Source organism: Euleptes europaea, chromosome 11, assembly GCF_029931775.1.
Source record: "Euleptes europaea isolate rEulEur1 chromosome 11, rEulEur1.hap1, whole genome shotgun sequence".
Lineage (NCBI taxonomy): Eukaryota > Metazoa > Chordata > Lepidosauria > Squamata > Sphaerodactylidae > Euleptes > Euleptes europaea.
In genome coordinates this window covers 69,767,497-69,839,585 of record NC_079322.1, presented here as the reverse complement: position 1 = coordinate 69,839,585, position 72,089 = coordinate 69,767,497, and the positions used below count along the sequence as shown (strand labels likewise).

The 72,089-nt window shown below is 44.2% G+C and overlaps 1 protein-coding gene across 2 annotated transcripts; it reads right to left on the bottom strand.

The window, feature by feature from the left end:
- Positions 1–29,347: 29,347 nt before the first annotated feature.
- Positions 29,348–70,593, bottom strand: CNPY1 (canopy FGF signaling regulator 1). Of its 2 annotated transcripts, XM_056858016.1 has the most exons (5): positions 70,480–70,593; positions 63,922–64,037; positions 36,492–36,695; positions 34,706–34,802; positions 29,348–29,466 (listed from the first exon to the last, which is right to left on the bottom strand). In XM_056858016.1, the coding sequence occupies exons 1-5, from the start codon at positions 70,577–70,579 to the stop codon at positions 29,429–29,431; spliced, it is 555 nt and encodes a 184-aa protein (XP_056713994.1). In that variant the 5' UTR covers positions 70,580–70,593; the 3' UTR covers positions 29,348–29,428. The 2 variants fall into 2 exon arrangements, with proteins under 2 accessions (XP_056713994.1, XP_056713993.1); XM_056858015.1 differs by lacking the exons at positions 63,922–64,037; positions 70,480–70,593 and adding an exon at positions 37,241–37,470.
- Between the last annotated feature and the right edge of the window lie 1,496 nt (positions 70,594–72,089).

Here is a 72,089-nt window from a genome sequence, read left to right as displayed (position 1 = left end):
TCAAGCTTAGCATGTTATTTACTAAATATGTTGTTTTACACTTCTCCAAGCAAAAGGGAGTTCCAGGGCAGCCTTTTGGATAAGAAGCTATTGGTGATTTAATTTTCTTTATAAGAAGCTGCACAATTACCAATTAGGGTTGCCAACCTCCAGGTACTAGCTGGAGATCTGCTATTACATCTGATCTCCAGCCAATAGAGAACAGTTCACCTGAAGCAAATCGCCGCTTTGGCAATTGGACTCTATGGCAGCGAAGTCCCTCCCTTCCCCCAACCCCGCTCTCCTCAGGCTCCACCCCAAAAACTTCCCACCGGTGGCAAAGAGGGACCTGGCAACCCTATTACCAATATATGTGCTAAGCGGCAAGCAGGTTAGCAGGGTCCCAGGCAATTTTACCAGGGGAAAAGGTGGTAGAAAATAAGATTCTAGGTAAACTGGGACAATTGGTGCATGCAGATTTCTTTAGCAACATTCAGACTGCTTCCTTTCCAGACCTCTTGGCCCTAGCCCAGACAGAGGCTGTGTAAGCCAAGTTAACAACTACCGGTATAGCTTGGGGTCAGCACACGGTAAGAATCTTCTACTCCCATAGGAACCAGTGGCCACTCCAGAGGCCCTGCTTTGGGTGCCCCTGCCATCTGAGGCTAGATGGATGGCAACTCGAGAAAGGGCCTTCTCAAACTCGCTCCCTAGGGAGATTCATCTGTTTCCTTCTATTGTTGGCCATTTATGCATGGGAGGTTTTGCCTTGGATCTGTCACTCTCTAGATGCACATTTTCCCCATCCGAATTCTCGAAACTCAAAAATAAGCCCCCATGCAGAGTTTTGCACATTCGGATGGGGAAAATGTGCATCTAGAGAGCGGCAAATCCAAGGCCAAACCTCCCAGGCATAAATGGCAGTCGTCTTCCGCCAGTGGGTGAAGTCTTTTTTGTTTGCTGTTCCCTCAGTTAACTCTCATTGGCCTTCCTCCCTGTTAGTGTGTTTCTGTGTTTATATGTTTTAATTGTTTTAAAACTGTTATTTTTCAATCTGTCCTTTATTCATTTGTTTTCATTATTTGTCACTGTGAGGACCCTCAGTTGGGTGGAAAGGAGGCTGGATTCATCATTCAAATGATAGGGTTAATTTTTTCTATAGCTTTGATTGTAACAAGCAGATTGTGGTGTTGGCACTGAACATGCTCCAAGAATCATGAAATGTTGGGGACCATTAAAAGGTAGTGAAAGGAAAGGAAATTAGCCTGCTCAGGATCTGACAACTTTAGAGAACCCTAGAGGGGGTATTTTGAAACTGTTTTCCTATTTTAAGCTTCCTCAAAACATCTAGCATGTATTTACCTGAATCGAGCAGCATTTGAGTTGCAGCAAGTCTAACATTTGTAAAAAAAAAACATGATTATAAATAATATAATTTTAAAAATTGTATCAAACAAGCAACAATGAAAACTTGACAAAATAAGAATTTCAAACTTTTGTCAAGAGGTTATCGAGAGCTGGGTTCAGTTCCCAGCTGGTCACGAAACTCACTGGCCTATGCCCTTCTCAGAGGAGCTGTGAGAAATGAGAATTGCAAAGTGCTTTGTACAAAGACAGGTGCTAGAGATGTGGAAAGGGTAAGAATGAGAGCTTCAGGTGAACGCACACAACAACTTCAGAAACAAGGAAAATTAAAACAGATGCAGCATTAAAAAAAAAAAAAAAGTCTGCAAACCTGCACTGAGTTGTTCAAAAATCCCATTGGAGTCACACACAAATGAGGACTGTATTGCATCCCTATTGGCTTTAAACGTATCTCAATAATCCTTACAGGGATCTGGAACCTGACTTGATTTTTAGTCAGTTACGTACAGGCGCTGATTTCCCATGGGCCCACATGGAACTGATACTTTATTTTGTAAGCTGCAATATCTTGATAATAGTGATACTTAAAGTCTATTCCAGCCCCTTTCCTACATTACAGGTGATTTACACATAGTGCATAGAGGAGGTGAGATTAATACTAGGGAGTGTCCATGTATTTTATTTATTTATTTATTGGATTTATAGGCCACACTTTCCTGACCAGGTCAGGCTCAGAGCGGCTCACAACCATTTAAAATCAATTTAAAACCAATCCATAATTTACAATAAAATTATACATAATAAAATCAGGCACCTTCAGCCATAGCAGCTACAACAGGATTGCCAACCTCCAGGTAGTAGCTGGAGATCTCCTGCTATTGCAACTGATCTCCAGCCAATAGAGATCAGTTCATCTGGGAAAATGGCTGCTTTGGCAATTGGACTCTATGGCATTGAAGCCCCTCCCCTCAGGCTCCACCCCCAAAAATCTCCAGGTATTTCGCAACCCAGAGCTGGCAACCCTAAGCTACAAGTACCATAACAATAACAACAATAACAGTAATAACAACAGCGGGAGCCAGCGTGGTATAGTGGTTTAGAGCGGTGGTTTGGAGCGGTGGAGTCTGATCTGGAGAACCAGGTTTGATTCCTCACTCCCCCACATGAGCGGCGGAGGCTAATCTGGTGAAATGGATTTGTTTCCCCACTCCTACACACAAAGCCAGCTGGGTGACCTTGGGCTAGTTACAGCTCTCTCAGCCCCACCTACCTCACAGGGTGTCTGTTGCGGGGAGTGGAAGGGAAGTTGATTGTAAGCCAGTTTGATTCTGCCTTAAGTGGTAGAGAAAGTCGGCATATAAAAACCAACTCTTCTTCTTCTACTGTCCTCAACCATATGCCCAGCACAACAGCTCAGTTTTACAGGCCCTGTGGAACTGCTTCAAGCCCTGCAGGGCCTGAATCTCACTGGGCATAGCGTTCCACCAGGCAGAGACCAGAGCAAAAGAGCCCTGACCCTGGTTGAGGACAGCCTGATGCTTTTCAGGCCAGGGATCACCAGAAGATTTTCTCCAGCTGTGCGCAGTGCTCTTTGGGAGGTGTCTCGGGAGATACAGCAGATGCAGGAGGCATGACTGCAAAGAACAACCTTCCACCCCCAACAAAGCTTCCTTCTACTATTCCCCTTCACATTAAACATCCTCCCCTCCAAAACAAACATCATAGGAGGGAAAAATCACAAAACTTCCCAGACTCTATGGGTCCCCACCATGACCACAACCTCCAGAATTCTAGGGATGCCAGCTGGTGGCTGGAGATCTCCCACTATTACAGCTGATCTCTAGCGACAGTGTTCAGTTCACCTGGAGATAATGGCTGATTTGGAAGGTGGACTTTATGGCACTATACTAGGGTTGCCAACTTCTAGGTAGTAGCTGAAGATCTCCCACTATTACAACTGATCTCCAGCCAACAGAGATCAGTTCACCTGGAGAAAATGGTTGCTTGGACAATTGGTCTCTATGGCATTGAAGTCCCTCCCCTCCTCAGACCAACCATCCTCAGGCTCTGCCCCAAAAACCTCCCACATGTGGTGAAGAGGGACCTGGCTAGCCTACATTATACCCTGCTGTGGCCCCTTCCCTTCCCAAACCGGACCTTCAGGCTCCACCCCCAAAATCTCCAGGTATTTCCCAACCTGGAGCTGGCAACTCTAAGAATGTTGTTCTCTTATTCCCCCTCCCTGGCCCTGGTAGAGGGGAGGGAAAGGATGCAGACAGTGGACTGAGCTAACATTTACATTGCACACTTCAAGTATTCATATCACTTTGCATTCATCACCTAGGCTTGGTTTGGGGCATTTATTTATTTGTTTATTTGCCTTAATGTATTTATACCCCGCTTTTCTCGCCAGTGAGGACTCACAGCAATGAACACAGGTCCTCTGCCTTCATCAGCTGCACAGTGGGCAGACAGTATACAGGTTGAAACTTTCCCCCCAGCATGCGGTGTTTTTTCCTGTTGACTTCCTACCTGTCATACAGCCCTAAAAGGATCCCTGCCTGGGGGAAAAAAAAGTGATAACCTTCTTTAATGCTGGTGGTGAGCTTTATGCATGGTGGTGCATTTCTAGGGTTGCCAGGTCCCTCTTCGCTACCGGTGGGAGGTTTTTGTGGTGGAGCCAAAGGAGGATGAGGTTTTGGAAGGGGCTTCACTGCCATAGAGTCCAATTGCCAAAGCGGTGATTTTCTCCAGGTGAACTGATCTCTATCAGCTGGAGATCAGTTGTAATAGCAGGAGATCTCCAGCTACTATCTGGAGGCTGGCAACTCTATGCATTTCAGATAGTACTTTAAAATATATAGTCATATATATATATTGTTTACTTGAAAACTACAGGCTCAGTCATAGCAAAGTTAAATTTAATAAATGGAGGTCCAACCCCACCTCTTAGTTTAGTTTTAGATACACACACACACAGAGAGAGAGGGGGGGATTTATGGACCCATGTTAGCACCTTTCCAGATTGTGGCTTTGATCTACCACAATCTACCTGTATTCATAATTCATTCCCACCAGTTTCAATATACTTTTAAATTCCCTTCCTGGCAATAATATTCCATCTGTCAGTTTCATAAAGCTAACACGGTGACTATGATTAAATGCAGTCCTGTAGCCGCTGTCTCATCAGAGTCTTGCACAGCGGAACTTACAGTTTCCATGCTCTGCAGCATAATGTCTGAAGCCCAAAATCAAACTGGCCTTTGAGGGTGGTGGCAGCCATATTTCAAGGCAACTTTAGTCTTAGGTATCACCCTCTGACTCTATCACCAGTACTGCTTCCGCATTTTATAAAGTCTTAGAGAATCTGTTAGGTTATTTTTTTAAAAAACATTTTATTTTATTTATTTTATATAATGAAATACAGAAACAGAAACAGAAAAGGGATTAAAAAGGGACAAAAACACAAACCAACACATGTCTGTGTCCAAGCATTAATAAAGTAATACATTCATACATCAACTTCAGTCTCACCCTTACAATTCTAAAGCTATATCTTAATAGTGCCCTGTAGTAAATTACTATTTTCTAATGGAGTGATATACTCAATGTGATATTTAGTAAAAATTTAATAGGTAATCATTGGTCAACTACGTTCTGATGCCACAATTCAAGTTAATAACCTTAAATCTACCCCTGGTGCTAAATACCATCTAATAACCTGTAACTATCCTATGTCTAACAGTAATATTTCACACAGGTAGTTATTTTTCATATATTGGCTGCCATTTTGTCTTGAAATCGTCCAGCTAATTCTTTTTCATCAGGACTGTCAGGTTCTTTGAAGTCCTTTCATTTTTGTATCCACTTAGCATCAGTGAGGTATGAAAGTTCTCCCAATTTAATATTGTCCATTACATCATCAGCATACTATTTAGTTCCTCGCTGGAGAAAACAAACAGAAAGGCAGGGCCTTGTCTCCATTTAGGAAGTATGCTTCTGTTCAACCTTTCATAGAATGGTTTTCAATGGCATCACTGCAGTGATACCCTATGCAAGTTATGGGCAACAACCTACATCTACCTCCAAAGTAAATGGTTCACATAGTCATAGTGCCAAACACTGTTGTCTTTGGACAGAGACCTAAACTACATGGCCTTTAGTCACTTCCAACACTTTAGTCGCTTCCCCTCCCCAATTCTGCTGTGCTATTCGAACGCCTTCTAAAGTAACAGGGGAGAAACTGAGGAAGACAGCAGGTCAACTTTCATGGAGAAATGAAATACCCTTCTGAAACTTATCCCGTATAAAAAGCAGGTCCACCACAAGGCTATTCCACCAAATTTATGCTTGAAGGGTTGTCTATAAAGATACGATGATTGGTAGTACTGAATGTTACTCAGGGGTCTGGGAGAATCAATCAGATTATACTCCCAATGTCCCTCTCCTTGTATAGGTCAGGATGACCAACACGATTTCTGTCCAGAAACCTGGCTAGAACTATTCAGGTAACTAGTTTTATTCAAGAATTGTCCAGACACTACTGACATGAGTACATGAGCAAAGGAAATTTTGATATTGGTTATTAATTATCCAAGTCACAAAGGTCCAGCAAATATTTTTCAAGATGTTTCCTGATGACTTGCTTCAAGAACAATAGATTACAGGTGATATGGGAAAGATGAAAGTATAAGTATAGAATGCTGAAATTTGGCATATATATTTTTTTGGGAATACCTATCCTGTGTCAGTTTCCCATTCATATTTTTATACAATGCCATTGTCATCCATATACTCATTTACAGTATTCATTCTCAACATACATGCACACCATTCAGATGCCATGTTCACATATCACATTCATATGGTCAGTTTAACAGATATAGAACAGTCATTTGCCTTCTTTATATACCCTCTCACCAAGACAACCATTCATCTGAGTCCTGCGAAGTCAGTTCACCTGGAGAAAATGGCTTCTTTGGCAATTGGACTCAATGGCATTGAAGTCTCTCCCTTCCCCAAACCCTGCCCTCCTTAGGCTCTGCCCCAAAAACCTCCCACCGGTGGCAAAGAGGGACCAGCAACCCTAGTAGTAGTAGTAGTACATTTCCCTGGATAAGAGATTGGTTGGTAGGGTTGCCAACTTCCAGGTACTAGCTGGACATCTCCTGCTATTACACTGATCTCCAGCTGATAGAGATCACTTCCCCTGGACTCTATGGCATTGAACTCCCTCCCCTCCCCAAGCCCTGTCCTCCTTAGGTTCCACCCTAAAAATCTCCCACGGGTGGCAAAGAAGGACCTGGCAACCCTATTGTTTGGCAGGAATATGTCATGAACCAATGTCACGCGCCTACTAGTTTTTTTTCCAGGGATGCCACCCAACAATGAATCAGTCATATCAATCGTGATGGGACCCATGCATGGAAGCAGTGTGTGGTAAGCGGTGCCTGCCAATAGCCAGCTCTGCATCAAGAAAACAAGAACATTTTCTTTGGTAGCCAGATACCTACAACTCCATTCATTCAAGCAGGTGGCAAAAATAGACAACATGACCTAGCTGCTCAGTGGCAGCCAGCCAGAACGGCCTGTGCTTTGAACAATACACCGCCCAAAAACAAAATGCATGGCTCAAATATTCACAGAAATTAACTGGAAAGTAACTTTGAATCATGAATAACTCAGAGACAGCTGCGGTTGCAGGGCCCATAATTCAAACATGGGAAACTTCTGAATGTACACATTGACTGTTCCCCCCATTTTAAAAAATCACCATCCTTCAATGTCTTGTTTTCTTTTGGTCCAAATTTCAGTTATTCATTTTTATAACTATACCCCAAAGTTCCAGAACTCAGTCATTTCAGATTTGAAGAAAGCAAAAGATTTTTTTTTCAGCTCTTTAAATAGTTTCTTATTTTGCTGATCTTCACAGAAGAACTGTGGTCTGCTGCCGCTTAATTTATTAAAGATTCTCCCCCCCCCCCACGTAACCTACTCCCCATGACTGCAAAGCATTTCTCAAACACAACCTCTTCAGTTTTTGCCATTAAAGTATATACAATATACTAAGCACATTTAGATTCAATTTGTGTTCTTTGGACAATACCTTTCTAAGAAATTTTATAGACCTGAACAGTAAGACAATTGGTGTTACTGAAGCAGAGATTTACCAGTTTACTGAAATTTGCTTCGTCCCCCTGACTTTTAAAAAATCCTTACAATACAGCTAGCTTAAGACATGTCATAACGTTATTCTCAGTTTTGATTGTTTGGATCCTTTGCCTTCTGAAATGAGAAGGGTTCAAAATGCTATGCTGTTTTAACAGGCACCTGTTTATGGCTTTTATTAATTATAGGGTAAGATTTCCTACCAGCATGATTGATATCATTATCTCACCCACAGAATCACAATGTTACCTGTGGAGAATCTGGCCTGAAGTTACCAGTAACGCTGTGGTAGACTCTGACGCATTTCTGTTTACCTTTGCAGCTTTATTCCTCGATCCACTTGGCCCTTCAATCCAAAACATTTGAAGTAGGGGCCATAGATTTCAAGGAAGTTGCTTCCACGTGCGTGTGCTTAGGATCATGGTCTTACATCTTCATCCTATGCAACCATCAGAGGGACTTAATTTTAAATTTAGTTAAGTGTTCTTACGCTCATGTTCTTTTCTTGTGACAAGAGCAAATCGACACACTAATGATTTTTATTTTAAAAAGCAGCGATGATTGACAAAGGCTTTAGTGGGACTGTGAAACAGACTGTCCTCTCCTCAGTCTTAAGATGTTACTGCTTTTGTTCCAACTGTGATCCTTAAAACATTCCATGATGGCTATTGGGGAAATTACTTCCATCCAATATCTAGGATCAGGGCACTGCTCTCTCTGGGTCCACAAAAAGAGGCCATCCCATTAATGCACCAGCTGCAAAAAAAAAAATTGTACGGCTGCAAAATAAATTTATTCAGCTCATGATTCCCATCACATTTTGAACTTAAAAGAGTTTGGAGGGAGGGGAGCTTTGGGAGAGTGGCGAAAATGCATGGTCGCTTTAGCCTCCTTTATTCCCTGTTTCAGCCAGGATTCAGCCAGGATCGAACGCATGCGTTTCGCCGAACGTGCGCTCGATCCTGGCTAAATCCTGGCTGAAACAGGGAATAAAGGAGGCTAAAGTGACCATGTCTTTTCGCCCTAAGACTCTTTTTTTTACCCTCCTCCAACTCCCAAGTTTAGAAATTTTGCACTGCAGCGCTTGCACAACAAAAGCCATACATGGACTGAATAACCTTTGGTTACACTCACAGAAGTATTGTTCTGGGGGTTTTTTTGTCAGTCTACCCAAGCATAACACCCTGATCCAAACAGACTTTTTGGAAAACGGGAAAACAGCCAGTCACAGAACCGACTTAACAGCCGGTGCTCAGAATTCAGTTTGCAAACCAAAAATAGACTGGTTTTGGAAGCGGTCTTGTTAATTTGCCAGCGAGTTATGAATGCCGCTCTACGTCGACGGCCATTTGAGTGCCAATCCCAGCCTTTCCCTCCTCTACTATTGTTTCTGTCAGCAACACCTTCCTTCCTGCTTCTCAGGCTGAGACACAAGGCCCGGGGACAACGGATTTCTAAAGGAAGCCATTTCACACCCTTGCGGCGAATGAACACCGGCCCTTCTCGAAGTTAGATTCTTTGTCGACTTCCTGTGTATCAAACTAATATCATTCATTCCTGTTTGAGATGTGTTGGGCTCATGTCATGGGGGTTCTTTGATGCATTTGGCAGCTGACGGGCCAGACTTTCTTGCGGGCGCAAATCGCAGTTTGAATGGCGTTCTGCTTTTTTACACGATCGGGCCCAGCCGAATCTCACTATAGATCTGCTTTGTAATCTCACTGATCGTAGCTGGTTTCGTACTCCCACGAGCCCCCCCTTTTTTTCTCTTTCATTCCTGAAGGGCTTTGCCCTGCATATTTCCCCCTGTGGTTTGCTTTTATGTAGCTACAGTTTGCCTGGACATTTGTTCATGCTCAATAGCCAAACATTAGGAATGCTGAGATTCTTCTTCCTTCTTGTCAGGACAATGGTTAAGACTGTTTGCCACTTAACGCTTGGATGGTCCCTCACTCCCTCTCTCTCCTTCCCTTGCTGCCCTATAATTCTTCCTTCCCCTCTCAGCCTTTCAACTCTTCCTCATTGGCTGAGACACGCACCAACATCTCCCTCTTTTGACTTACTCTTTGGCGAGACCATCTTCTGCCTTCCCAGCACTCTTCTTTGCCACTTGGGTTTTTCCTCGCTGCTTTCCTACTTGGCGTTGTCAGGAACATTGCTGTAGAGTGACGGTGTCATATGGGTTACCTCATTATTGACTTCCAGTCCTCCTGGACTTTTATTTTATTTCATCTCAGCCTTGGCACCATATGGCAACTATGGCAACTGAATATATCACCGTATTAATTTTCTGAACCTAGCCTGAATTGCTGAAGGGCTCCACTCCCTGGCCTGGATAGAAATGGAGCTCTGTGTAAGAGAAGCCAAGCCAGCAACACAACGGCTCATTTACCTTTTGCATTTTGGAAGAAGGTCATCAGGGAGACCAGCAGGGCACTTCTAAGCAGAGTTACACACTTCTAACGGTGTAATCCTAAGGACACTTTCCTGGGAGTAAGCCCCACTGAAGAGCCCTAAGTAGAATTCTGAGCAGGCCTGTTTAGGATTGCTCTCTAAGCCCATTGACTTCAATAGACTTAGAAGGGAGCTACGCTGCTTAAGACAGCACTGTAAGAAACAAATATATTTGCCAGGGATTCTCAATCAATCAGTCAATGAAATCAAAGCAACAACCTGTCTATCTATCCATCTTAGACTGAGGAGAGAAGACGCAGTCCTTTGACAGTACAAAAAGGAATAAGCCTAGGGTTGCCAACCTCCAAGTACTAACTGGAGATCTCCTGCTATTACAACTGATCTCCGGCCAATAGAGATCAGTTCACCTGGAGAAAATGGCCGCTTGGGCAATTAGACTCTATGGTGTTGAAGTAACTCCCCTCCCCAAACCCCGCCCTCCTCAGGCTCTGCCCCAAAAATCTCCTGCCAGTTGTGAAGAGGGACCTGGCAACCCTAAATAAGCTTTGCCCTTGCAACGGCTCACGCTTGTTGTGATTTGTCAGTATTTCTCAATGGAAAACAATGGGAAAGTGTGAAAAACTGCCATATTCTATGAACTCTTTGCCACTGGCGGGAGGTTTTTGGGGTGGAGCCTGAGGAGGTCAGGGTATGGGGAGAGGAGGGACTTCAATAGGGTTGCCAACCTCCAGGTACTAACTGGAGATATCCTGCTATTACAACTGATCTCCAGCTGTTAGAGGTCAGTTCACCTGGAGAAAATGGCTGTTTTGGCAATTGGACTCTATGGCATTGAAGTCCCTCCCCTCCCCAAACCCCACCCTTCTCAGGCTCCACCCCAAAAACCTCCCACTAGTGGTGAAGAGGAACTTGGCAACCCTAGACTTCAATTGTACACGATATTCCCTTTATAAAAATGCCCTCCTACTAGGGTTGGCCAGGTCCCTCTTTGCCACTGGAGGGAGGTTTTTGGGGCGAGGCCTGAGGAGGGCAGGATTTGGGGAGGGGAGGGACTTCAATGCCATAGAGTCCAATTGCCAATTGCAACCCTATGCCTATGGAAGTCTGTTATGATGACCCGTTGCTCCCTGGGGTAGGCCACAAGCCCATATGAAATGGACCTAACACATTTATTCCAACATAAATGGAATACGCTTGATTAGTTTTAAGGTGCTGCTTTTAACTAAAAAGACTCCTGCCTTTTCTTTCAATCCAAAAAGCAATGTATCCCCCCTCTCTTTTTGGTCCATCTCTTCTCGGTACAAGAGCAACAGAGTTGAAAGTCTGGCCCTCCTAGGCTGAGACTTTCTATTTGTAGAGCTGCTTGCATTGCAAATAAAAGCAAAAAAGAGACTGAACAGGTTTGCCTATCACTCACTTGAAGCTACTATTCTGTCAATAAACATGGCAATAAAGCCTCATTTTGGACAAGTGGAACATGGAAGCCAAAACACTTGGAAATGCATAAGGTCCGAGGAAGTGTTTATGACATTGATGCTGGCTATGTCACAGACTCCTTTTCTGTGGATCTCTGTGCCTTGTATGCTGTCGCAGACCTTCGACCAATTCACCCCCAGGCAGAATAAATCCGCGAGTTACAACTGAGCCAAATTGATGCTGAGCCAAAGTCAAATACAATGCAGAATCCTTGTGGCTTACTCTCAGGGTTTTTGTTGGCACATTCTGAAAAAGTCCTTTTGGATTCCTCATACAACACACCTTGCTCTCAAGAACGAGCAATCCCAACAGGACATAAGGAGACCATGACGTCTCCTGTGAGTTCCTGCCACTGCTAGGCATTTGGTAAGGGACAGACACCGTCCTCTTCAGGTTGCTGAAGGCCCAGACATTTCGAACATTACAGCGGCACAAGAACAGAAAACAAAGGCTGCACTAGTGCGTGACATGTTTGTTTAATAAAGGAATTTGGTTTCTTCTAATTTTCTTTCTTTTTTGGGTTACGAATTCAGAACTGAACACCCCCCCCTTTAGAACATACAAATCTAATTGCACGTTTAGGAAACCTCGCCTATCTTCAGTCTACAGGACTCGGGAAGGCAGAACGGTCTGATCTGTGGCATCAGTTCTTTGTGTAACAATCAGGGGCAGGTTTGCCGTTACGGCCACAGGGAAATGACCTGGGGGGTTAATGGCTTGGGGGAGTGGTTGTTCTCAGCCCATGCAAGGTATGCAGGTGCCACTGCTGTGAGCCAAGTGCCCCAGCATCAGGCAGGCAGGATGTGAGCAAGCCGCCACTACTGCAGGCCAGGGACAGGGGCAAGCCAACGTGGTGTAGTGGTTAAGAGCGGTGGTTTGGAGCGGTGGACTCTGATCTGGAGAACCGGGTTTGATTCCCCACTCCTCCACATGAGCGGCAGATGCTAATCTGGTGAACCGGTTTGGTTTCCCCACTCCTACACACAAAACCAGCTGGGTGACCTTGGGCTAGTCACAGCTCTCTCAGCCCCACCTATCTCACAGGGTGTCTGTTGTGGGGAGGGGAAGGTGATTGTAAGCCAGTTTGATTCTTCCTTAAGTGGTAGAGAAAGTGAGCATATAAAAACCAACTCTTCTTCTTTTTCTGCTGCTGCATCTTCTTCTGCTTCTTCTGCTGCTGTTCTTCCTCCCTTCCAGGGCTGTTTTTGACTCTCAGTCCACCCCGATTACAGTACAAACTAATATAGTTGTCTTACGCTCCAAAGAGCCTTGCACTGACTATAACTAGGAGTTGCTTCCTGCATTTACATTATAAGACGTAGGAGAATTCCCAGGAATCACTCTGGCGTCTGAAGATGTCTTGTTGTAAAGCATAATGCACATCACAAATTTTGCGTTAGACACGCACACGCCGCCAAGTAACTTCTGGAGCATCGGAGTCTCTCCTTCTGAGCCAATTAAACGTCTTAAGCATGCTGAGAAGGTGCTTCACGACAGGAAAAGAACTTTCAGGAGTGCTCTCCGGCTTTAAAATTGTAACCTGTGCCCTAAGGAAGGAGTTTTTTTAAGGCAGTGACAGGCAGGAACTTCGAATCCCTGGTTCAATCTCTTCTAGGACAAAAACTCCTGAAGACCTTAATTGAGCCGCTATTTACATGGCCCATATCTGAGGCACGGGGATGATACTACAGCCCCAACAGGGCTGTAACGGGGAATGTTGAAGTAATACATGCAAATGCTTTAAATGTGCAGTACATGGGCTAAGTGTGACCATGATTAATTGTGCTGGATGTCATCAAAAACTGTTCAGTTTCACACAACAGCATTCCCGTCAGGAGTCAACTCTGCAATGTGTTAAAGTCCAAAACATGCCTCTGAGTAGGTGCAGAATCTTTTTTCCCCTTTCCCCCGAATAGCCTGAAATAGTCTCCACCCCTTAACTGCATTTTTTATGAATAAAGGGACAATGGTATCACTAGGGTTGCCAACCTCCAGGTACTAGCTGGAGATCTCCTGCTATTACAACTGCTCTCCAGCCGATAGAGATCAGTATACCTGGAGAAAATGGCCGCTTTGGAAACGGGACTCTATGGCATTGAAGTCCCTCCCCTTCCCAAACCCCACCCTCCTCAGGCTCCGCCCCATAAACCTCCCACCGGTGGCGAAGAGGGATCTGGCAACCCTATGAGAAGACCTTGTCTTGAAGCTTGGTATTTTGGGCTCCTGCTGGCTGGTTACCCATACACATGGATTGCTTCCTTGCAGAATGAAAAAAAGTATCCCATGCTATTGTCGTTATCTTTGCTTATAGCCCACCTTTCTCACTGAGACTCAAGGTGGATTACACAATGTGAAAGGCAATTCAGACTGCGAAGATCTCCACTTAACAATGCAGTAGGACTGTAGGATTGTGGTGGAAAGTGCCATAGAGTCATTGTCAATGTATGGTGACCCCCAGAGAGTTTTCAAGGCAATAGATGAAGACCGGCGGTGACTTGCCACTTTCTGCCTCAGAAGCACAATGCTGGACTTCCTGGAGATCCAATGTGGTGTAGTGGTTAAGAGCGGTGGACTCCAATCTGGAGAACCGGGTTTGATTCCCCACTCCTCCCCTTGAGTCTAATCTGGTGAACCAGTTGGTTTCCCCACTCCTACACATGAAGCCTGTTGGGTGACCTTGGGCCTGTCACAGTTCTTTCTGAACTCAGCCCCAAATACCTCAGAAGGTGTCTGTGGGGAGAGGAAGGGAAGGAGATTGAAAGCCGGTTTGATTCTCCTTAAAAGGTAGAGAAAGTCAGCATATAAAAAACAACTCTTCTTCTTCTTGAGTGGTCTCCCACCCAAGTACTAACCAAGGCTGACCCTGCTTAGCTTCTGAGAGCTGATGAAACCATGCTAGCCTGGGTCATCCAGGTCAGAGCAAGACTAGGATTACAGAACAAGAAAACAATGCAAATGAAAAACAGTCTCAGGCATGACAGAAAGAGTGAACAGATACAAATCTCTGTCCCCTCTAGTCTACACATTTGACTTGGAGCTTCCCAGTTAACTTATATTCATTTTCTTGAAAAGCCTCCAAGTCTCCTTTGAATTGCTCAGGGCCAGTAGACTCCACCTGAGTCAAGATGTAACTGCTTCATTCCACAACATGACAGCAAAGATTTCCTGTTGAAACCACATTGGCTGAAAACCACCTAAAAGAGCCTTGCTTTGCATCACACCTCTCAGCCCCTGAACTCTAAAATGGAGGGCAGATCCTCTGAATGAGGAACAATCAAGGACAAAACAGCATGAAATGAGGGACACAATGAAAGACATCAAAGTTTCCTTAAACAATGAAAGGAAGCAACACTTTCGGGAAAGCTGTAGGCCTCTGTGTGGGGTGGCAGCCTCTGTTTTGCAGGCACTCTAACAAATGCTCTTTTATGGGTTGACGGAGCCAGTATTGTCTATCATGGGGGAAAGCCCATATTGGAGGCAACAGGCTTCAACTGATAGAAGTGATCAATTTATCAGCTACAATTTTAATGGGATAATTGGCAATGCTGGGTTGAAAGGCCCAATTGTTTGTTTGTTTGTTGGCCCTGGCGTTGCCATAATAGGTCATTAAGAAGGGGGCAAATTAAACATGGATTTTCTTTCGAATGGCGGGTGAACAGAAGTAACTGTTCACAAGGACTTGGTAATTCAGATTTTTGTAATATCTTGCCATTTGGTGTAACGAATTTGCCACTCGACCTGTATCTCTGGATGACTCAAGAGGTATAAATGTGTGGGGCGTATTTTTTGAATCTATGGGAAGCCAGCTGGGTCAGAAACTGCACAAACATAGAGACTGATGTGCTGTTTCACAGTTTCTCAGGTGCCTGTTGAATTGCTGCTGCCAATTTTGCTTTCGTGGTTGAGCCAGACTGGCCCTTTGGAAGCTCATTGTGGGCCTAGCATGGTATAGTGAGAGCTAGTGTGGTATAGTGATTAAGAGTAGTGGTTTGGAGCGGTGGACTCTAATTCCCCACTCCTCCACATGAGCGGCGGACACTAATCTGGTGAACGGGGTTCATTTCCCCACTCCTACACATGAAGCCAGCTGGGTGACCTTGGGCTAGTCACAGTTCTTTTAGAGTTCTCTCAGCCCTACCTACCTCACAGGGGGTCTGTTGTGGGGAGGGGAAGGGAAGGTGATTGTAAGCCGGTTTGATTCTTCTTAAGTGGTATATAAAAACCAACTCTTCTTCTTCTTAATAGATTTTGTTAAGTACCTTAAGCAGTCTAAGAAAATCACATCAACAGAAAAATTAGTGGAAGAAAATAATGTGCTTCTGTCCTTTCAGCTGTTGAGAACCCCTGTAGAATGACAATGGATGAACTCCTTGGAACTGGCCAACTCCACAGGACTGTTCAGCAGTTTCAGTCTGAGATGAGGTTTCAATCTCAGGACTACTCCCGAGGCTTTATGTACTATCTTAAAGAGTCATTAATTTCACTGACGCTTGTAATAATACATAACTGACCATGAGTGATATATCTCAGACCCTTCCAAGGCCAGCTGCTAAGCAGTGGTATGTGGCAAGTGTCAAAAACAGATAACTGTGCTGTCTTGCCACTACTTCCCACTAGAGAGTCAGCATGGTGTAGTGTTCAACAGTGGTGGACTCTGATCTGAAGAGCCAGGTTCGATTCCCCACTCCTCCACATGAAGCCTTATGGGTGACCTTGGGCCAGTCACAGTTCTCTCAGGACCCTCTCAGTCCCACGTACCTCACAGGGTGTCTGTTGTGGGGAGAGGAAGGGATTGTGATTGTAAGCTGCTTTGAGACTTTTTAGGGTAGAGAAAAGCGGGGTATAAAAGCCAACTCTTCTTCTTCTTTGTCTTCTTCTTCTGCCTTTACCCCATACCAGGTGCATCAAACGGAGCTACATGCAACACAGAGACAAGAGTTTGGGTCTGCATGGCTTCCGCTCTGCAAGGCAACTCAGGCATAAATGGAGAGATTGTGGCACGTCACCTGACTCCTTGAGATGCCAATGGTCTCCTGCAATTTCACTACACACCATGAACGTCTTCAATAATTGAATTTACCACATTCGAAGGCATCAGTCAGATATGACCTGATCACTCAGTCTGTTCAGTTCATGGTGAACAACCTGCTGAGCAGGTTTGTATCAGGTGTTTGCAAAACTGTGCATGTGCAAAGACACTGGTGATTTAAATGAATCAGACACCATTAGCATCAATAGGGACTATTTAGACACACTGAAGAGCATGTTGTGTAAAGTGCCATCAAGTCGCAGCTAACTTATGGCGACCTCGTAGGGTTTTCAAGGCAAGAGACGTTCAGAGGTGGTTTGACGTTGCCTGCCTCTCTGTCGCGACCCTGGAATTCCTTGGTGGTCTCCCATCCAAATAGTGATCAGGGCCGGCCCTGCTTAGCTTCCCAAGATCTGATGAGTTTGGCTAGCCTCGGCCACCCAGGTCAGCGTAATTAGGGACTACTTAGATGAACACTGAAGAGTAGGATTTTATTAAAGCAAAGCATTTATTTTAATGATTTGGTTTATATCATTTGTGACTGATTTAGCTGTCTAAATTATTTAAACAGTTGCTGATGAGTGAAGCTGTCACATAGCAAGGAAGAGGAATAACATTTTCAATGGAGAGCTAGTGTGGTGTAGTGGTTAAGAGCGGTGGTTTGGAGAGGTGGAGTCTGATCTGGAGAACCGGGTTCGATTCCCCACTCCTCCACATGAGCAGCAGAAGCTAATCTGGTGAACTGGATTTGTTTCCCCACTCCTACACACAAAGCCAGCTGGGTGACCTTGGGCTAGTCACAGTTCTCTCAGGCCCACCTACCTCACAGGGTGTCTGTTGTGGGGAGAGGAAGATGATTGTAAGCCGGTTTGAGTCTCCCTTAAGTGGTAGAGAAAGTCAGCATATAAAAAGCAACTCTTCTTCTTCAATGCACTTTGCAGATTTAACTGTGTGAGATGGCAAAATCCACTTGCAAATTAAAGTGCATTGAAAGTGGACTGAAAGTGCATTGTTCAGCGTGTGTGAAAGCGCCCAATGTTACGTCCGCAGATCAAAGACAGAATCTGTGTTTATGTATAATGCAGAAAACAAAAGAAGAGCATCTAAATATACAAAAGCCCAAAATGGCGATGAACACTGAAACAAAACTCAACAGTGAGCTGTGGACTGGTGGGGGGGGGGGGCAAAGAACCCCTTCCCATAAAGTTTAACCGTTTCTGGCTGGCCCTTTTCTAGTAACAAATAAGGAACTCAGTTCGGCTTTGTCCATTAAACCGAAAATTCTCTGGTACGGCCAAGGAACTGTCTCCTTCAAGATCCTTAAAAAGGCATCTGCATTGCGGTGCCACAATACATTTATTTACGTATGATCAATCAATTAATTAACCACTCAATTAGTTAAAAAGTGGCCAGTTAATTCAACAGAGCAAAAAATCTTTATTCCATTGGAATTTCTAATGGCAGCCTGCCCAGGGAGCATAAAAGAAGCCTTAAAAAAACAACATAATTGTCCGAAGTTTGTTGGTCCTCCATAGGATAGCCACTTTTTGCGAAGAATGGTGAGGTAGGCCTGCAAGCAGCTGAAACCAGACGTGTAAGGGAAAGAAGAGTTTTGCCCTGCAAAGTCTGGAGATCCTCAGAACATTAAAGCCTGTACATTTCATCTTGAGTCAGTAAAAGATTCAAAGATGCAGCTCCCTGTCTTTATATGCAAACGTTCATATTAAACATGGCTACTTTTAACCAAATAAGGCACCTAGGACTGGAAGCTCACACAAGGCTTCCTGCCGGTCCCTCTGCATGCATCAGTTTAAATGTTTAGAAAAACCCCTCTTTCCTCTCCGTCTCTTTTGTTAGGCAACGCTTTGTCTGAAGCTAACAGGATAACTGTGGTGTCAGTCCTCAGGGATCCTTATTGACTGAGCCATATGCAAGGCAGCATGGCTCAAGGGCATTGCAACATGCAGGGGGGGGACTGCACATTGCATGCCAAGGCGGAATCTATGCGCCGGCGAGCATGCAAAAGCTGGAGTTCTTCATGCAGTTCGGTGCTCAAACCCTACAGTGGTCCTATGGGATGGAAGCAACATTTTGAAAAGACAAACAAAGGGAATTGCAACTCCAGAGGAAACCGAGCAAAGATATTCACCACCACGTCATGACAGCCACCTTCAAAAGGCCTGGGTTATGAAAGAGATCATCTCTGCTAGTTAATGCAGCAGCCTCTTAATGTCTTGAAAGGACAGCACAGGGTTTCTGTTCCCATAACTGGATATTCTTCCATCTCTCTTCATACACCAGCGTGGTGTAGTGGTGAAAGCCAGCATGGCGTAGTGGTTAAGAATGGTGGTTTGGAATAGAGGATTCTGATCTGGAGAACTGGGTTTGATTCCCCACTCCTTCACATGAGCAGCTGAGGCTAATCTGGAGAACTGGATTTGTTTCTCCACTCCTCCACACGAAGCCAGCTGAGTGACCTTGGGCTAGTCACACTCTCTCAGCCTCACCCACCTCACAGGGTGTCTGTTGTGGGGAGGGGAAGGGAAGGTGAGTGTAAGCTGGTTTCATTCTTCCTTAAATGGTAGAGAAAGTCGGCATATAACACCTGGAACTGTAGGGTTCCAGGGGGGAACTGGGACCAGTATTCAACAAAGTGTGATGTCCTGTAGATTATGTACAATCTGTAAAGTTGAAGTTTGTTTGTTTGAGTTAGACTATCTTGGGAAGGAGGGAAATTATATTTTAAACAATGGTGAAAGGGGGGGAATAGAGCAGAAAAGGTTGAGTGATGTAACCCAAGCTCATAACTGCTTGGTTCATAATCCCAGTGTGTCCAGCCTGAAATGCTTGGATGTCTTACAAATCAAGCGACATTTCCCCCAGCAGTTACTCTAAGGAGCATAAATCAAAATCCATGATCAGCATTCAGCAGACCAGGTACCCAAGTCTAGTTGCCTTTTAAATGCACACCTGAAAGTTCTTTAGCATCAAACCCCCTACAGTGCTGAAACTCTTACTTGTTATGACAGTACAGGAACAACCCAGTGAGCCAGCGTGGTGTAGTGGTTAAGAGTGACGGACTCTAATCCGGAGAACCGGGTTTCGATTCCCCACTCCTCCACATGAGCGGCAGACTCTAATCTGGTAAACCAGGTTGGTTTCCCCACTCCCACACATGAAGCCTGCTGGGTGATCTTGGGCTAGTCACAGTTCTCTTCAAACTCTCTCAGCCTCACCTACCACACAAGGTGCCTGTTGTGGGGAGAGGAAGGCAAGGAGAGGAAGTCAGTTTATAAAAACTAACTCTTCTTCTTATTCTCTTGACTGCTTCTTACAGACATTTTACATGGCTACCATATTTCCCTCAATCCAGGTCTAAAACCTCCTTTTGCGGGTCTGTGCATTCTGAAAGTCAGACATGAAGTTCTCCACCATGGAGGATGCTTAGAACTACTGCAATGGGTAACACCAACAAAGCAGATATCCCTCAACCCCCAAGACGTGGAGTAAATTATATTTACTCTCTTTTAAATCCAGTACCATTATTTCCCCTGGGCTGCTTCTTGGGAACAATTTTCACCTACTGGCTGCTTCTTTGTCCTCTTCTTGAAATAGTCATATGGGTAATCCCACTCAAAACCGAGAGGCAGCTAATAAATGTTATGAAGTCACTGGATGTCAATTTAAAAAACAATCCCCACAACCAATCAGGTTTAGCTACACAATAAAGTAATTGAGGGCAACTGAGGGAAATGGAAAATGAGGGCAAGTGACGGTCATTCAATTTAATAAGTCATCCTCTGCAAGAAGCACCTGAAAATTGCCCCAAATGGGAGGTGACTGTTAAATCATTGAAAATGTTGGCAAAAGAAGGGCCATTGCTCAGTGGTTGAGCACCCTTTTTGCATTCGCAAGGTCCGAGGTTAGGGTTGCCAGGTCCCCCTTCACCACCGGCGGGAGGTTTGTGGGGCAGAGTCTGAGGAGGGTGGGGTTTGGGGAGGGGAGGGACTTTAATGCCATAGAGTCCAATTGCCAAAGCAGCCATTTTCTCCAGGTGAACTGATCTCTTATTGGCTGGAGATCAGTTGTAATAGCAGGAGATTGCCAGCTAGTACCTGGAGGTTGGCAACCCTATCTGAGGTTCAGCACCACATGGCGTCCAGGGGGCTTCAGCAGGAGGTGGGAAGATAAGAAAGTTCTACTCCACAAGCTGCTTGTGTCTCTTGGAATCCAACTCTGAATCTAACTCTGAAGCTCTGAAACTGTCTATATTCTCACTTTTCTTTTGATATGACTTCTAAGAAATATTGCCTCTTTGGAATCTTGGCTCTCTTCCTTCATTAATGGGCACCTGTCACCTCCAGGTTGCTATTTTCCTTTATTGGATAGTCTTCCGTCCTGTACTTAACAAAAAACAACAACACTACAGCAGGTACAGAATCCCGAGACAAGGTTAGCTTGCGATATAAAATGTCACGAATACGCCTCATATCCCCTCTCCTCCGCCACTAAGCTGGCTCCTCATAAAGTTTGGAACCGATATTAATATTTAACTTTTAACTCACAAGATCTTCCACGGTCTCAGCCCGACTTAATTAGCTGACATTTAGTTCCCACTCTTCTGCTGCGCACTCTTTGGAGTCCTTGGGTACTAGTTTATTAACATTCCCCACAGTCAGCTGGAGCAGGCAGTTTCCAGAATCTTTATCAATTGCTCCTGAAGGCAACAGAATTCATTGCTGAATGCCATTAGACCAGCCTAGCCTGTAAATATGTTTAAAGGCGCTCCGAAGGTCCCAGCTTCTCCATTTCATTTAAATGAGCTTTGTGAATTGGTCTCCCGGTCTCTCCCCCCACCCCCACCCCGGACTCTTCCCGATGCAAAGCCTCGTTATGATATTCTTCCCAAAATGCAACAGTTACCTTTCTGGTAATGCATCAAGGTGGCCCTGCCTTCAATCAGGATCCGGGCAATAACAGGTAACGTACCTGAGAAAAGCTCTCATAAGCAGGGAAGCTTAATGCTTTATCTTCACTGCCTTGCCTTAGGGGAACGCGACCTAGTTTCAAAAGGCCCTCAAAGCTTACACAGTTTTGGAAAGGGCATTTAAGGATATGCTTGATATTTGTTTTCAATGGATATTTGAGAGATGCGTATCAGTGGCTGGAATGGTCTTCTCTCCAGCCACCCTCCTAAGATTTCTAATTTCTAAACGATACTTGATTTTCTCCTCTCACGTCCAGCGTGGTGTAGTGGATAAGAGCAGTGGTTTGGAGCAGTGGACTCTGATCTGGAGAACTGGGTTTGATTCCCAACTCCTTCACATGAGCAGCGGAGGCTAATCGGGTGAATCGGATTTGTTTCCCCACTCCTACATATGAAGCCAGCTGGGTGACCTTGGGCCAGTCACAGCTCTCTTAGAGCTCTCTCAGCCCCACATGCCTCACAGGGTGTCTTTTCTGGGGAGGGGAAGGGAAGGTGGCTTGATTCTTCCTTAAGTAGTAGAGAAAGTCGGCATATAAAAACCAACTCTTCTTCCATTCTCAGTTCAGCTTCCCATTCCCAGTGTGGTAAATCAACCGGCATCGTCTCTTTATTCTCTAGACAGGATCGAAAAGGTTGGGTTCCTTGTTCTCAGTTTGGCATTTTAGCCCACACTTGGGCACATGAGAGGCAGTCTCTAAGAAAAGGTACTATGTCCCCCCCCCCCTGTGCCAAATGCCCACAGCACGGAATGTTTCAGGTGGACAGCTGTGTTGGGCTGTAGTAGTAGAACAAAATTCAAGTCCAACAGGACCATAAAGACCAACAATAATTTCCAGGGTATAGGTTTCCGTGAGTCAAAGGCCTTTTATTCAGGGATGTTTCCCCACCACGGTCACCCCCGCTGACTGCTTTGGGGCTTCCTTTTATTATGCATGCCTTTTCCGCCCATCATTTTCTGCCCCGTGCATTTTGCCCTTGTTTCCTGGATGCTGTTTTAGCCAGAATCTGGTATATGCGGGCAAAAGGCGCAGAGAGAGTGAGGCAACCTCTGATGGGCAGAAAAGGCATGCAAAATCAAAAGGAAGCCCCAGTCAGCGGGGGTGACTGTGGGGAAATGTCCCTGCATGAAAGGCCACGGCTTACGTCAGCAGATACAAAGATAAGGTATTGAACAATGTGAGCTTTAGAGATACTAAAGACAGCTGCTGGCGAAACGTCAGGAAAGAAAATACCAAGACCACGGTTACACAGCCCAGATAACCTACAAGAATCAATGAACTCTGACAGTGAAAGCCTTCGACAATAATGTGAGCTTTAACTTATAAAGTTTATACCCCTGAAATTTTTGTTGGTCTTTAAGGAACTACTGGACTCAAATTTTGTTCTAACACTGAATGTGTATCTGAAGAAGTGAGCTGTGGCTCACGAAAGCTCATACCCTACCAGAAAATATTTTTGTTAGTCTTTAAGGTGCTACTGGACTCTTGCCCTTTTTGACTACTGAATGTGTGAACCTTCCTTACTTGCCCTTCTATTCTCTTTCTGCAGAGTTACATGTCAGGCTGCAATGACAGCTATCAGGATGTCAGCAGATAACGTTCAGTTTTCAGTGTGGCACCACAAACACAAAGGAAACCCTCTCCTGACATAGTATTTCTCTCCCACACACACTGCACATACAGTACATGCATAATATATTTAATACATCTATCGTATCTAGGGTTGCCAACCTCCAGGTACTAGCTGGAGATCTCCTGGATTACAATTGATCTCCAGCAGATAGAGATCAGTTCACCGGGAGAAAATGGCTGCTTTGGAAGGTGGATTCTATGGCATTGAAGTCCCTCCCCTCCCCAAACCCCGCCCTCCTCAGGCTCCACCCCCAAAATCGATAGGTATTTCCCAACTCTGAGGTGGCAACCCTATTTGTATCTCTATATCATTGTGCAAGCATAGGAACCCTGCAGGATTTGGAACTGAAAATTCTACATTCTCCGAATATCCGTTTTTAAAAAAGCAAGCATCCAGTCCTCATGGTTGCGAAGAAAACGTTTTAAAAAATATGGATAATGTCCGGTGATTCCTAAAACAACACCATCCGCATTGTCAAAGTCTGGGAATCCAGTGCCTTGAATAGCTTACCTGTCACTGTTAGTAGTAGTTGCAGAACAAAGTATTATACCAAACAAGTAAATACATGCGAATACACTTCATTTGCATAAGGCAGAGTCCAGTGTGGAATATGGGCTACCTACTTACAGAGGTGTCATTAGTCTTTTTGTGTGTGAAGTATACATATTCTCTGAGTTTACCCTTAAGCTGGAGTGTTGAAAATTCTGGCATAGTTGTTAGAGATCCGCATATGATATCAACCCACTAAATAACTTTAGCTCTAATTATCTAGTTAAGCTACCATAACAAAACATGCTGTATATGGTTGTGTTCAGTATAATTACAGAGTATTTCACACAGAAGTGCGATTAATCGTATTTCATTACATTTCGATGCGGCTCCCTTAATTTGCGAATGAACTAAATGCGTGCTGGATGTCTACAGTATGAGTTAATATTCCTCCCGTCATATTTCGACTTATGTCAATAAGATACAAAACGCAGCAGGACTAATATACATTTTCTAAGCATTGTGTTGGAATCCCATCTGGGTGTGCGTGTGTATGCGTGTATAACAGTGCACGCCGGGAGCAAATAGGAGTGGAAAAATATGACTTGTTATTGAACAACCTTGTTTTTAGGGCTTATCTTAGTAAATAAAGTATTGATCTTTTCCATCGGGGACCTTTGGTTCAATTCCATCCTCCATCCCTCAGTGCTGTAAATATAGTGGCGGGAGCTTATTCCTAGCTAACAGTATCAATCCACATTAAATATAATATCAGTCACAGCAAACCTGAGCCCTTTGCCTGATCGACCTGATGTAGAAAATGAAATCGAATATTAAAAAGTAAGTGTGTGCTTCTTACCCTGTCGCCATCTTTGTTTTGAATGACAACAGTAGCCAGGGATTTGGCTATTGTAGATGGGCACAGGTATCATTGACCTTAGCAGGATGATGCCCTCACAGACCATACACTTGTCTCCTTGAACGGTTTTGCTGAACTAACCTTGTTCATTTTGATGTTTGTACAGCTGGCAGATTTTTTGCTACAGATAAAATATGCTTTCTCGCCAGGATAATTAATTTTACGATTTTTCCTCTCCTGGGTTTAGTGTGAACATTTTTATGTGTTAGTAAAATAAGAACTGTCAGAGCTAGAAGCTAAACTTCGTATTTCCGCTAATCACAGTGGCTTACTCTTAATTGCTAATTAAGCAGAAATATTTCATCAAGCAATGGCATGTCATGTTATTCGGCGCCCTTAAGTCTTTGCACACCTGAACACGTTTACTTGAAAGTACTGTTGACTTCAAGGGAGCTTACTTCCAACTAAGCGCCCTTAGGATCATCACAGTGCAAAACTGACCACAAATTTACTGATTTGAAAATATCCCATTAGCAACCTTCAGTTGGAAGGTGAGATTCCCTAGCAATGCTGATGTTTTGTGTGTGTGTGTAAAGTGCAGTCAAGTCTCAGCTGACTTGTGGCAACCCCTTTTGGGGTTTTCATGCCAAGAGACTAACAGAGGTGGTTTGCCAGTGCCTTCCTCTGCACAGCAACCCTGCTATTCCTTGGTGGTCTCCCATCCAAATACTAACCAGGGCCGGCCCTGCTTAGCTTCTGAGATCTGACGAGATCAGGCTAGCCTGGGCCATCCATTTGCACGATAGTATATGTTGTGTTTTACTGATATACAACAACTCTTTGATCAATAAATCATGTATGTTTTTTTTTAAGACAGGGGTTCCATGATTTTTCTTCCTTATAATGCTAGCGAAATAAATTCCTCAAGAAGAATGTTCTTCTTTCAGGATGGTCCTGATAATGATACACTCAGAAATTCCACTAACTTAGGGCTACTTCTGGTATTATTTCAAGATATGAGGGCACCCACATCTGAAGACTCGGAAAAACGTAGCATGGAAAAGTATGTTTATTTTTGCCTTCCTTTTGCACAATGAGAGTCAGTTCTTGGAAAGAAGAGTGGTAGCCATCTTAAGGTTTTTGTTTTTTTTAAAAACTTGCTGTGGACCAATTTTTTCTCTTTCTGAGCACAAAAACAGCATATTCCAAACGAACTGCCCTCAACCCTGCCTTCATATTCAAAATATATATTTGTAGGAACAGGATCATCTTGAAGCAACATGGGGCAACAGTAAGACTTCTAGAAAAAAATATTTGCCGTTAGGAATGGTTATTTTGTAAAAATATATTGTGCTGCACAGCTTAATACAAAGATCCTAAAGACCTTTAGCTAGCAGAGATCTGTTTCCCAATGACATATTTAATAACAAAATATTGATAGATATCCACAGTGGCTTGCAAGAACACTCTTGATGTACCTCTTTGTTTTACCCCACTGATACAGCAAATGGTCAGACCATTCATTATTTCCCAGGTTAAGGCAGTGTTCCTAAGCACCTGGGAGTAAGACTGATTGATCAAAGTGGGATTTACTTCTAGGTAAACACACATAGGAATGTAGCGTGAAGGAAGCAAGTTTACTTAAGGCATGTGTGTGCATACTCGTATCTTAAATTACTAAAAATAATTTGTCTCAGATTTGCACTGGAGAACCTCTATTGATCTAGATGGGTTTGTTTGTTTGTTTTGCTGTCAATTTGCAGCTGTCTTCTGGCAATCCTACAGGGTTTTCAGCATTTGGAGGTGGTTTGCCATTGCCTGCCTCTGCATAGAGACCCCGGTATTCCTTGGTGTTCTCCCATCCAAGTACTAACCAGAGCCAATCCTACTTAGCTTCTGAAATCTGATTGAGAGTGGGCTACCCTCAGCCATCCAGGTCGGGGTGATGGATTAGCATTTGTGAAAATGGATCAGTGGACATTTTGCAAGGACAGTCTTTTATATATCACAGTATGGCTCGGAAAGTTGAGAGTGTTTTTTCAAGGGGAATACAAGCCAGTGTTTCTTAAGACGCAATCGACGCTTACTGAAAGAGCATATGGAGTCCTCCCTTTTTTTTTTGCCTGTCAAAATTTACATTGACTTCTGTCACTGTAGGCATGGTTTCAATGCAACCAAAGGGTGCGGGAAATCCAGTGATAAACCAAACAGACTCTGAGTCATTCATATCCAGTATTTTCCCAATAAATAAAGCATAAACCCAGTGTCGAAGTGCTAAAACTAGGTGTTTAGGAAACACAAACAATCATACTCAGTTGGACATACTTTTTTACTGTCACCTGTAAATAGTGATATCAAAGATGACCGGAGAGATAGGAAGAAAGCAATGCTTTGTAATGTTTACACCTTCAGATTGGTTTACTTCATACATCTGGTTGGAGGTGCTTCACAGAATTTTATACGTACACTGGGTTTTCCAATTTGCTGAGTCACTTTCCTTGGCTTCCGGATGGATTGTACAAATAGCAACATCTTTTTTTTTTTTTAAGGAGAAAAAAAGGTTTACCGTTCCTCAAACTAATTGGAATATTGAGACCACTCCTAAGCTATTAAAATAAACTGATGAGATTTCAAGTTGATTATGACCCTTTGTAATATATATAAAATATAGATTTTGGGTAAATTCTTTCCTTATCTTGGTCCTAAAAATCAATAAGATTCCATGAAGTGTGAAGGAAGCAATTTGACCCTTTTACATTTAATTTTCCATCCGCCATGAATAGAGACTGAGCTTCTAGCTTTATTTGTCTAAATGAAGCCAACTGGAAACCTCCCGGTTTCTTCTACATATTCGGGGTGTTTGCTAAGCACATGAGTTTCACATCAGAATTAAAGTTCTCAAATTGATTTGGGGGTGTTCATTTTTGTTAATCAACAGAATGGAAACCCAGCCAATTAGCCCCAACGTGTGGTTGAAATGAAAGAAGGTAATGTCAATTCCAGAGATAGACAATAGAAAGTTATTACAAAAGTACAAACCTGAGAAAGTGTTTGACAAATCTTTAAAAACATTTCATTTTATTTAAATGGAACTTCTTGCTAAAATCTTCTATAAATGCGGAACTGGCAGTGAGTGAAAGAATAAAATTCAGTGACAAAGTGAATATTAAGGCATTGGTACTAGGCTCAGTTACATTTATCTTATATAGTTTTTTACTGTTTTTACAATGCTGACTTCTAATGGCTTGTGTTTTATACTGTGGTTTTTAATTGTAAGCTGCCTCGAGCAGGTCTTTGAAGAGGTGACACAGAAATATTCTAGGTAAATAAATATTTTGAAGTAAATGCCGTTGATTTTAATGGAGTTTGTTTCCAGGAAGGTTGGAGGCCTATGGCTTTCATGTTGCCCAATCCAATTAAACTGAAACAGGTACAACTGAACGTAAGCCAATGAAGTCCCATTCACTGGAATGGTAGTAGCACAACAGCCGTAAGCATGTTACTTGGAAAAATGCACACTGATATCAACGGGGTTTACTTCCAAGTAATATGTTCAGGGGCAGGTTACCAGTCATTGTGAATTTGCCATCTGTCCTTTGGAAGTCTTGTGGGTAAGACTGTAAACTATGAAACCAGAATTATGGTTAAGTTATAAAGTGGGTTATTACCTCCAGTTAAAGCCAAATTAGAACAAGTTCATAGTGAATGGATGCGCCAAGATCGCACACCTAGCTCATATGTAAAATACACTTTAGATCTAATATTGAAGTAAATCAAATTTCAGAGGAATTCATTGTCCACCTAAACTCTGCAAATATTAAAATCTGTAATGACACCAGAAGAAATTTGATTACTAGGAATAAAGCATATTTAAAAGCAAGATTGCAAGGGGTTTCCCTTCTGAATTTAGTAAGACACTTTACATGGTGAAGTTATTGATACTTCAACATCGACATCTTTTATTGTTATTTTGGGGTATTTCAAGGATGCTCCTTCCTGCTTTTAAACTCCTAAACATTTCTAATAAACTGTAAAGGTTTTCATTGAATGTCTGGTTACCTCAAAGCAGAAAATCTCTTTATTCTTCAAAGTTATTCTTTTGATAGAATATTTCGCACCCTGCACGCCCCCCCTCCCCCCCAACAACCAAATCTCTAATTAAACCTGCTGGTGACTTTAAGATTTAGACTTTTCCAATGATCTATTTTTTAAAAAATTTGTGGGTGATCAGCACGTGATCTAGCCTGTAAGTAGAATACACTTGAGCTTGTCAAGGAAACTTTACCATAAAGTGAGAAACATTTTGTTAGCTATAGACCAAAAGCTACTGGATGAATGAGCTTTTAAAAAAACTATAAAGTGTTCCAAATTATGAACAAATACACTGTGCAAGTTCATAATAAAAATAACTTTCAATAAAAGCAATTACTGGACACACTTTACAAGTGCCAGGAACTGGCATCTTTGCCACAGGGTTGTTTGACAGGTCAAAGAGTGGTTCGGCATTTACCCTGTGATGTCCAGGTCATCACATAAATGTCAGCAATTGCCAAATATGAGCTCAGAAGGTTCTCCCCACCCCATATTTTAAGGTTGGGCCTTCCATATTCATACATTCTTGGAAACCAATCCTTGGCTAAAATGACAGAAGGATACATAAGCATAATTATTTGACTTCATCCCTTCTCAGTACTGATGAGAGTTAGTCAACATTCTACCAGTCACAAGTAACCTCTTACAAAGAGCCACTGGATTTCTTAGAAATTCATATGAATGACACAACAGTCTTATTATCATGGGAAGCATTTTCTCCACCAACCCTTTAAACAAGTCCCAGTCTACAGTCCCCCTCAATGGTGCAAATGGCAATTTTAATATATTAGTCTGTCAATACAAAAAAAAAAAAATCAGTGTTTTTTTTTAAGATAGACGTTTTCTTTAAAAAGTGAAAATAAGTATGGAAGGCAGAGACCGTAGAGCTATTTCAGTCATTGTTCTTCATCTGTAATATTAGTTGACTGCTGTTTTGCTAGAGTTCACTATGTGTCTCAGGCTTTGGACAAAGACCTGAACAGGAGAGGAGAAAGGAATACATCAATAAAGCATTCAACAGTTGGTTTCTGTCACAACTACACAGCTTTTTCATCTAGCAACACACGTTTTCTATCTAGATCCTGACCATAATAATGCAACAAATCATGATTTAAACTAAGTAAACTGTTTTATCTTGAAATTCATTTTGAGCCTATGAACTACTGACAGGTCAGAAGTACCTCCGAACTTTCTGACAACAAGCCAATCTTTTGGATGATTCAGCACAGTTCTTTCAAACAGAGCAACCTTTTAAAAAGATGGTAAGTTTCTGAAAGGTGTATTGTCATTATGGGGATGTTAAAATCTGAAGAAAATTAAAGTGAACAGTTAACATGTAGTCCTGAGTCTTGCACAAGCTGAAATTTTTGTACAAATGGGACATTTGAAGTTTGATAGCTTCATCTCCACTTGAAATCATTTCCTCCATTACGAGTTATAAAATACCACCTCCTTAAGTGCCTGCCCTGGAGTATATATCAAAAAGAGCCTCCAAATTTAGTAAACGGAGGGCATTCTAGACACGAGCCTACCAAACACAGTCTCTAGTTCTGTTATCAAATATTGACAAAGAAATCTGAAATCAGGACTGGCTCTCCACCCAGTTATTTTGGAGTCGATGGGCTCGGGCAATAAACTGTCCCCTGACAAGAGCCCTGGGCTTAAACTAAACTGATCCTAGACTTGGCAGGGTGGATACGTCTTAACGTATCTCAGCCAACAAGCTATAATAAATTCAGGTTTCTTCATGCACATGCTAACACACATACATTTGTATATATGCTTCTTTCTTTAAAAGTCAAAACAAAATCCAAATGTTAAAATTATATTTTTATTTATTTAAAAAAAAAAACATGAATGAAAGAAGATCATTATGCACCCAAGACTAAACTGTTTATTTTTCTCTGCAAAGCCTGAATTTATAGAACACATTACAGAAGAAGGATATGATGAAATACTTTAATTATTTACTGGAAATTCCCTCCATTGTTTTTTGGGGAAGGAAATCCTCTCAGTTGAATGTGGAACTGTGTAAATCTTCATAATAGAATTACATCCATGAAGGGAAACATTTTCTCAGTCCCAAAGTCTGTATTTCAGTGCTGTGGAAACGGTTGCCTACTTCAGGTACATAAAAGAGAGCTGTATTGTAAAGAACTCTGTCGTACCGCTTTGGGTTTGGCAAATTATCCTGAAGAGCAGCTCTCAGTGAGGACTAGTCACCTGGAAAACGTCGACTTTCAAAGCTGTGCTTGTGAGAGGAATAATAGACATATTGGAATGAGGTAAAGGGGGGGAGGGAAGAGCGGAAAGCAAACCGCATGTTTTTAGAGTAGAATAGGTGTATTTTTTTTCTGCCTTTGCGTGACCTTACAATGCATGAATGGTTTCTGCTCCAGCTTTCTACATAAATAAATTCACCTTTGGGATGAGAATGGAAAATTGCAGCCAAAGAGAATAATTTTGCAGAGTTACGAGCATGTGAAGAGGATTATTATAATGGAAGTCTCTATGTTACCTTAATGATAAAGCTGGGCTGGGTGGGGGTGCGTGGAAGCTACAACTGTGCATTGTATCCCAATGGCAAATTGACTGACAGAAGTCCATACATTAACCCGGAATATCCTTGGCCAGTTTCCTAATTCTGATTATTACAAACAACATCATCGCTAGGAGTCTTTTCAAAGCATCAGCTCGAAACTGGTGGACTGAGGAAGTTGGGAATTCACACAAACATCATGCCCCCCCCCCCAAATCACTTAGGCCAGTCATTTGATATACTGAAGGAGAACAGCTTATCCTGACATATACCAAGACCTCTACAAAGTCTTTGGGACCGTGCAGAGCTCTGCCTCTGGCTTATGGCTGCAAATAAAAATAAGCATTCCGTTCCCAAACACAGTCCCTGGTGTTTTAAACTGAGGTCGGAAAAGAAGAACAGCAAAGAAGGTAAAAAGCGGCTGCCACCCTTTCCTGATTTGTTACCTGTGAAAAGGGTAGTATAGAGATTTTCAGTGAGATCAAAGACCGCTTTTGACAGATCACTGAGCTACAGTTGTCTGTATCAAACAGTTTCATCCTTTTAACACACTTCACTGAAGTATTTTTTTTTTTTGGCTATTTTGTCAAGCAAGGGATGCAAATGTCACGTAAACACTGACAGAAATGCCAGTAGAACTCGTGGGGGAAAGGGTTGTCGACTCTGCCATATTGGTACCACATAATTCTACAGGAATCCATGCAGCCTCCCATATATGCCTCGGAGAAGACCTCAAAACCCTTAATCATTTTCTGTTGTACAACAGAAGTGCAGAGCTAATTAATTCCAATTTTAGTCAGTTTCTTCTAGGCCACCCTAAATACATGATATTCTCTGAACGTTGCTGTGTGAAATGCTACAAAATATTCAGATGCACGCTGTTTGTAGTTTGCTTCCCCGCGAAATTTCTCGGCTCATAATCAGCTCTTTGCCGTAGGCAAAGTCTTTCCGTGGGCCATTTGGGTTCCTGAAAATGTTCATTTTTCATAACGCTACACGTGCATTTAAAATAGTATCTTGAGTGTATTTCGACACAGACTGTGGGGCTGATGGGACCGTCTGCCAACATTAACGCAAGTTTATAACAAAGCTGTAATATAATATAGATGGGGAATGAATTATAGATGCACAATGTACATAAGGATTGCGCTAAGTTTTGTCATGCTGTCCTTCCTATCCAGTGTATTCCTATTAACAATTGCTGGAGAATTCCACTTTTACTCTGTTCTTGTTGCCGAATTCTTGCTAATTCAGAATCTGATTCCCTGCACAATTCAGGAGATCTCTTTAGTCTTCCTTTTGTTGAGGATGGCGATCTGAATTAATTTAAGAGCTGTGCATTATGGCTTCTTTTTTTCTTTCTTTTTTTTTGAAAAACACTACCTCTTCATTTGAATTAGAAGGCTCTTTTTAATGTTGACACTTTCCCATATTAAAAAAGGGGTGGGATACACACATTTTGGCTGTTCACCTTTTCTCTCTCTCTTGCATGACTGGGGTTCCTCTTTTGCATGGCTGCCATGTTTTTAGTCCAGGGAATTTTTTCAAGGTCAAACACAAGGACAGCTATATCCTACCACCTGATATCTTCTGGTCTCCTGTCCAGGCCCCAAATGGTAAACTTTTTATCCCCCCATCCCCCGGGCTGAATGCTCATTTTACCATTTCATGTAAGACCCTTCCTTCCTTTCACAATTAACTGCACACAGCCACAATCTTAACCTGGCTTTATGTGAAGATACCTTGATTTCAATATAATTCATTTTCAAGTAAGTATACTAAGGATGGGATTCTAGATACAGTTTCTGGGGAGTAAATGCTGAACTCCATAGGACTTGCTTCTGAGTAAATACGGCTAGACTGAGACTTAGAATCATAATCGAGCTAATTCACCTAGAAGTAAGTCCTACAGACTGGGAAATAAGGTAAGCAAGTTCTGGGGAGGCTGTTGATTTATTTCAGATTGTTTTAAGGAAGGTGGGATGCTGAAGATATATGCGGAAAGGTTTCTATGCCCTTTTAATGAACATTAAAATCTGAAAAAGGAAACCATTGTTCCTGAAACCAGTCAGGAAAGAAGACAAAATAATCCTCTGGCACCTGAAAGCCTATCAATGATCAATCCTTTACTTGGAAGTGAGTCCTGCTAAGTGCAAGAGACTTGACTCACAGGTAAGCATGCCTAGAATGCAGCCTAACATACTACAGCACTCACTTCCATAAACTCAAGCTTACTTTGGCAGATGCTGCAGGAAAGGGAATTCATTACTTTCGTCTTTAGCATAAACACACAACTTTCAGCATGCTTTCAGCTAAGATGTAACAGCAAATTATTTCACACTAACGCTACAGGCATGTTTGAATTTAGATCAACATGTTGACAAAAAATGACTCATAAGATTAACCTGTTTCTCTCTGTTCTTTGATTTCCCTTTCTCTTGATCTCTATAGTACTTGTGGGGGGGGGGGACTGGGAGGGGAGGAGACCAGATAAATGGTAAATGCATGATGCACATGCTGAGGCAATGGTGTTTTGCAAACAATCTTCACTGATTGCTTTTTCTAATACCGTACATTAAGAAGAAAGATAAATAAATTCTACAATGATCATTGAAAATCTATAACTATAAATAATGCAAAGACTTATGATAGACTTTTTCCTAGATGTTTATCTTAATTTTTGTGAAAACTTCCCCTGTTGTAGCACTTTTTATCTCCCATACTGAAAATGTCCTTCATACTTGAAATGATGCATTGAATCGCAAAACCACAATACAAGCTCTGGTTCTTATGTGCTGCATCTTTTTCACACGTTCCTGCTCTTCACTTCTAGAACACTGTTTAACCCAAAGAGGTAGTTTAACTTTCTTTAAAAGTAAAACAGAATTCTCATCCTGGTCTACATAAAATGGAAACCAAAGTGGCCCAAAAGCCTCGCTTTTCCTAATAGGGAATTATCTATCCAGGTGTTCTTTAGGGAGAAACATAGGGATGATAACACAGAGCACATTTTATTTTAAAGGACCAAGTAAAAGCATTAAAATCTAAAAAGATGTTATTGAATGGAAATCAAAGATGCTGCCGCTCAAGCATCATTGAGGAACCGGAGCCCACCACAATGATTTTTAGTGGCGTGATGCTTATTTTTCATAATCCTATTTTATTCAGGGATCTAGAAGTCATAAAAATATACACAACTGCTATAAATAAACCCGGGAGCACACCAGCTCCCATGAACTATGATGAAAGGTGGGGTATAAATGTTCTCATTAATAAATAAATAAAAATCAGTAGGGATCTTTGCCCCGGACTTTCAATGAACCTTGGATGGCAATCCCTGCACTTTGTACGCAAAGGAACTTTTCCAGGCATTGTGATTACAGATACTTCAGGAAAGAAAGCAGAATATGCAGGTGGAATTTTTAAAAATGGCGGCATGTTAGAATCAGAGCCAGAGCTGAAGGGCAGATGTTAAATCCGTGCAAAAGAGCCCGCTTTCAACACACACGCACACAACCCTCCACGGCAGGGCAACGTCAACGCTTATTCAGCTACAGATATTTTTTCCAAAGTGCTTTTGCTACACCCGAGCAATGCAACTCGGTTGACGGGGGAGGTGAGGGGGGGAAGAGATGCTGTTGAGAGAGAGAGCACATGTTACATCAGACACAGTACCTGATTTTTCAATGCACAGCCTGTCAGCCAGAAAGTCTGCCTCCTGGGCGATAAGTGAGAATATTTCATCTTCATACTGTTCTATGATAGTTTCACACTGAAAGGAGGGAAAAAAGAGTTGCTCTCTAGCAAAGAACTGAACAAGACCATTTATACAGAGCAGCAGCAAAGAAGTACAGGGTAAAGAATGCCATGTGGTACCTTTGGCTGGTGCAGCCTCCCAATCAATTGTTTTGTTTCTTTCTTATAATTAACAACAAAACCAGGATTTCAACATATGCTAATCCGGGACCCATTTCTAACAAAAATGCCCCCCTTTTGTTATGAGTTGTTGTTGCTTAATGAATCACACTGAAATTGTGAACATTTTCACTTATAGAGTTCAAGATGAACCAGTTAGGTGAAATTTACACCAAAATTTTATGGGGGGGAAATTGCAGGGATTGTTCTTAGCATTCAAAGACAATATATGCCCTCCCTTTTTACTGAAACGCTTTTTACTTTGCGCTTTTTACTGAAACGCTGGCCTGTTTTAAAATGCTAAACATGACCAGCAATTGGGTCTTCAAGCACTGGTTGGGTTTCTAATTGTCTGAACTGTGGGTTCTGTCTTCCCAGAGTCTCATTGGGTGACTGGTAGTAACGCTTTACCGTAAATTCAACGTGTGCATGACAGTCCCTAAAATTCCATACTGGTTCATGGGAACAGAGTCCTGACATTCATTTAAAAAATAAATAAAAACAATGTATTTCAGTCAGGAGGCCAAAAATCTACCACAAAGGCTGCCGAACCTTCACTCAGCCCCAATGATGTCAGCTAGTCTATACCAACAAAGATATGGATACAATTTCAGCACATTAAATTAAACAGAAAATCGCAAAATGCGAGGATTGCCCATTCTCTCAAAAGAACCAATTGGACCAACTGGCTATCTTGATGTATCTACAAAGTGTCCCAAATACTGCTGCTGCGTTGACATTCAGGACGCCCCCCCCCCGCCCCCCCATCCTAAATACATTTAATGCTAGAAGTAAACTGCTTTGAAAACAATGGGGTCTACTACCACAGAAACAGCTTCAGACTGGAGTGGCAATCTATCACGATTCCCCTCTGTCTTATAGACTCTTTTGGGAGGAAATAGCAAGCATTCTTTGACGTGCCCATGACGCTCAACGTGGGGAGGAAAAAAGAGGAGCATTCGATGAAGGGGCACTTTGGCATTAGGCCAGCAAGAAAAGCCATGCCTTTTCTTTCTTTCTTTTTTTGCTTCAACGGGCTCTAGGCCCTCGTTCTTACTCAGGCCATGAGTTCCCTTTCAACAAGGTCCAAGTAAAAAAGAAAGGATAACAGCGCAGACTCCCTTTTCCCCACCAGTCCAGCGATAAACATTTGAAACAACACTCGCATTAATTTGGATTGTTAGCCTAGCATCACAACTGCCTGTGTCTCATTGAAGTTAGCAGGAGAGTAAAACAGATACTTTGGTGTTTTTTTCCAAAAAGGATCTAGAGTAGGAGAGAACTCTTAGCACAAAAACAGGCGGTGACTGCATCTCTCTACTTAATCAGTGTACTGAATTATGCAATATTTCAATGCATATGCAATGCTTTCACATAAAAACCCATAAGTCATGCCAGACTGTTACTCCTTGTTATTCTGCAAGAATAGGGCAATACGATGAGAACCATGAGTTTACACGGAATAAAATGATTTAATATACAGACTCAAATATTATGCTAATAGCAATTCAACCTGAAATGTCAGCAGTTTATTATGATGTCTTACCGCATATTTTAAGGGCTTATAAGCATCAGAATAAAAAAAGTATTTCTTATATTCTTCATAGATTGGCTCATCCTTCCGAGGAGCATATCTCTTGAATTTCTTTTCCTTTGTGTCTGGATCGTCTTGAAGTTGGTAATCGTTCATCCGATCGCATATCTTTTCCAAAACATCCGTTAAAAAGGTCTCAGATTTTGCAAAAGGGATCTAAATGAAAAAGGGGGAAACATTGTTACAAATTTTAAACTTCAAGCATTATCAGAGCAAAGAGTATTATCTTACAGAAGCAGAAATGCCTAAGACCAATCAAAGGAAGAGGCCAACAGATCTCCATATCTGCATAACTGCTGATCCACTTCATGCTACATACATAATTAAAAATGTCCCCTGAACCTAAATGACATTTAGAAAAATTAAACATTTTAAGCTTCCATAAAATATTCCTTTCAGAACTGAAAAAATATAACATGCAATTAAATGTTGAGCACATTTTGAAACTCTATGTACAAGACACAGCAAATAAAGAGTGAGACGTGTCTTCCTGTGCCCAGTGTTTTCTTGTCGCGACCCCGAAAAGATTTCTTGCTGGAGTCAGCTTCACTTCTTTAAATGGAGCAGAGTTGCTACAAAGTGTCTCTCCCTCCCCCCTCCCTTTCCCCCTTTCAGTTGGTCTATCTTCCTTGCTGTTCGTCAACTCCGAAGCAGCTGTTTAAAGCCTCCCAGGGGTTTTCGCAAAGAAAATAATCGCTTACAAAATGCAAGTTCTCCCAGGTTCTACTATTTCAAGCTTTATTTCCAAACAGCTGGCCCATGTCTTCGCCCATTCCTCGTCCTTCAGAGTTAAGCCCGAATCCAGCGGAAACTAAGTATGCTACCTACATACTTAGTGAGAGTCTTCACAGCTAGTGTGGCAGGGGTCAAAGAGCACCCCTCGCCCTTGGTAACAGGGACAAAAAACTTCTCTCCCGTCTAGACAGGTCAAGGTGCAAGATGTGCCTATCCCTGTTGCTTCTTCCGGAAGGGGGCGTGAATTGAAGCCAAGTGCACAGTAAACAACGGGGCTGCATCCCTGGGCCTTTAGAAGATTTCCCCCCCTCTCCACCCTCTACTGATCAAAGTAGGAAGTTTTCATGACAACCATAGTCAAAGGGACTGAATCACAAATGAACTCGATTTCTGCAGTGTTGATATATCCAGTCTCCATTGTCTCTTTTCAGGCTCAGTATGAACCCTTCCGGTCTCAATGATTACATTACAGAAGCACTTTCATATGTGTGCTCCGTTTACACAAAGGGTTTCCTTGCTTCACCACCATCTGGCTACAAATCAGATAAATAAAGGCAGGAGAATTAAAATTAAAGCTTAGAGTCCCTTCCCCCCGCCGCCAGCCTCACCCCACACCTCCTGTGCTTCTTAAACGAGGGCCTTTTATGAGACTTTTCTCCTCTCACCCCCAACCTCGTTTTGAATTTGGAAACTAACTTTTAAAGAAATCTGGGGGAGACGGGGGGAAAAGGTAAACTAGAGATAAATACTGTAATTAAAGAATAATAAAAAAGAGTGGATCATAGAGAAAGAATTCGTAGGTGACGAATGCTGTATTTCAGTACTGTATTGAAGGCCAACTCATAAATTAAGCAGAATGGTCAAAATACCTCTAAGCAGCTGTCAGTCTGATGGCCAACCACATGAAATATGCAATCCAGGTCCAATTCTCCCCTGCCCCACCCCAACACACATCACAAATTGGGATTAAAAAGCCAGGTACTCTGATGTTATTTGATTTCAGTGGAATTCTATGATCACTTATTTAGGATCTGGATGGAAATAAACAAGGAGTCGCTTTCCAGCACCTTCATACCTTTCTGAATGCTGCAATGTCTTTGGTTTTCCAAGACGATTAAAAACATAATAAAGCTTATTGCAAAGGCCAAGGATTTGATTAAATGGCTCCAGACGCAATGATATGATGACGATTTAAAGCTCAGCAAGTTTGAGCTGAGATGTGACCGAGCCCAGATTTGAGCTATCCAATCTTAAAGCTGTAATAGCCACTGTCTAACACAGAATTAATAGCTCTTAAGCTCATTGATTTCAATGAGCTTAAGCGTGCTTAACTCTGTGCTGGATTGTGGGCATAGTGGATTATACAGAACAGTATATGTAGTACATGAAACCAATGCCAGTATATTATGTTTTCACCTTTAAGTGGAAACGTAAAGCATTTAACTATGGCAGAGATATTTAAAATCACCGCAGGTATTTCTTAGGCAACTGATAACAAAAATAGGTCTATAGTTTGGTCTCATCATCAGAATGGCAATTTTACTATGTTGTGGGGGGGGGAGTTATTCTGCTTGTATAGTTGCTGATTCACAGTCCAATGAAGAGTATTGGCCTACCAGAATTATATCCCACATCAGCAGCAAGTATCACTGCAGACCATAAATTTCCTGAGGTTCCAAGAACGTAAGCTGGAACCTCAAAATATATGAAAAATGCTATCAGTCCAAGCACAAGCATATATATGTGTCAATATAAGTGGGAGTTCAGTGTATTTAAGCATATGCTGGACTGAGTATATTAAAGCGTATTTCAGAAATAAAGTTAAAAAAACCAAAGTTTTAAATATAGGGGATTAAAAATTACCTTGTTTCTTTGTATATGTATTCAGGAGGATTACAGATACCAAGAAAATAGGCTTTGATTGGATTAATTACATACATTTCTCTTCTACACTCAGTTCTATACTGCGCAGTAAGTATGTGTCTGCTTGGATATATATCTGCACAGAGAAATAACTGGATTAAAAACAAGCATATTCCATGTCTTGCTAGAAACAGATGAAGGACGCATTATTTTATGTGCATTTTAGCATCCCCTCTATGTTTTTAGCAAAGAAGTTGCTAAATATATATAAAAACAGGGTTGACGTGGTAGATGATCTTCATTACAAACACTTTTCTTTACTTCCATGACAATCACGCACCTCTCTTTTTTGGAAATGATCAGAATTAAACTCAGTGTGAGACTTCAGATTAGCTTCTTTTCCCTACACAATTATTAAGAGAATAAACTCTACTTCTACATAATCTTGGGTGCCACTTTATACACAGATTTGTACACACTCAGTGCAAATATACACACACTCCAGCAGTATATGATGATCTCGCACAAATAAAATATGTACTATGGACATTATCAGATAATTTCTGCTGTGTCTCTGTAGCTATTTCTTCTTTATCAGAAAACAACTTGAATTTATATTTAAACTAGTGCATTTGGCTGGGAATATATACATAAATATAGTCTCTGCAATGATATATCTCCACTGGTATCACCACCATCAGAACTATATCCCCCCCAAAGTTAAGTATACTTTAAAACTGATTTAGTAATAAAAGAGCAAAAAGAAAAAAAGTATTTGGACAAGTGGCAGAAAAAAACCAAAGCCTTTCTGTGGGGACTCTGAAGATTTTGAATAGTACTTGTCATTAAAGCAATTCCTATTGTTGTCACACCGGAGACGTGGGCCTCCACCCCGAAAAAGCTGTCTCAGAGATAGTAACCTCATTAAAATATGAATAACAAGACAGCCATCATTGTAAAGAGAGAAAGGCATCCTACTTTCCATCAAACTTTCGCTGCTATCATTGGTTAACACACACACATACACACCGAGATAAATAATTTGACATCCCAAAAACTCGATCCTCCCCTTCCCCTTGATTTTTGTTGATTGTGCAGATTTTAGTCTCAAATAGATTACTTAAAAACACTTTCAAATCAATCTCCACTACTGATCATTCAAAGCATGTTTGCAATTTTTTTAAAAAATAAAGTTGATTGAGCCAGTCATTCGAAATGCCAAGGGGAGGAGGGAAGGTTAATGCCGACGCACATGCCATGCGCACACACAGAGACAAATCCGTTCCAGAATATTTTAGCCAATTTTAAGCCCCATGATGGAGAATTCATTACAGGCTGCAAAGATGACACCTTCATAACCATCAATTACAAGGAAGCTCACGAGCCAGTTCATTACTGTGTCTCTGCTAATCTCATTGTAAATTTCGGTCTTGATAGAGACCAGAACCAGCCAAGAATGCAATCGGCTTGTGGACATGAGGTGTGTGCGTGGGGGGGGGGGAATAAAAATGTAACTGCGACGGATGGACTTCCAAAATCCAATGTGCCAATCAAAACGGTTTGTTGAGCAGCATGCTCCACATAAGAGAGATTCTCCTCTTTCGTCAGCATTTCACTATGCATGAATTATGCATTTGTCCATGTGAACAACTACCTGTGTACATAAGTAAACGTCTGATAATGTGCAGAGGTTTTTCCAGTTGACATGGGGGGGAAGGGAACCATTTCTAAGAATTCAGAAACAAGCATTTTTCTAAAAATGTTTCATGTTGTTTAAACGCAAGCTTTTTAACTGGCAAAAGCCCTCCAATCATTGCTGATATTTATTAAGAGTCAATATTTAAAAGTGAAAATTCAGGACCACCCCCACCCCCGCTCTAGGCTACAACAGGAGAAACATGAATGCCGGGCTTCTCAAAAGGCTGATGGGATATATAATTAGCTATTATGTTAATTGAATCCGCTGTGAGTTTGTTGTATGAGATTTCTTCATATAATATGCAAATGATCTCCAAGGTTTAGTTTTTATTAGACAATATAATTAGAAATCCTTTTAAAGGAGAGAATTCTAATGAGGCATTATAAAGGTTGGGAAAAAATGTGTTTGCTATGTGGGCCCCTACCACCTGGGCTTGCTTAATTAAAAAAAAAAAGATTTTATTCACCAACAGAAGAAAAAAATCAAAGAAAGTTTTTAGCATTTTCCGAAGCAGAAGCAGACATTTGTTGTGAGAGTGGGTTGGGGGGGGGGGGAAGGGTAGAAGGAAAAAGATAAATTCCTGCGACCTTAAAGTAAGTAATTTTCTGCAGCTGGAAGCCCAATATTGCTCGCTCAGACAAACCTCCCCCCCATAAACAGATTTCTCCTACACAATTTCACAACACGGGGTGTACATTAGTAGGGTTGCCATGTCCCTCTCCACCACCAGCGGGAGGTTTTTGGGGTGAAACTTGAGGCGAACGGGGTTTGGGGAGGTGAGGGACTTCAATGCCATAGAGTCCAATTGCCAAAGCGGCCATTTTTCTCCGGGTGAACTGATCTCTATCGGCTGGAGATCAGTTGTAATAGCAGGAGATCTCCAGCTAGTACCTGGAGGTTGGCAACCCTATACATTACAGGGGGTGATTCATGGAAAATTGCCCACTATTATCGTTACTGAGAGGCGTGATCCGAGCAGAGGAAGGAACTTCAAATGCAACAGCTGCCTGCCACTTCCTGCTAGACCACCACCAATCCAAACCTTAAATTATTTCCGCTTTGTCCACTGTTAATATTCTGGAAAGTATTATTCGTCTGACACATAAAATAGTGGCAAAATACCAGCTGATAACAACAGTGGCAATTTATGATGTTATATCATAAATAATTTACTAATGCTGTTCAGGCCTTCCTTTGTTCTACCTGATGACCGGTACTCCAGTAATCAACAGCCAATCCAGTCCTCCATCCCACCCCGCATAAGAGATGGCATCTGTGGAGAAGAAGCGATAGAGCAGCGGTTCCAAACTTTTCGGGCCACTGCCCCCTTGGTTCCACAACCCTAGTAACGCAACCCCAGCGCTCCCTACCCTATCCAACAGCACAGTTGAAGGGGCCCACCTCTAGCACCCCCCTGCTGCCCCCTTGCTTCTTAGTGCCCCCCTTGGTAATCCCACCGCCCCCATGGGGTGGTACTGCCCACTTTGGGAACCACTGCGTTAGAGGATCTAATGCACAACCTATCGGATTGTAACATAAACGAAGAGTTTAGAATCCACCGCTTAGGTTTTTTAACGTTGTGGCAAAGACCGTTGGTCCACTAAGTCAGCGACTGAATCATCTGTAGCCTCTTGAAACCAAAAAATCGTAGAAAGGGTTGGTTGCATACTATGATGTAATAGTATGCAATCCTAATCCCAATAGGTTTAGAGGGTGTAACTCTCTTTGTAGCATCCCTAGTAGCCCAGACTAACTTGGAAACTAAGCAGGATCAGTACTTGGGTGGGAGGCCACCAAGGCAGACTGTGGCTGCTATGCAGAGAAAGGCAATGACTAACTACCTCGACTTCTCACTTGCCTTGAAAAATTCACGAAGTAGAACTTCATGGGCTCACCGTGAGTCAGTTGCAACTTGATAGTACACTTTATCTTACTTACCTCTGTTTAAGACTGCACTGTCAGTGTGGCAAATTATAGGACTGGGCTACCCATATCAGTTTATTTTTAAACGGTATGATGCATCTGAAGGTTTTTTTTTAATGCTTAAATCCTGTTGGTTGCAAGTGACAAAAGTAACAATAACTTCCCCAGTGAATGGAGCTTCAAGAGAGCCAGCATGGTGTAGTAGTTAAGAGCGATGGTTTGGAGCGGTGGACTCTAATCTGGAGAACTGGGTATGATACCCCACTCCTCCACATGAGGGGTGGACGCTAATCTGGTGAACCGGGTTGGTTTCCCCTCTCCTACACATGAAGCTAGCTGGGTGACCTTGGGCTAGTCACAACTCTCTCCGAACTCCCTCAGCCCCACCTACTTCACAAGGTATCTGTTATGGGGCGGGGAAGGGAAGGTTATTGTAAACTGGTTTGATTCTTCCTTAAGTGGTAGAGAAAGTCGGCATATAAAACCTAACTACAACTACTACTCCTCTTCTCCTTCTCCTTCGTCTTCCTTTTGTCTGGATCATGCCTTAATGTTTTCTTAACAAATCGTAGCCAGTGCTTAGTAGGACATCTCACTAAAGCTTATTTATTCAGTCACTGGAAAGCTCCAGTAGAAAAAAAGAAAAGAAACACTCTTGTCCAACACAAAACCATCTGTGCTACACTAAAAAAAATTAAATTAAACAGCACTGTCTACTTCAGCTAAAAATCAGTTTACGCTCTCCTTGCTGGCGTCTTGGGCCCTGGTTCATTAACATATTGCTTGCAATCTCTAATGGGCACTCCAAAATTGCCCAATATGTGAATAATAAGCAGACAATCCAAGCAAAAGCAAAGCAATCAAAATGCAAAGTATTTTTTTGCCCACTCTGACTTTTTTCTTCTCCTGGAAAAAAAATAACTTCTTGAAGAGGCTAGGAAAGGAGGTTGGGAGCAACCTTCAAAAACCAGGAAAGTGCTTTTCAGCAGTAGAGACTCTCAGGGTACTTCCAAAGATAGGCTTAAGGGGAGTAACAGATATACAGTGTCCTCTTCACCATCCTTTCTAAATCCATTGAACTCAGTGGGCTTAGATGTGGCGCGGAGTGGTAAGCTGCAGTACTGCAGTCCAACCTCTGCTAACAACCTGAGTTCGATCCTGAAGGAAGTTGATTTCAGGTAGACGGCTCAAGGTTGACTCAGCCTTCCATCCTTCCAAGGTCAGTAAAATGAGTACCCAGCTTGCTGGGAGTAAAGGGAAGATGACTGGGGAAGGCACTGGCAAACCACCCTGTAAACACAGTCTGCCTAGTAAACGTCAGAATGTGACATCACACCATGGGTCAGGAATGACCCGGTGCTTGTACAGGGATTCAGCATAGTGTAGTGGTTAAGAGCAGTGGTTTGGAGGGGCTGTGGCTCAGTGGTAGTGCATTTGCTTGGCAAGCAGAAGGTTCCAGGTTCAATCCCCAGTATCTCCAGTCAAAGGGACTAGGCAGGTAGGTGATGTGAAAGTCCCCTGCCTGAGGCCCTGGAGAGCTGCTGCTGGTCTGAGTAGACAATACTGACTTTGGTATTCTGTATAAGGCAGCTTCATGTGTTCATGGGGAGCAGTGGAGTCTGATCTGGAGAACCGGGTTTGATTCCCCACTCCTACACATGAGCGGCGGAGGCAAATCTGGTGAACTGGATTTGTCCCCCCACTCCTACACATGAAGCCAGCTGGGTGACCTTGGGCTAGTCACGTGTCTCTCAGCCCCACCTACCTCACAGGGTATCTGTTGTGGGGAGGGGAGGGGAAGGGAAGGCGATCGTAAGCTGGTTTGATTCTTCCTTAAGTGGTAGAGAAAGTTGGCATATAAAAACCAACTCTTCTTCTTCAAATCTGCTTAGGGTGGCACTGTAAATAACTGGGTTTCAGAATGCTTAAAATCTGCACTCTCTGGCAAGACCCTGTCAATCCTTGATCAGCATAATGATTACTGCTATTCATTTATTTATTATTAATCTTCTACCCCACCCTCCCCAGCCAAGGCCGTGCTAGCCCAGCAGGCAAGCAGGAGTTGGGCACATAGGACAAAACTGGTTACAGGGATATCAAGCACTACTTAAAATTGTCCTTTTCCTTCAAGGGCTCATCTCTTCCCCTGAGTGTTTGGCATGTCCATCACTGGAGGAAGTAGCTCTCTAGGAGCACGAGGGATAGAAGCAGCCCTGGAACTGATGAAGCCACAATTTTAGTGCTGAGATTAAGGAAACGTGTATGTTTTGCAGCGTAGATGCTACTAGTTAGCTGTGGGCTAAATCAACACCAGGTTAGCAACTGCTTATGGCAAACAGAGGCTGCAGGGAAGCATTTAATCAGGGATCCAGAGTGGTGGGGAGGCTGTAAATTTCGCTGGAAACATGCTCGGCCATCGAATCTACTGCTGTGTTGATCAGATGTGATCCCACCACTGAACCTGTTTGGTTTGGCACACAACAATGTGAATTAGGGTTGCCAACCTCCAGGTACTAGCTGGAGATTTCCCGCTATTACAACTGATCTCCAGCCGATAGAGATCAGTTCCCCTGAGGAAAATGGCAGCTTTGGCAATTGGACTCTATGGCATTGAAGTCTCTCCCCTCCCCAAACCCCGCCCTCCTATGCTCCGCCTTGATTTACCACTGATTCACATGTAACAGTGTACCCAGGTTGGGTCTGGGGTCCCCACCCACTGTAACATTCAGACATGAGTTGTGGGTTTCCCCAGTGAGCCAAATAACATGAGGGGAGGGTTTTGCTGAAACCCCTTCTCCACATGAGCTACAGTCCTGATCCAAATGAGGAACCCTATACATGGGGACTAAGGAACACCACTTGCCCTGGCTCCGTTTCCCTGATCCCTCCTAAGGAAAATCACCCCTTTTGAAATCCAATGTTGTTTGTTAACACCATAATTTTGTTTGCACCCTGGATTGCATAAGAAGGCATCACTGGTCGTTCCTTATGAAACTTGACACTCAGTTGACCACATCAGGATAGAAACAACTTCGTGTTATGTCCCTGCAGATGTGGAGACCAAAGACATTCAGCCTCTAGCCAAGAAACTCACAGACATTATGCAGAAGGAGCCAGCTGGCCACATATGTGAAAACCAAGCCAGGAAACTTTGTATGGCTTGTGTGTAAGAACACAGACAGCTGAAAGGAAGGAGGATGAAAGGTTTGCTGACATTCCACTCAACCTTAACCATCCTTTATTCACCCAAAATAATGGTTAACTGCAGGGGACTTGGCGCATGACCCCATTCATCTATCCTTCTATGCTAGCCCGAGGGGGGGGGGAGAGAGGCCGGGTGAGAGAGGTGTACAATAAAGCACACCGCAGTGCGCGCTGCCATTTAATGCCCTTCTGGATGGCTGGAAATGCCCTTCAGGTGTCAGAATAAGGCATGAGAGAACAGAGAATACACATCCCTTGTCTCCCTGGCAAAGGGTATTCCTGGGCAGTGAAGGCTGCACAAGATTACATTCTAGTCCAGTGCTGAACATTAAGAAGGGCGCTGGAAATATCTCCTGAATGGTAGCTAATTCGCACGGCTTAGGGGCTGTGATCAAGAGCTCGGTTTCACCAAAATCTCATATTGCAAGCAGTCAGCAGACAGGAACTTATTCTCTAATATTCTGTTCTGAAACCGTTACCCTCAAATGGAAAAACAGTCATGAGGGAGGCTTGGGAAAACCTTAAAATCATGATGTTTCGTAACGGATTTTGTCATTTAAAAGAAAAAAAAACTTGTGTACCCTTTACAAAGAACTATGAACAAGTTTGTATACTCCCCACAAGGAGACATCTTTCAGCACGGCGGGACAGAGAAGACTTCCTCGCAACCTACTGTCCCTACGATAGGAAGTATGACTTGGCTATACGTGCAGATGAGTCACTCAATCCCTCGCGCGCAAAAATGGGAGGGTCCTCTGACCTTCAGGAGCAGATGTGGAGGAGAAAGGGATGTGAGGGGCCGGAACAGAAACAGCTGAAAATCCCAATGCACATGCAGAACCTTTTGGATCCTAGCCTTTGTGTGGCTCAGACTTCCTACAAACACCCCCCCTTTTAAACCAGGCCTGTAAATAATTCAAACTCGTCTCCCACTAGGTAAATCTAACTTGCAACAATGACTAAATTTCCTTTTAAAAATAAACACATTATGATCCAAACTTGGTCTCTCTCCCGCCCGCCCGCCTACCCCACACACACACATTTTCCTCTTTGGGGTAATTTAACCTTGTGGAGAAATAAATACTGCCTACAGATTCTATGCAGACTTATCAGCTAGCACTTAAGAGAGACAAAGAGGATTATCACCACAGCTGTCAGGAAAGGCAGCCTTTTTTCACACCATTCCCAGGTACCAAAGGTCATGGTCCTATCACAGCCTTTGGGGACCGGGCACCATTTCTCCCAAGAATTAAGTCCTCTGCTGAAATAAACATAGTCTAATGATTGATTTAAACAGTGAAAACAACTTTATGAAGGGAAGAAAGAGACAGAGCAAAAGAGAACGAGAGCGAGAGTGTATGTATGTGGGTGGGTATGTGGCTGTGGCTCAGTGGCAGAGCCTCTGCTTGGCATGCAGAAGGTCCCAGGTTCAATCCCCGGCATCTCCAGTTAAAGGGAGCAGGCAAGTAGGTGATCTGAAAGACCTCTGCCTGAGACCCTGCCGGTCTGAGTAGACAATACTGACTTTAATGGACCAAGGGTCTGATTCAGTATAAGGCAGCTTCATGTGTTCATGCAGAAGGTCCCAGGTTCAATCCTCGGCATCTTCAGTTAAAGGGAGCAGGCAAGTAGATGATGTGAAAAACCGCTGCCTGAGACCCTGGAGAGCCACTGCCTGTCTGAGTAGACAATACTGGCTTTGATGGACCAAGGGTCATCAGGAAATGGATAAAAATGTAGGGGAGAGGCTGTGGCTCAGTTTGTTGTAGAGCATCTGCTTGGCATGCAGAAGGCTCCAGGTTCCTTTCCTTCTTTCGTAGCTCCTATGACCCACCGGCCTTGTGCAGTTAATGGGGAGGGTTGTTTTTTTCTATTTCTTTAAGGAAAATATGGTGGAGAGATAACTGGCTGCTTCCAGTGCTATACTTGTTTTTTTGGAGTGGCTCCACATTTTACACAATTTATTTTCTGTGAGAATACTGGGACTTATCATCCCAAACATGCAATGTGGGAGCAGTCGGAGCAGGCCATCAAGCACCCACCAAGCACCCCTGTGAGCTTGTTGCTGCTCTGGCAGGTGTTTCGGGGCTTCATTCTTTCATTTGTACCTTCTGTGCTTGCTGCAGAAAATTGTAGTCGGCTGCACCTCTGGCAACCACACCAAATGCACAGCTCCCCTTACTTCCCCCTTCCAGTCACATTTGCAACTCTCAAGCCACAGAAGAACGACTTTGAACAATAATAGTGCATCAATGGATGCACCTTTCCATCCTCTCTACACTAACATGTGCCAAAAAGATGAGGCCTCATGGCTACAGAATTAATACAATTACATTCTGCATGCCTCTCTAGAGAAAGAGAAAGGGAAAGGTCCCCTGTGCAAGCACCGGGTCATTCCTGACCCATGGGGTGACGCCACATCCCGATGTTTTCTATGCAGACTATGTTTACGGGGCGATTTGCCAGTGTCTTCCCCAGTCATCTTCCCTTTACCCCCAGCAAGCTGGGTACTCATTTTACAGCCCTCAGAAGGATGAAAGGCTGAGTCAACCTTGAGCAGACTACCTGAAACCGACTTCCGTTGGGATCAAACTCAGGTCTTGACCACTTCATTTATCTAGTACTGTATTTATATTCGATGATGATGATGATGACAACAATGATAATGAGGATGTATCCTTCATGGTTCCAAAGTCACTGGTTGCTGATGGCTAGGGTTGCCAACCTCCAGGTGGTGGCTGGAGATCTCCCACTATTACAACTGATCTCCAGGCAACAGAGATCAGTTCAGCTTGGAGAAAATGACCTCTTTGGAAGGTTGACTCTATGGTATTATACCCCATTGAAGTCCCTCCCCTCCCCAAACCCTGCCCTTTCTAGGCTCCACCCCACAAATTCTCCAGGTATTTCCCACCCTGGAGCTAGCAACTCTACTGATGGCTGAGTATTCAATGGTCTTAAGTAGAGGACTACACAGCTCCTCCATCAACCAAACCAAATATAATAAAACAGCATATACAAAGAAATAAAATTAATAACCTATGCAGGGGAAAACAGAATTTCAGACCTCAAATACCAACCTAATACCTTTGCGTCACATTATGAGACAAACATGAAATTCCCAACCATGCATTTATCATATAATTAAATCTGCCCAGGAAGTGTTGACTCAGCAAACGGGGGCAAATGATCAATGTCTCATGATAGGAGTCTCCCAATGCCAAGACCGTGAAATAAGCTGTCATAAGACCTCGAGCTCAAAAAATAGCTCAGGGCTGTCAGATTTAGTAACTATTGCCCAGTGTCAAACCTGCCTCTTCTGTGTAAGCTACCTGAGTCAGTGACTGCAACTCAGCTTCCTGGGGTGTCTGAATGGTACAGATTATCCAGACCCTTTTCACACAGGCTTTCAGCTTAGCTATGGGACCGAAGCTCAGCTGTGCAGAATGACCTCCACCAGGCAGGGAGAGTCTGCTCCTGTTGGTTCTTCTGGACCCCTCCCTGCGTTTCCATGTCACTGACTATGATATGTGGCTGTGGCTCAGTGGTAGAGCATCTGCTTTGCATGCAGAAGGTCCCCGATTCAATCCCCGGCATTTCCAGACAGAAATATCAAGTAGGAGATGATGTGAAAGACCTCGACCTGAGACACTGGACAGCCACTGCCAGTCAGAGTAGACAATACTGGCCTTGATGGCGCTTCATATGCTCCTGGCTTCCCCTCCCCTCCAAGGAAACCTGGGACTTATAGTCAGGAGAGGATGCTGAGAATTGTGTCAAAAAAATACTTAACTCCTTTTGCAGAACTACAATTCCCGGGGTTCTCTGAGAAGAGAGGCCGACTGAGAAATCAGTTTTAAGCTCTTTAGGGTAAATATGCCCTGAGAAGCATTAAAGATCTGAGTAGTGAGCCTTGATAACTGCACTACTGTATTACTGCAGTTATGCAGCTCTGCATCCATTATATAATTGTGACAATGCAAAATGGTAATATAAATGGAAATGTTTTGAGATTAGCCTCTGGGTGTTAGTTCTACCTCTGAACATGTAGGCATTTTTTTATTTTTCCTTGAAAATCTTCGCTGTTTTCAGATTAGCTTCAGGGTGTTAGTTTTATCTCTGAACATGTACACATTATATATATATATATATTCTCCCTTGAAAATCTTTTCTTTTTTCAAAACAATTGCATTCTTAGGGTTGCCAACTTCCAGGTGGCGCCTGGAGATCACTCACTATTACAACTGATCTCCAAGCAATCTCCAAGAGTGGACGATATGGTATCACAAACCCACAGAGCTCCTCCCCCTTTACAAACTCCACCCTCCCCAGGCTCCACCTCCAGGAATTTTGCTACCTGGAGTTGGCAACCCTGAGGTAGAAAGTGCAGAATAGAATTGTGTAGAAGGTAGGGTTGCCAACCTCCAGGTGGCGGCTGGAGATCTCCTGCTATTACAACTGATCTCCAGCCGATAGAGATCAGTCACTTGGAGAAAATGGTCACTTTGGCAATTGGACTTTATTGCATTGAAGACCCTCCCCTCCCCAAACCCCGCCTTCCTCAGGCTCTGCCCCAAAAACTTCCCACCGGTGTCAAAGAGGGGCCTGGCAACCCTAGTAGGAGGGCATTTTTATAAAGGGAATATCGTGTACTTTTCACATTCGTGTACATTTTCTACATCATTTTTGTTGTATTTATAGTTACTTTTGATTATAGGTATTGAATTATGTTTATTGTATTGCTGCTTCTTAATTTGTGAAATTCATTTCGAGTCTCAGAGAGAAAGGCAAATGAAGTCAATAAATAAAACCTAAGGGTTTTTTTTGATAAAACCTCTGTGTGCAGAAATGAAAACTTTCCCTTCACCTGGCAGTTTTTCCTACAGCCATTCAGAAGGTACTGATCTCACTCAAGAGTACCTTTCGGGGAAAAGGCTGAAGAGGGACCTGGCAAAACCTGACTAGGCCATCCCCTCCAAGATGTCCAAGATTAAAAGAATGATAAGATGTTAACCCTTCTGTTCTCACGTCAATTATCCCAAGCCCCTCCCTACCAATTACGAGTGGCTCAAGGTGCTACTGAGTCATATTCCTCAATAGCCTTTCCTCCTCTGATTTAAAAGCCAGCTTGGGTTAGAGTAGGGTTGCCAGGTCCCTCTTTGCCACAGGCGGGGGATTTTTAGGGTGGAGCCTGAGGAGGGCAGGGTTTGGAGAGGGGAGGGACTTCAATGTCATAGAGTCCTATTGCCAAAGCAGCCATTTTCTCCAGGTGAACTGATCTCTATTGGCTGGAGATCGGTTGTAATAGTAGGAGATCTCCAGCTAGTATCTGGAGGTTGAACCTAATTAACAGCACGTGGGCTCAGAATCTAAATACAATAATCACAGTGCAAAAAAGTAATAGTTGCAAAAACCGTTAATACATGACGACCAACTGCCAATAGAAAAACAATTATATTAAACAGGCATTCAAGGCATGCCAGTCTTAAATGAGGAAACAAATGTATAAGTAGGCATAACTTCTGCCTGCTACAGGAAAACAAAAACAAGTGGGGAAATGAACAAATAGTACAAAGGCATTCAGCACATGCCGCTATACATAGACCCCATAAGCTACACAGTACCAAAAGAAACTAAAGACCTGGCAAAAGCGGAACAGTATCAGCAATCATGTACATGGGGTCTTTTGCCACAAAGAGTCTACAACCGGGCCAGCCAGCGTGACTGCAGCCGAACAACCTGGCAAGAGGTAATTGGACCAAAAAAGAGAACGCAGGTGGAACCTTGTAATAAGTCACCAACCATTCAAAATCAACCTCATAAGTCATTCCGTGGGAAGTGGGCCATGTGTGTGCATTTACGTGCATGCATGTTGACCTGTATAGCCCTGGTTAGCCCAATCTCGGAAACCGGTACTGCTTTTTTCTTTCTTTTTGCCATCAAGTTGCAGCCAATTTATGGCGACCCTGTAGGGCTTTCAAAGCAAAAGACTAAAAGAGGTGGTTTGCCAGTGCCTCCCTCTGCATAGCAACCCTGGTATTCCTTGGTGGTCTCCCATGCAAATGCTGACCAGGGCCATAAATTGGCTGCAACTTGATGGCAAAAAGAAAAAGAAAAAGAAAAAAACAGTACCAGAGACAAGATTCTTCTGTGATCTACTTAGAATTAACTTCTAGACACCAGAGGAGGAGGTGGGAGTTCTCAACGAATGACAGCATGATACGAACGTTTTAATGAGACATTTGCAAAAGAGGGGAAAAGACAAAATGGGGGGAAATGACACCCCCCGGGAAAGGCACAGGGACTGTCCATGGTAAATGGAGACAATTAGAGAGTGGGGGAGTAATCCTAAACCGATTGTTTGTGCATGTAGCATTCCTGAGTGCCATTTCAGTTTAGGGTTGCCAACCTGGAGGTACCAGGAGGAGATCTCCTGCTGTTACAACCAATCTCCATCCGATAGCGATCAATTCCCCTAGAGAAAACGGCTGCTTTGGCCATTGGACTCTATGGCATTGAAGTCCCTCCCCTCCCCAAACCCTGTTCCCCTCAGACTCTGCCCCAAAAACCTCCCACCGGTGGCGAAGAGGGACCTGGCAACCCTATTTCAGTTCCGCCTGGGAAGGTGCTTAAGTGGGGCTCACTCTGATCTCAATATGAAGCAGGAGCTGCAGGCTGACAGCCAGAATCCCTGGGTTTTATGCTTTATTTGGGGGTGGGGGTGGAAAGTGCCATCAAGTTATCTAGGATATTATATGCTGCTGTTTATAGTATAAGTATATGTTGTTATTTTTTTACCTGATCTGGATGGCCCAGGCTAGCCTGATCTCGTCATATTTCAGAAGCTAAGCAGGGTAAGCCCTGGTTAGTATTTGTATGGGAGACCACCAAGGAATACTAGGGCCTCTATGCAGAGGAAGGCACTGGCAAACCACCTCTGTTAATCTCTTACCTTGAAAACACCATAAGGGGTTTCCATAAGTCGGCTGCAACTTGACGGCACTTTACACACAGATAGAGAGGCCATTGTGTGTCTTCCCATGCTGTTTAAAAAAACAGCTGAAATGTCTTGACTCCAACTCTGTTCCACCTTGGGGCTTGAAGAGAGACCGGCTCCCAGAGATAAAGCGGCAAGGAATCGAAAAGCTGACTTGATAAGGCAGGACCACCTATCCAGCTGGCCTCTGGACTTCTCACCAGGTCCACTTGCAATGTGCCCCCACGAGGCACAATGAAGGAAATTGCTTGCTAAGTTCAGAAAACCAGTCCATGTGCTAGAAGGGGGAGGGGACCCGAGATCACGAGATAATTCTCTGGGTGCCAAAAACCGCCTCCATGACTCCCAATGTGTTGATTGATTCAGCTCTGCCTGGCTGCAAGCAGCAACATCTTTTGTGTCAGATTCTAGGACTCCGTTGCCTCTCAGGAATCATCAACTTCACTCCAGACGTTAGCAGAGAGTTAAAGTAGAATTTATTTGAAAGGAAGGGTACAGTAATCCATGAAACACAACGTTACAATGGCGCAAAATCATTTGGAGGGCATTCTTATAGAGTACACAAGCTAGAATGTTTACAAGTAAAAGCTTTGAAATGCAAAACATCAGAGGTTCCCCAACACCAAGAGAGAGAATTCACACCTTAAGATCAGAGCAGGATTACAATCAGGAAGTCACTTTGAAATGGAGATCTCTCGAGCTTTTGGCTGTTGCCTCTTCCTTCCTTTCTCTTTCCCACGGGAAGGAGAGGTGAAACAAAAGTCACCCCGCTATCCAGGGTCCGATTGCATGCCCTCACTGACACTCTGCCTCCCCAAAGGCCCCCCCCCCAGATCTCCTGGTTTGTCAGGGTAATGGCGATGGAAAGCCGCTACAAGGGTTGGAGCCTGTACGTGAACAGCGGACACCCACTCATCGTGACTGGAATTTAAATGTTTCCAACGCACAAGATATTCCAGTCGGCCCCTGCGCCTCCGAGAATCGAGCACCCTGGAGATTTCAAAGTGCTGTTCGCCCTGCACCATGATGGGAGTTGCCGCTTCGGGTTCGGGGTGCCATTCTGGTGCTTGTAGAAAGGGTTTTAGCAGACTCACGTGAAACACTGGGTGTACCCCTTGTAAGGATTTGGGTAGTTCCAACTCCACCGTAACCTTATTGATAACTCGGGAGATAGGAAACGGACCCACAAATCGTTGACCCAATTTTTTACACGGGCGTAAAGACCTGAGGTTCTTAGTGGAAAGATACACCTTCCCTCCGACCCTCAATTCCCACTGAGGTGCTCTGTGTTTGTCTGCTTGTACTTTGTACCTGTCTTTAGCCTGTTCCAGGTTTTTTACAAGCCAGGGCCAAGTGTTCCTCACTGTGTGAGCCCATTTAGACACCTCGGGGGGATCGCCTTCTGGTGGGGTAGGTACAGCCCCTAATGGTCCAAAATCCATCCCATAAACTGCTTTGAATGGGCTCATCCCGGTTGCAGAGTGTACCGAGTTATTGTAGGCATACTCTGCCAGTGGCAGCAGATCAACCCAATTGTCTTGGTGATAATTAACAAAACAACGCAAATAACATTCTATCACCGCATTGACCCTTTCGGTCTGCCCATCCGTCTGGGGGTGATAGGCAGATGACACACCCAACTGCACACCTACAATTCCTAAGAACACTTTCCAGAACTTAGACACAAACACCGAGGCTCTGTCCGAAATTATCTTCTTCGGAAATCCGTGTAGTTTAAATATGGTATGTATGAATAAACGAGCCAATTTGTGTGCAGATGGCATCCCTTCGCACGGCACGAGATGAACTTGCTTAGAGAAAAGATCCGTGATTACCCACAGGACAGTCTTCCCCTGACTGGATGGGAGGTCTGTTATGAAGTCCATCCCAATCACTTGCCAGGGTGCCTCGGGAGTTTCTAGGGGCTTTAGTAATCCCGGGGGTTTTCCCATCAAACGTTTACTAGTTGCGCACACAGGGCAGGATTTGATAAATACCTCGATGTCTTGGCGCATCCCAGGCCACCAAAACTGTCTTCTTATTAGGTGCAAGGATTTAACAAACCCAAAATGTCCCCCTATAGTTGAACTGTGGCTCAGTTCCAATACTTCTCGCCTCAGTTCCCTGGGCACGTAATGTTTGTTCTTACAGAGACCGTTTTTGTCCGTCACCTGGGATGGGATAGATTCTTCCTCCCGCTCCCGCTGAAGAGCCTCCCCCCACCTTGTCTTGACTACCTCCGGGAGGCTTTCTGGAACTGCCCAGAGGCGGGGAATGGCAGCATCCGACCCCGGCAAGGAGGTGGGTACTGGCCCTTCAGCCTGGTCCCTTCGCTCTATTTGGGAAATTTCCCCCCCCCTCCCCAGCGGTTGTGGTCGAAGGTTCCCCGGGGACTGCTGGGGATGAGGAGGTGGGAGCGACCACTTCTCGAGGAGGACTCGAACTCGAGTCTTGTGCCGCCGCGCGGCTTTGTGCTCTGGTCAGAACTCCTGCACTATTCCCCTCTGGAGTCAAACCCAGGTGTTCCCGTGTGAAAAGAGAACCCACCGGCCGCTCAACCTGACACTCATATTGCGGCATGCGAGACAGTCCGTCTGCTAAGCAGTTTTCTTTCCCAGGCATGTGTTTGATGGTAAAATGAAACTTAGAGAAAAAGGTTGACCAACGCACTTGTTTGGCGGACAGCTTCCGCTGACCCAAAATCGATTCGAGGTTACGGTGATCTGTACAGACCACAAAGGGCTCGGCCGCTCCCTCCAGGAACTGTCGCCAAACCGTGAGGGCATGTTTAATTGCCATGGCCTCCTTTTCCCCAATCGGCCAGTTGAGTTCAGGGCCAGAGAACTTCTTAGAAAAATATGCGCAGGGTCTAAGTCTCCCTTGATCATCCCTCTGAAGTAGTGCGCCTCCCATCGCCTTGTCCGAGGCATCTACCTGTAAGGTGAATGGCCTGGAGCAATCTGGGTGCGCCAGAATGGGTTCAGAGGTAAAGCGCTCCTTAAGAGTTTCAAAAGCCGCCTGACACCTGGCGGTCCAAGGTACCTGGTATTGTGCAAAGGTGACCTCTTGCCCCTTCCCCTTGGTTTTAAGCAAATCAGTAATAGGCAAAGCTATTTGAGCGAAATCCTGAATAAAACTTCTATAAAAGTTCGCAAACCCCAAAAACTGCTGAACCTGTTTGCGAGTTCTGGGAGGTTCCCATTCTAACACTGCCTGCACTTTCTCCGGATCCATGCTTAACCCTTGGGGAGATATCACATAACCCAAAAATGACAATTGGTCCTGATTGAATGCACATTTTGATAACTTAGCATACAAATGATTGTCTCTTAGACGACGCAACACCTCCCGCACCAATTCTCTGTGCTCTGCGGGATCCTTGGAGTAAATCAGCAAATTGTCGAGAAAGACTATTACACCTTGAAATAGGAGATCGTGTAGAATCTCATTAATTAATTGCATGAAGCACGAGGGCCCCCCCGACAGACCGAATGGCATGACTAAAAATTCAAACAAACCATAACAACAAGAAAAGGCTGTCTTAGCTTCATCCCCCTCCTTGATCCGGACCCTGTAGTAGGCTTCCGCCAGGTCAATTTTCGAGAAAACACAACCCTCCTGTAACGCGCTCAGGAGGTCCGGGATCAAGGGCAGGGGGTAGGCATTAGTTTCAGTAATCGCGTTAAGCCCCCTATAGTCTACACACAGTCTGAGATCAGATGTACCTTTCTTCTTCACAAAGAAGCAGGGAGAAGAAAATGCAGCCTTGGACGGCCGTATGAAACCCCGCTTCAAGTTCTTGTCCAGAAATTCTCGCAGCACTGCTTTCTCTTGGGGACTCATGGAATAAACTCGGGCCTTGGACGGTTTAACGTCCTTAATCAGTTCGATGGCACAATCCGTAGTGCGATGAGAAGGCAATAAGTCACAGTCCGTCCCCTCAAATACATCTGCGAAATCACTATATTCTGGGGGCAACGTGGGTTCCTCCAAGGCAGCTGCGCTTCCCCCTCCGGGTAAGTCATCCCGGCTGTGTTTTTCGCACTGGGAAGCTCCAAACACAACCCGCCTTTGTTCCCAGTCAATGCTCGGGTTATGCCCCGCCAACCAATTGATGCCGAGAACCACCGGGTAGGAAATCTTAGGAACTACCGTGAAGTGGATCTGTTCCCAGTGGTTTCCCACCCCCAGCCACATCTTGCGAGTGTGCAAATGAACCGGCCCTCCCCGCAGGTCACTCCCATCCATTTGGTGGAAATGTAAGGGCTGGTCCAGTTCTCGAGTCCCAATTTTCAGGCGTTCTACCACCGCCTGATCAATTAGGGTCCGGGAGCACCCGGAGTCCACGATAGCCACAACGGCCACCGGTTCCCCCCCTTGGGGGTTTCGTAACACAACAGGTATCAACAATGTCTCTCCCTGATCACTCACCCTACATGGAGCCGGTTTGGTTTCTTCCGAGGGTGCCCTCTGTGCCGGTTCCCTCACAGAAGGCCGTCCTCGTTTTTTGCCGGTGAGGGGCTTCGGAAACTATCTCGGGTACAATGGTTGTGGAAATCCGATGAGGTTTCAGCTTGCAGGGCCGCCGCCCCACGGCGACCGTTCGTCCCCTCCGCTCTCCTGTGCTCCAGATTCCGAGGTGGTGTCGCCTCCCGCTCTTGTGTCGCCCTGTTGCTCGTCCCTTCTGATGGCGTGTTGGTACATTTTGCTGCAAAATGGCCCATCTTCCCACACTGAAGACAAGCTCCCTCCCTGAACCGACGTGCCCTGTCGAGACTGTAGACTCCTCGATGTCTTCCCTCTCGCCGGGAGCCTGCTGCGTTGTCCCCTCTCGCGGGCGGGATAGGGATCGTCTTCGAAGGACGATCCTTGGAGAACTGGAGGGTAAGCTTGCGATTCTCCACCAGGGCCGCCAAACTTACCCACCCCTCTACCGACTCTGGATCTCCCAAAGTCAAACAGCCATCCAGCACTTCCCACCGCAACCCTTCGCGGAAATGCTGGACCTTGGTGGCCTCGCTCCACTCCCGTATCTTGCACGACAAAGATAAAAAGTCCTGTGTATACTCACTTACTGAGCGGGTTCCCTGCTTCAAACGACGCATGGCAATCTTTGCCTTTCCCCCCCGGTGGGGGTCTTCGAACCGGCGTCGCAGAGCGGACAAGAACTCATCCAGGGAGGCCAAAACCCTAGGCATAGTTTCTGCCGCTGTCACTGCCCATTCCACGGCCTCTTTCTCCAGCAGGCTGATCACATACCTGACTCGAGCTTCTTCCGAGGCAAAGGTCTCCCCCTGGTCCTTCATGAAGCCGGAGATTTGGAGTAAGAAGTGAGGCAACTGTGAGCTGGATCCGTCGAAAGATACCTTCAGGTCTCTGGCCGTAGGGCGTCTGGGCGTGGGAGTCTCCCCAACAACGAGCGGCCCTGTAGTCGGCCGCGAATCCGTTTGGGGTGGTTGCACTGGCTGTCCAAGCCCCCTCACTGCCCCTAGAACAGCTGCCAGGTCCCGCTGCAAGGTGTCTAGCTGAGTCTGCAGGTCCCAATTCTGCAGAATGAGCATCTGATTCTGTCCGCGTATCAGAGTGGCCGCTTCTGCAGTGAGGGTAGGGGTGTGAGCGAGCGTGGGGTCCTTCCACCCTTCCCCTTCTCCATACCAAGCGGCCAGCGGTCCCCGGTAGAAGTCGCCTCCTGGTTCTGATGCTGCTCTCTGTCGCTGCCCGGCCCCCGAGAGTCGGGGGGTCCACGTCAGCCTCCCAGGGACATCGGTAGGCCCGGGTGGGCGCTGCTGCTCCGGGGTCGCTTCTCCTTGGCCAACCTCAATATCAGCGGGAGTCTGCCGAAGCTCCTCTCCCGCGTTGAGCGGCACCGAGGGTGGTACCGACATCCTAATACTATTTCTAACCCGAAAACAAAAAAGGTTGGGATTGTAACGTACTGTCAGATTCTAGGACTCCGTTGCCTCTCAGGAATCATCAACTTCACTCCAGACGTTAGCAGAGAGTTAAAGTAGAATTTATTTGAAAGGAAGGGTACAGTAATCCATGAAACACAACGTTACAATGGCGCAAAATCATTTGGAGGGCATTCTTATAGAGTACACAAGCTAGAATGTTTACAAGTAAAAGCTTTGAAATGCAAAACATCAGAGGTTCCCCAACACCAAGAGAGAGAATTCACACCTTAAGATCAGAGCAGGATTACAATCAGGAAGTCACTTTGAAATGGAGATCTCTCGAGCTTTTGGCTGTTGCCTCTTCCTTCCTTTCTCTTTCCCACGGGAAGGAGAGGTGAAACAAAAGTCACCCCGCTATCCAGGGTCCGATTGCATGCCCTCACTGACATTTTGAACCACCCCACAGAAAATGGTATGGATTGGACACCCTAAGAGCCAGGGTGGCACAGGGTTGAACCCCATGGGAAATTTACACATGTGCAAAGAGTCCTTGCGCATGCAGAACCGCTAAATCTTCTCCTCTCTGTCTCCGCACACTAAATGAAAGCAATTGTATCCCCGCTATCTTTTCTGCATGCGCAAGACGTACCAACAAGGCGTTTCCTCTGATAGTTTCAAAACCAAATGAAATGAAATAAACCATCCATTATAGATTCCCTTCCTCCATATGAACATAGCTGTTTAGTTTAAAATTATGTTGAAGTGTGGTGTGTTTTTCCAGCTGTAGTGCTATATATATTTTTACAAGCATAACTATGCAAGATACAGTTTATTTTTCACTCATGGATCGGTGAATACGATGCACAGTGGTTAGAATGCTGGAATAGAAAAGGAGAGGCTTGTATTCAAGTCATGAAGCTGACTGGGTGATTCTGGGATAGTCACTCTACTCTTCCGCACAGGGTTGTTGTGAGGACAACATGGAGAAAGGCAGAACTATGCCACAAAAGCTGTGATAAAGAGGCACTCCACATTGCTGTGTACCAAGGCCATTTGGAGAACATTCTACGAAAAAGGCGACCATTCTACAAAAAATACGGATGAGAACCGGTTTAGGTCATAGCCAGACTGCAAGGACAGTGCAGCTAGGGTTTCACCCAAACCACAGCAGAAAGAATCCGCAATTTTAACTATGAGACAGACCAAACAATTTTTATAGATACACAACAATTCAGAACAAAAACTTAGTAATGAGTTGTGTAGATTTACATGAAGTACCACCAGGCGCAAAACTGGATGTAGGTTGAGGGACCATAGCACACGTGCCATTTCCCTATTCCCCATGCTCTACCCCTCCCCTTTACTCTCCTGTATCTCTAAAAGATCAATAATAACAATGATGATGATGATGATGATAAACAAGACATGTAGACCGGCTTTGCTGGGCAAGGACACAAGATGAATTCTAAAATCTTCCATATCTGTCTTTTCCCTTTTTTCTTTTTCTGTACCCTTTTAAAAAATGAATAAAATCATTAAAAAAAAAAAAAAGACCAAGGCCTTTTATGCATGGGAGGTCTTGCCTTGGATTTGCCACTCTTCAGATGCACTTTTTCCCCATCCATATTCTCAAAACTCAACAATAAGCCCCCATGCAGAGTTTTCAGAATTCGGATGGGGAAAATGTGCATCTAGAGTAGGGTTGCCAGGTCCCTCTGCCACCGTCAGGAGGTTTTTGGGTTGGAGCCTGAGGAGGGTGGGGTTTGGGGAGGGGAGGGACTTCAATGCCATAGACTCCAATTGCCAAAGCGGCCATCGGATCCTTCCCTATGTTGTATCTTCCAACATTCCAGCTGATATTGGACTATGTACTACATTCAGGCGCATTGAGCCACATATAGCTTCTCCGTCAAAAGGCATTGCCCCTTTAAATTTTACTAGACAGTGGCGGCGCAGAGGGAAACTACACCTTACAGCCCCATTTAGGACTATTGACAGCAACACCGTATGTTTCTGCATCACCTTGTTTTCACCTATTGTCACAGTCAAGGTCTTTTGTATATTGATTGTGTATATATTTTTGTACATTATAGGCATAATTAGACAGACAGACAGACAGAAAGACAGATAGATGATAGATGTCATAATTGTGATATATTTCTTGCATTATCAATTGCTGGTATCCAGTACCAAGTGACTTGTTGTTTTGTGGCCACAGTGCTGCGATTTTCTTGTTGTAACTACTTTTGTAGCACAAACTTTGTATTTGCTTTACCTCAGGTATATTATTACCACCTGGAGGTTGGCAACCCTATGAACTGGTCTCTATCGGCTGGAGATCAGTACCTGGATGTTGGCAACTGTAATCTAGAGAGCGGCAAATCCAAGGCAAAACCTCCCATGCATAAATGGCCCAAGATTACATTTTAAAGGGAGAGAGAGTCCCAAGGATTCTCAGGGGGCCAGGGTCAGGCCTCTAATGAGTTGTTACAGTAATGAGCAATTAGAAAATATTAAGGGGTATCTACTATTGGGGGGGAAATTGGTTTGCTCAGTGCAAGAAATGCTGAAATTCAAAGCAAGCCCTTTGGGACAGATATACACTGTGGATGGTAGAGCTCGGCATTTTTCCGATTCCCCATCAGACTCAAATGTTCATTGTTTTCAGTAAATACCCGGACTCAGATGTTTCTGATCCGCAGTTGTTTTTCCTAGGAAAGCCTCCTTTGAGGGTCGAGTTTTGTACATTTGGAATATTCAGCAACTTCTGATACTTCATGAAAACACAAAATATGCTGTTTGTCAAAATGCAAGTGCTATTAATCTGAGCTGATTTTCTTTGGTATCTCATTACGCTTGAACGCTGTCATGGGTGTCTGAGAGGTGGTTTTTTTTAAAATTAATCTGTTTTTGCTTCTGATGAATCAGCAGCTGGATTCCCCCCACCCCATTTTGTTGTTCCTTCCCAGTTCATGCAGTAATAACATATAAACTGAATCACAACAATAACAACAACAACAATATGGATAAGGAATAGACAAAATGCCAAAAGAAAATATTTAAAGAGCAAGCAAACAAAGTATGTTGTCTGGAAATTCTGGACTTCAGTTTTAAGATGAACATGCTGAATTTCTTTTACGTGTCTAAATACTGAAAGCGGAATCTGAACATCAAAGTGAATTGTCCTTTCGCACCACTAGTGGGCAGTACTGGCCAATCCATTGGCAACTTGACCTTGAATTTGCTAAGGGTGTCCAGCCAGGAACCTGCGAAGGACCTAGAATCGGAGGAAAGCCAGGCAGGATTGAGCTCATTGGTTTTCAACTCACATCTGGCTCATGCCTCACCTCAATAATATGTAGCTCAAGAGGCGTATATTATTTCTATTTAGCTAGTTCGTTTATAGTCTGCCTTTCTCACTGAGCCTCGAGGTGGATTACAATACAACGGGGACAGTATAACGTCCTTTTAAAAATGCCATCCGGACAGCACAGTATCAACTAGGGTTGCCACCTCCGGGTTGGGAATCACCTGGAGGTTTTTGAGGCGGAGCCTGAGGAGGGTGGGGTTTGGGGAGGGGAGGGACTTCAATGCCATAGAGTCCAATTGTCAAAGCGGCCATTTTCTCCAGGTGGACTGATCTCTATCGGCTGGGGAATCAGTTCTAATAGCGGGAGATCTGCAGCTACTACCTGGAGGTTGGCAACCCTAGTCTCAACAGTGCAGCGAAACCTGATTGCAAGGTTAAGAACCATATGGTGTAGAATAATACGAAATGAACAATGTTGTCTTTCCTGCTGTTTATACTTTTAAAAGGATAAATGGAGAAATTATTTATTATTATTTATTTACTTCGTTTATACCCTACCTTTCCCCCAATGGAGATAAAAAACAGTTTATCTCATTCTCCGCTCCTCCTTTTTATCCTCACAACTAGGGTTGCCAACCTCCAGGTACTAGCTGGAGATCTCCTGCTATTACAACTGATCTCCAGCCGATAGAGATCAGTTCCCCTGGAGAAAACGGCTGCTTTGGCCATTGGACTCTATGGCATTGAAGTCCCTCCCCTCCCCAAACCCCTTCCTCCTCAGGCTCCACCCCAGAAACCTCCTGCCGGTGGCGAAGAGGGACCTGGCAACCCTGGGTGGGGGGGAGCATCCACACAAACCAGTTAACAAGTTCATTGCAAGTTCCAAACCAACATTTTGCATGAGTCAAATGAACAGAATACTGTAACTTTGACCAGAATAAATTTTGCAGATTACACAATGGCATGATTGGCATTAGGGTTGCCAGATGCCTGGTGGTGGCGGGCAAACCCCCGGCAATTCGCCCCTCTGACCTCAGGTGGTCAGTGGGCAGAGGGGCGAATTGTCGGGGGTTTTCCAGCCACCCACCTGAGGGTTGGCGGGCAAACATGCACACATGCACGCACACCATGCGCACGCCACTTCCGGTTTGCAACTGGAAGTGCCGCCTTGCGAGGGGACTTTTCCTCTTTCTTTGAGTGGTAAAGGGCTGCTTTACCACTCATATGAAGAGGAAAAGGTCCCTCGCGAGGCGGCACTTCTGGTTGTAAATCGGAAGTGCTGCTCGCGCAATCCCAACCATAGCCCCATAGCCTCACGACGGATGACAGAGGGGACCTGGCAGCTCTAACTGGCATGTATAAGTCAATGACTCCCACAAGTGGGGAAAGCAGCCCCCAAAAACCTGGGGACTGGCTTCCCAAAGTGAGAGCTCTCCCTCTGTTTCCCTACCTGCATCTGAACATCTTGCATAGCTTCAACACAGTATTGCACTAGAAGACTACTTCCATTGTCAACATTTCAAGCTTCCCCCTTCCTTCCTTCCCTCCCTCCCAAAAAGTAGTGGAAAAGGAGAAAAAAATACCTCAATTTCAAGCTCACAGATTACTTTGGGTCCCAGAGGAAAGAGAAGCAATTTAGTGGCGGCTGGCCTTCCCCAGGAAAAGGTTAGGAGATTAGGAGACCAACCGCTGTTTGGATAAGTGGTCGGTAATTGCACATGCCAGCAATTACGTCTTGCCGTGTTTCTCCCTCTTACCTTTTTCTTCCCTCGCGTGCCGTCAGGATTTAGTCGGAACGTCCCTGAATTCACAGTCCTCTTTGGACCTATTTTCTTAATATCGTACGTCAGCTCGTCCGCAAGAGCCTTGCAGGCTACAGAGAACAAAACACAACAATCGAAAAAGGCACATGTCTACCACTGGAACTGCACCAGAAAACACATAAGAACATAAGATAAGGCCCTCCTGGATCAGACCCAGGCCCATCAAGTCCAGCAGTCTGTTCACACAGTGGCCAACCAAGTGCCTCGAGGAAGCCCACAGGCAAGACGACTGCAGCAGCACCATCCTGCCTGTGTTCCACAGCACCTAATATAATAGGCCTGCTCCTCTGATCCTGGAGAGAACAGGTATGCATCATGACTTGTAGCCATTTTGACTAGTAGCCATGGATAGCACTCTTCTCCATGAACATGTCCACTCCCCTCTTCAAGACTTCCAAGTTGGCAGCCATCACCACAACCTGGGGCAGGGAGTTCCACAATTTAACTACGAGTTGTGTGAAGAAATACTTCCTTTCATCTGTTTTGAATCAGGATGTGCATCTTGCAGAGGGGTGGGTAGGACCTGGCCAAATGGCCAGTTCTAGTATTCTCAGTTTTGCTTCATAACAACTGGGAGAGCAGGAAGAGTCCCAGGCAGCCTCCCATTCCACAGAAGAAGGGGCAGCCACTTGGACTACAGGGACCTCTTTCATCCCAGTACTAGGGTTTGGTGGACCCTTCTAAGGGCCTATCTAGCCCAAAACCAGTGCAAGAAATCCAAAGCGAGAGCATCCTTAACAGATGGCAGTCCAGCCTCTGTTTGAAGCTCTTCAGAAAAGGAGAATCTCCTCCCCAGTTAACTGGTTACACAGGTAGGCCACTGTAAGGTTGCCAGCTCTGGTGAGGGAAATTCCTCGGGATTCAGGGACAGCACCTGGGGAGGGTAGAGTTTGGGGAGGGGAGGGAGCTCAGTGGGGATGTGATGCCATTCCAAGCTGTGATTTCCTCCAGGGGAACTGATCCCTGTAGTCTGGAGATGTTTTAATTCCAGGAGAACCTGGAGGTTGGTAAACCTTCCATTCTCTTAAAGTTCAATCGAAACCTACTCTCCTGAAACAGAAGCCCATTAGATTTAGTCTTGCCCTCTGGAGCAGCAGAGAACATGGCTTGGCCCTCTTCCATGAGACATCCCTCCAGGTATCCCTCCAGAAGTGGGACACCCCACTCATAGCGTGAAATTAATCCGGTGTGAGCTAGACATATATCTTTTCCCCAGCAGTTTATTTGTAAACCAGAAGTGTCCTGCAGAGGCTATGGCTTTGTCTGGAGTGACTGTTGGGTGGTGGGGGGTTTAAGAGCGGTGGTTTGGAGCGGTGGACTCTGATCTGGAGAGCCGGGTTTGATTCCCCACTCCTCCACATGAGCGGTGGAGGCTAATCTGGTGAACCGAGTTGGTTTCCCCACTCCTACACATGAAGCCCGCTGGGTGACCTTGGGCTAGTCACAGCTCTCTTAGAACTCTCTCAGCCCCACCTACCTCACCAGGTGTCTGTTGTGGGGAGGGGAAGGGAAGGTGATTGTAAGCCGGTTTGAGTCTTCCTTAAGTGGTAGAGAAAGTCGGCATATAAAAAACCAACTCTTCTCCTTTTTCTTCTTTTTCTTCCTATCATTTGGAAGAAGAACCATAGCTCAGTGGCGATAGCTTTGCCTGCAAAGTTCTGCGATTCAATCCCTGGCACCTCCGGTCAAAGACGATCTCAGGTACGAGATGATGCGGAAGGCATCCTTGCTTTGTACCAATGATCTAAGAGAGCTACTAACTGTTAAGTAAATTCCGGATTTTCACACAATAGAACACTAATATGACACAAGTAGAATAACTAAACGATATTTTGCAATTATTTTTAACGCAGAAAATGTTTTCTAATATATCGCAAATGACCAATAATTTTGTTGTTTACAACTGAGTTTATTTTATAATGTTGAATTGTTTTTATAAATATAACGTTTTACCCCTCCCTTTTTTTCCTGTACCCTTCCAACTATATAAATAAAAATCTTATTAAAAAAAAGAGAGAGAGAGAGAGAGCTGCTGCCATGTTAATTGTCCCCCTACCAAGATCCTTTTCTAATGGCACAGAGCAAAAATACAGTTAACTTGCATGTCCCCCCTCCCTTTTGGAGAGATGAACAGCTGGGAGAGGCATGATTTTGAGCCGACACAAAACAGGAAGGAAAGAGGTTAAGCAGGCCAATCAGTCCTCTGTTTGGCCTCCCACGGCTGGTTTTGTGTTTTTTTAAAGATGTTGAAGGAAAGGAACTGCACGTTATGTCTAGTCGGGTCCCCAGATAAAATGGAGCAATGTGTAAGCTCACCACTCAGGATTAAGACCTCAAGCTTCTTCCACCCTCACATCAGCTTTATGTTCATGCTAACAGAATAGGGCTGCCAACTTTGGCTTGGGAAATTTCTGGAGATTTGGGGCTAGAGTCTGGAGAGTGGTGTAGGGTTGCCAACCTCCAGGGGGTGACTGGAGATTTCCTGGGATTCCGACTGATCCCCCCAAGAAGTCCACAAACAAGACGACTGCAGCAGCATTGTCCTGCCTGTGTTCCACAGCACGTAAGATAATAGGCATGCTCCTCTGAGACTGGAGATAATAGGTATGCATCATGACTAGCATCCATTTGGACTAGTAGTCATGAATAGCCCTCTCCTCCATGGACATGTCCACTCCCCTTTTAAAGCCTTCCAAGTTGGCAGCAATCACTACATCCTGGGGCAGGGAGTTCCACAATTTAACTATGTGTTGTGTGAAGCATCCTTTTATCTGTTTCTTCAATTTAGGCATTAGAGTTCAAATATATTCAACTGTTCCACCTGGATGTGAAGAAGGGAGAGATCACGGAGGAGCAGGTTGTCCTTCTCTGGGGGGAAGGGAAGGATTTTGGTTGCCGTCTAGTTAGAGATCTGGCATTTTTCAAAGGGGAATACCATCTGTTCCAATGCAAACACCTCCCCCCCCCCCTTCACAGAAGAAACTGATTTCCCAATAAAGTGTAGAAAGATAACAAAGTCTGTTCCATCTAAGCTCATCTCTTTATTGCCTGGGGGGAGCCTCTGGCTGATAAAGCATTCACTGTTCCAGCGTGGAAGAGCTACTGTTTAGTTGACTAATCAAATTTTGCTATGGGTAAACGCTGTGATTGGCTGCCTGGTTCTCATTAAACTGCAGAACTATTGTGGGCGGGTCAATCTATCACAGATTTAAGTGTTTAATGGGTGGCATTCTCAACTCCACCTGCAAATCAGAGCTGACTGATCTCTGAATTTATATCCCATCTACCTCAGTTAATTTACCATCTAATTCTTTTTATGCACTGTGAAAGAGCTGTTTGAAAGACTCTCCTCCGTTTGCACAGACACACGAAAACCCAAATCATTAAGTGCTTATTGGCAGGTGAAATCTGTTGCTAAACCAGTTTTGTTTACCATTATGGTTTCCCTGAAAGGATTTTGGGAGTTGTAGTTTTGAGTGCATACTGAAAATGGGCTGTAATTAATAAGGCTGTAATTAATTAATATTCTGCCTTCCCGATGTCCCTCTGCAAACTGTAGACAGGAGTTTATAAATGTTTGTTACTCCGAAAATTGCCATAAGATATAATGTTGAGTATCAGACATGGACTATGACCTGGATGGTCCAGGCTGGCCTGATTTCATCAGAGCTTGAAAACTAAGCAGGGTTGACCCAGGCAGGCAATGACAAACAACCTCAGTTTGTCCCTTGCCTTGGAAGAGACAATTGGGTCACTATAAGTTGGCTGTGACTTGACAGCATTTTACACACACATGCATTGGACATGGTTCCCTCTTAATTATGGCTACTTATCTGCCCACTGAAACAGATTCAGCAGATTGTATTTATGGTTGACTATGAAATGTCACTGAATTAATCTGAGTTTTAGATCGCAACAAGAGGAGTAACAAACATCCTTTGGTGAACTGGGTTTAGCGATATAGTTTTGCATGGCAGCTATATGGAGTTTCCTGAGTGTTGGGTGAATCCAGCCAGTTATTGCTTCAGTATTGCAGGGACGTTAGTAAGGCACCATTGCCCAGTTCCCATTCCACCTTGGAAACGGCCCTTCTGTCGAACAGCTGAACCCATTTGGGAGGAATGCAAGACTGGAAGCATCGGTGGCCACTGCTACTCGGCATGCCGTTAGGTCCGGTTAGTGGGTCAAAGGGTGCAAAGCGTCAGCAGCAAAGGTGACTACTTCTGGGTAACAGAACATAGGATCAATCCATTTAGCACAGGATTGGTCCTTTTGTCAATCTGGCCTGAATGACGGTTTCCGTCCGGCTTTAACATTAATTAAGGCAGGAACAGACTGATGAAGGGATGCTGAAGCTGTGAAATTTGCCATTGAAATCCTCTTTCAACCCTTGCCAAGGAGTTGCGTGGAAACTGGAAATGATTTAGAAAGGCTGAGAGGAGGCCAAAGAGCCAGTAATTGAATAATCCAGCCCAGAGAGGAGACTGAAGCAGAGGCAGGAATAGCCTTTGCATCCTGACAAGTTAGCACTGGCCGAGGCCTGGAAAGAAATACTAAAATATCGGGGTTATTCCTCAGAACAGAACGAGCACGTCTCTCAGCTGTCATCTGGAATGAAAGATAATTACCCACATGTCTGACTCGCTGCTAGGACCAAATATACAGCCCTGTAACCTGCCATCACACATTTCTCCATGAGTCAGACACTTGGGCCTTTTAGAATCATAGAATAGACTCATAGGATCATAGAGTTGGAAGGGACCACCAGGGTCATCTAGTCCAACCACCTGCACAATACAGGAAATTCACAACTACCTCCCCCCCTACACACCCCAGTACCCCAACTCCTTGCCCAGAAGATGGTCAAGATGCCCTCTCTCTAGGTGAGGTCTAACCAGAGCAGAGTAAAGCGATACCATCACTTCGTGTGATCTGGACACTATACTTCCGTTGATACAGCCCTGGATCGCATTTGCCTTTTTAGCTACCGCATCACTTTTTAGCTACTGCAACATATCCTCTTGTTTCAAAACTGTAGAGGAAATGCCCACTTTTCTTAAACAGAGTTTCCTTTGCGCACGAGAAGTCTGAAGCTGCAGACTCTCCGTCTCTTTAAATCAATGTGCATCTGTAAGTCACATCATTTGCTTTCCCCCTCACCATTTCCTTCTGCTGCTTTTCAGCAAACACAAGGCAGTCTGTCTCTCAAAACTGCCGCGCTTACATCACCCGAGTGGCACTTTTTGTCAAGGGATCCTGGGACTCGAGCAGGGCTGAATCTGTCGGCCTGGCATTCATAAGGGAGGACTTATTTCAATATGTTGTTGAAACTACCTTGTGTCAGGTTATCTGTCTCATGGGAGATGTACATTTCTTATCGCGCTCTGTGCCATCTGTTAAAAGACGCAGCCGCTTGTCTCTCTGCAAGGAGACCACAGATGGAGAGTTTCCCCCCTCGTGCACAGAACTGTCAATAGATGACAAAGCCTCGTTGTTTGCAGCCAGGTGGAATCACCAAAAAGGAAGAGAGGGCTACTTGGGTGCTCTTCCACAGGTGGACTCCATGCGTAAAGGTAAACGGAATAAACAATGGCGGTCAATAAGGAAGGACCAGTGAAATACAGGTTGAGTATCCCTTATCCGGACTGCTTGGAACCAGAAGTGGTCCGTATTTTGGAATATTTGCATATACATAATGAGATATCTTGGGGATGGGGCCCAAGTTTAAACATGAAATTTATTTATGTTTTATGTATGTTTTATATACACTTTATAACATAGCCTAAATGTAATTTCAAACAATATTTTTAAATAATTTTGTGTACATTGAACCATCAGGAGGAGAAGGAGGAGGAGAAAGAAGAATAGTTGGTTTTTATATGCTGACTTTCTGTACCACTTAAGGCAGAATCACACCGGCTTACAATCACCTTCCCTTCCTCTCCCCACAACAGACACCCTGTGAGATAGGTGGGGCTGAGAGAGCTCTGACAGAGCTGTGACTATCCCAAGGTCACCCAGCTGGCTTCATTTTGTATCCCCTGTTTTCTTTGTCCATGTTCCTTTGTTGTCCTTTTCTTTTAGGGTAACTTGACAGTGTTCTCGCGCTATGCCATTTTTATAGCATTTTATGCCACTTAATCATTGTGCATCATTTCCTGCCTTTTATACACGAAAAACAAACATCCTTTGGTTAATATACGGAGTTGTCAGACTTGAGAGTGTGAAGACACTGGGTTGACCTGATCGCCTGACACCATTAAACTAAGCAAATGAGAGAGAGTGTGTGTGTTAAATGCCGTTGTTTCAGACTTATGGTGACCTGTGAATTAATGACCTCCAAAATGTCCTATCAGGTCTTGCTCAGGTCTTGCAAACTGAGGCCTGTGGCTTCTTTGATGGAGTCACTCCATCTCATGTTGGGTCTTTTCCTGCTATCTTTAGCTTTTCCTAGCAAGACTGTCTTTCTCAGTGACTAGGTAGACTACTAACCTCCACAGAACAACTCTGGGTCCCGCTGTCCTTTCGCAGTGTTTCCAAACAAAACTAGCAGCAGCAGAGGCAGGAGCAGCTCCGACTGAAGCAAGGCCATCCCCGTGTAGCAGTCTGAGGAAACATACAAGGCACTGGTGAACAAACGTCCTTGTACTGCCAGTCCTTTTTACACCCAATCTTGGCAACCACAGAGGATTAAACAATAACCCTGGGATAAGAATCGCCAAGATTTGCTAACTTTCTGTGTTGCTTATTGAAATGAGCCTTCAGTCTTCAAATGGGAACCTTTTTTACACCTCCCTGGTCCCAGGGTTCTTTTGCAAAAAATAAAAAAACCACCAAAAAAGTAGATTCCCAGCTAAATACAATTGCCAAGACAGACGATTTACTCAAACATTTTAAAGAAGATCATAGTGTGACAGACCTATTATGTACAACAGACCTTGTTAAATGTACATCATACAATATCGTGCACAGAATTATATGCAAATGACAGAATTCTTGCAGCAAGGTCATGGCATCTGACAGAGTATTACGCTCACAGGATAACATCGAAGACGAGTTGGTTTCTGTTCTGTTCGTCAAAGACAGGATTCTCCCTGCTTTAGAGTGCTTGTGTTCGAAAGTCACTAAGAGGGCATTCCTGTGCCTAAACCTCCTCGCAGCGTTAAAAAATCTGTGCAACTCTCGGAAATAAAAAAGGGGCATTCACGGCCTGAAAGGGCTTTGGAGGCCACCTAAAGGTGGCTCCTCCCCATACCTGGCACCAGGACGCCCAGGGAATGCCTCCTGGGATGCCAGCATGGGCTTTGACAGTGGTGGGACGCTGGCAGAAGGCCCAGTCGGCATCCCGGGGTGGTGCTGCCGTGGCAGTGCCCGGTGCCCGGCGTCCGGGCCTTCCTGCTGGCATTTGGCCTACTTACACTGGCGTAAGTTGCCTGGACACCGGCACGGAGGCCGGCGCAGCACCTTCCTGGCCTCCTAAGTGCTTTCGTCCTTAGAGCTCAGGAATGCACTGTAAACCGGTTGCAAAATTCTGTTTTATGGCAACAAGGGTAAGACACGCTATGGTGATAGCAACAGACAAAGGATAAATATTAATCTTGATTTTAGATAGTCCTCAGATTTTAGAATTATCATTTAATGTAACTTAATGTAATTTAACTATATATTGCATTCTGATTTTATTTATCATATCTGTCTTTTATTTCTTTGTTTTTATCATTGTTATGCTGGTCTATGACCATAATAAAGTAAAGTAAAGTAATGCTTGTGTTGATTGGTGCTGTTTAAAGAGCAAGACAGACCTTGCTAAGGAGACCCAAGCAGTTACATAGGGAGGCTGCCAAGTCACAACCTGGAAATCATGTCTTTTGCAGCTCTGCTGCTAGCGCACCAGGCTGCAACCTGTCCCCCACTCCTCCTCTGGCTGGGTGAAAAGACATTGCAATGAATCAGAAAGGCGAGGACAGGGAATTATTAAAAAAATACTGGCCGATGCATGGTATAAGATTCCTTTGTCAACCCCCTTCCCCCACCCCACTTCTCTAACTAAGGAGAGTTCAAGCTCTAGGGAAGGAATGCATTTGCATCTGAGCTTTTTTCCT

Bases quoted from the DNA above. Each gene is read 5' to 3' on its own strand.
- CNPY1 (XM_056858016.1), bottom strand. From the start codon at position 70,579: ATGGCCTTGCTTCAGTCGGAGCTGCTCCTGCCTCTGCTGCTGCTAGTT. The intron at 64,038-70,479 runs GTTAGTAGTCTA...TGTTCTCTGTAG, and splicing joins CCCAGAGTTGTTCTGTGGAG to CCTGCAAGGCTCTTGCGGAC. The intron at 29,467-34,705 runs GTACTGTGTCTG...TCTCCTGTTCAG, and splicing joins GCTGTGCATTGAAAAATCAG to GTCTTTGTCCAAAGCCTGAG.